The following is a 72,089-nucleotide window of genomic DNA, read 5'->3' as shown; positions in this document are numbered from 1 at the left end:
TTTAGTCGGTTAGAGGTTGATCTTGCGCCGCGACCGGGGCTGAAAGCGGTACAGAAATGTACAAATTCAAAGAAAGGAAACGAGTTGTTCTGTGAAAACTGTATTTAATGTTTATTTTTGAGATATTGCAAAGTGATAATATTTATTATTTTTTTGAAGAAATAAAGTTTAAAGTATAATGAACATATGAAAAAAAATCAATAACTGCATCACAGATATACTTTCAGAACCTTTCAGCCTGCTTTGTGTTCATCATGGTTTTATTCCCTTTCTTTCCCAAACACAGGGATGAGATTTCTACGGGGGAAAATCTCTCTTAAGCGACTGCTCACTTGCTGCTATCCAAATACTGTCTCCGCTACAGGAAATTAATCATTCAAGAGGAAGATAATAGAATAAATAATAGAAAGAGAGAGGTGTGGAGGAGAGGATGGGTTTTACACGCTATTATGGGCACAACCAACTGAGGGGAGAAAACGGGGGGAAAATGGAGGGAAAACACTTTTGACTTAATGGCTGTTTTCAAATATGTAACTGTGGCTGCACAGGCAACAAGGCCATCACTCAAAATGCCAGTAAAAGTTCATACGAGGAAGAATCGCACTTTATTCAGGCTCTATTTAATTTCCCCTGGAGTGCACTGCACTGATGGCCAACGCTGTTTTTTTTTTTCTTTTTCTTTTTGATGAAAGCAATTGATAAAATACAGAACTCAGCACCTTCGACAAAAGGTGCTCGCCCAGCCTCTGAAAGAATGTACTCATACGTCTTTTTTAGATTTGTAGCTCTGCAGCAATACAGCATTCATTTCCAGCAATTTACTGGACTGTCGATATGATGATAAGCAGTTATCTATGGCAGGAAAGGTGGTCGGTGGGAAATTCAAGTGAGGTGCGTGTGTGCGTGTGTGTGTTTGAGAGGTCAAATCTGCAACAAGCAGCTGAAGAATCTGACATTTACTTTCAGTTTACAGCAGTTTGTCAAAAAAAAAAGAAATGTTATAGTGTGTAATAATAATAATAGGAAGCCTGTTTCTGTGTGCTTAAAGTGGAATGTGTTTTTATTGCAGGAGCATGTCAAGGATATATTGGCAGATACTGTTGAGAAAACAATCCAAACAGCCTGCTGAAGCTGCCCACTTTAATGCCTGTTCACGAGAACTTGGCTAGCATCTGGCATTCCCGTGAAGCCCTTTTTTATTCTGTTTCTTTTTAAATCTCAGTCTGCATTCGCGTGTATGTGTCCGTGTAATTGTTTGTGTCTGTGTTTCCACAAAAAAGCCAAAAGGCCAAGGAACAGATTGCGCAGGGCGACCCGTATCAGCCCTCGCTCGCCTGCTGGAGCCAGACACCGAATAGCTGAAGTAGCTTTTGCGTCCGTCTTCCTCAATAGCCCATCAAGGTGCAGAGACTCGACGTCCTGCTCTACTCTATCTGCAGACTCAACTCTCACCTCCTGTTCAGCGAGGCAAATGTAAACCTAGGAGGATGAAAACAACAGACAGTGTAGGTTATTTTGCTTTAGCCATTTTTTTTTTCAGAGAAATTCAGTTCCCTAGACGACAATGAAAGTGATCCGAGCGCATGTTTCTCTAATGGGGCAATTGAACATTTATAAAACACTCTCACATTTATTATTAGTCTGATTACAGATTATTCATGTCTAGATTATTTCCAATGATCTAAGGAACCAGTCACTTTCCAGATAATCTGATAGAATTTGCATTTGTTTAAATATACTTGCTCTCTGAAACTAACATGAAGGGAGTCCATAAGATGGGAAGAGCTGTATTAGTGAGAGAGGCTTATACTTGTAGTTAGAAAGGCAGCTCCTGGGATCAGATGCCATTCTTACTGTGTTTCCTGACATTGTTGAATTCTCTGCTGATGCGTTTCCTCAGTCTGCTGGTGAAGCCACACACAGTGCTGGTGCTAATCACACAAAGAAAGACAGTCTTTTAGTTTGGTGAATGAGCATACAGTACGTGGATACTCGTGGGCAAAGAGCTATGCTGAAGCATTTGGAGTATAAAGGAGTTTGAAGGGTCTTTAAATATCCGCCGAGCTCTAGCAGGTATTATAAAAGGTCAGCCGTTGTGCCGCCCACCTCTCATGCCCAGCACCAACCTTTGGAAGGACTTTAAAGGATTCACCTGCAATGAGTGCCAGGCTAGACAAAAACAGCCTGATCCAGTGTCATACTTCCTGCCAGCTGTACTGCTGAAAGCCCTGCATGTTTATAAGGAAAGGACCCCGAACAAGGCAAACAAGGCACTCAGATGCACAAACACGCTCTTAAGAAGGCCAGCATTACCTCACTTCACAAAACGCTTTCAGACAGCAGGCCTTAAAACAGCAGCTACAGGCTAGGTGAGGTCACCAAAACTGTGCAATGTTTCTTTAACTGGATGTGTTTAGAAATAATGTTTCCTGCAGTATTTTAGTAGCAATACTGGGGTTCATCTAAATGTGGAAAAGGCAAAGCTTACATGTGCCAACCCCCTTTGTTTCTCTTGAAATCTATGCAAACAATACCGACACACGAATCGCTCAGCATCCATAACAATGCACACGGTTCATGCACCACGTCTTTAATTTGGGCATTTGTGCTACTCAACAATATGCAACAGAAACACTTTGAGCAGTTCCTAAATTTAAACTGTCGACAGGAAGTGGTCCTGTATCTGTTTCCCGTTCCAGTGTTGTTTCTCCCCGGGGACTTGTTGCTGAAGATTGTTCACCCTGACAATGGAGTCGCTGTGGGCATTGTTACATTGTTTTAAATGGACTCCCCTGTGTTTGCTGACCTTATGCCACTGCTGCCCCATAAAAGGGTGATGAGGAAAGTGGGCAAAGCGCCTGCTGTGTGTGTGGCTGGAGTCAATTAAGAGAGCCAATACCTCACAAACATCTTACAGAGAGCTGTGTATATGTGTACGCCGTGCTGTGCTACACATCAGTGTTTAAATCTGCACTGATCAATGTTTCATTTCCTCAAAAGACCAAGTGAACTTATGTGACATGGGTTGTTTGTAGTGATGAACATATATATATATATATATATATATATATATATATATATATATATATATATATATATATATATATATATATATATATATATATATATTGTTAAAACAATCTCCTTAGTATCAATCAAACCTGGGGCTATGTTTGTGGGTAGATGGCGGGTGTACAGTGTGGTGAACACCAAAACAGACAAGGGGCTGTCAAATAGTCATATTGATTAGTAACACTCCGGATGCTTCCTTTATTACCACTTTAAGCATACATACTTCCTTTATGAAAGGAAAGGGGGAAACTCCACCACATGATTTAGAGCGGTGCACCATCCATGATTAACCCTGAATCCATGATTTGATTGCTTTCATGAAAAGAATCAAAAAACCTGACAAAGTGACTCCGATGGTGTAAATGTTAATTATAAGTGTGTTTTCCATTCCCATTTCAATAATCAACAACGGTTTGTTTTGAAATTTACAACAGCATTACTTCTTATGAGCTATATTAACCGGTGTTAATGAGTTTAAAGTTCACTTGAATTAAGTTTGCTTTAGTAATGTCCATTACTGAATAACCAACCTTTAAGATCATTTTGAATTAATTTTGTGAATTAATTTTTACCTGGCGCCAGTCTCAGATAAGTGATGGATGCAGGGAATTTTCCTTTGAATATAAAAATATGAGTCACCTCCTCAACCCGGGGAGCTACACTGCCCTCAGCTGCAACATTATTAAGGAGTTCAGTGTAAGTGCGCTTGCTGTGTATCACGCTTCTCTTTCCTTAAACATTCTCCTTCACACTTTTCCTTGACCTCACGTTTTCCACTGAGGTTTTGTTTTCGTTTTTCTTTACCATACCCACAGTTTTAAAAAGTGAGCAGTTACTTATTTTCATTATTCTGAATGCAAACATTCAAAATGTGATTATCATGTCTGGGACAATAAACACTACTGATCATGACAGAAAAACTCCTTCTCTAATTGTGTCATATTAAAATCTGCACATTGTTCTGTTTAGCAAAGAGATTTCGCTCGCTGGGGGCAGAGCCTCCTTTAGGTTTGACAGCATTTCTAGTAGTTAATGGAAGAGAAACAGAAGGTAGTGCATGAAGTGTGGTTCTGCTCCTGAAATTCAGATAAATAATCTCCAATGCAAATACATACAAGGTGGACACTGCGCAGCAAAAGCCTTGGCACTGACTACTGTCTGTCAGATGCGTGAGCAAAAATAATTGGAGCACATTAATGTTTGTTTGTGTTCCCTAATGTGATTTTCATAACAGGTTTTTAAGGTGATAATAAATCAGTGTAATAAGTTTGTCCTGCTGTGCTCAAAATGTCAAAAAAAATACCATGAAGGGAAATGCGATTAATTTCCCTGAACACATTGCACTAAAATGAAAGCAGTGTGTTTAGGGGAGCCAAGATGCTCCACTGATTTCACAAATACGAGACCCTTGGTATGTTTGTGGTCAGCCTTTTGCGAGTGTATACACTGCATTAGGTACACAGCTACCTGTGCTGCTGGATTTGTATTCTCTGCACAAATGTGTGTGTGTGTCTAGGTGGTGGTTGTTTAATAGGGGGATGCAGTGCCCTTCCAGCAGACAGACAGCTCTATTGTTCCTGCAGCAGAGGGAGCATGTCTCCAGCCTGTCCACTCAGGATGTTGGTTTGGACCTCCTTAAAAAAAAATAAAAGCCCAGCCAGCATCACCCACACCCATTATCCCCATCTTCCAGCAAGAACAATGGAACACCTCCCCACAACCTCCTCCTTTCCCAGGAGCCTCAAGCACTTGGTTCCCACAGTACTATCGAGTTCTGAGGAGCCGGGCCATTGTTAGCAGGCCGACCTGTCCTCTGATTGTTCCCATGAGGATACACACACACACAATTCTCTGTTAACTCTGGTGCATTTAGTTGCAAGCCTCACCTCCACCTCTCTATCTTCATTAGCTTCAAATGGAAACTTCCACCAGCTTGAAGTAATTGCGACTCTAAACACGCACAACCGGTGTCACTGGAGTGGAGCGGGTCATTCCACTGATGGCAAACTTAAGAGGGGAGTACAGGGCTCAAAGATGGCTGCTGATACAGCAGTATTTACCACTCTGGTGCCAATGTAAATCTGGACTCCATAATCTTTCCCATTTAACTAGCTGGCAGGGCAACATAGCGGAACTTATCTTGGCGCACTGAAAAGGTTATCGTCCATTAGGAAAGCTCCTCTGTTTCATGGCTGAGGGACCCGAGTAAACAAGTCAACAAAGGGGAGGTCAAGCCCCTGGTCACATGTTTACAGTCATAATACATGTGAAATAAAAATGCTCTTTAAAGGCCATTTTTGCCTTATGTTTTTTTAGTGATGCATATCTCATGAGGAGTGTTTACACATAAATATCAGTAGCCATTACACAGATACATGTCAGAGATAACAGCATGCCACTAACCTGCCATCATGATCTAAACCCGCAAGTAAAACCTATGTGTACACCTCCTCAGTTACTGCTGCATTATCAGCTGGCACACTATTAATGGCAGCTTTATCACAGACGACTGTTATAAGGCTTTAAGGACCCTATTAATCCCATCTGGTGGAGCACAAATATAGGTCCGGCTGTTTATGTGGTTTTTGAAAAATGATGTGCTCTTATTTTGAAATAAAGAGCTTGACTGGAGTGAAACAATGATTAGCTCACATAGGACTGGCTGAAAACATTTAAATGAGCTGGGTGTGTTGGGTAGCATCTCAACAGGGAACCAGGGAACAATTTGCGGGTTCTTTTGGATTATTGTGATTTTTGGTGTGCTGCACACAAATTTCACACTTAGAGAAAATAAAAAGACTCAAAAATAAACATTTGTGAGCAAAAAGAAAAATTAAGCTAGAAAATACATAAAACTTCAGATGGCAAAGAAAATACTGGCGTTCAATTAAATGTGACAAAGTGGTGATTTTTCCAGGGTGTACCCAACCTCTCGGCGTGTGACAGTCAGGATAGGCTCCATGTCCTTCACAACCTTTATTCAGGTAAGTGGAAGAAAATTGATGAATGGGAAGTTGACATTTTTACATGCAATTATCTCTAGAAATTTGCTAAAAGCTGTTTATATATTTACAGTATTAGAAACATTATACTTGTTAAAGTTTACGTTTTTAAACCAGAGAATAAAAAGTCTTGTTTCAAGTGGATCGCTCTTTCCTTTAATCGATTTAAGATGGCCAAATAGCACAAGGGCTAAATTCCAAAGGTGAATCAGTTAATGGTTTCCCAGCATAATAATTTCCCCCTTGAAGCTGAACGAGTGGAGTCATTACTTCCTTCCTTTGACTTTTAAGTTACTTTCCGCCACTGGCAGAAGCATTGTTTCACAAAAAGAGGTTCGACACAGTTGCTCAGAACTGAACGTGAAACAGCGCTGACACAGACAGAGTTCAAGTGTTTTCTTTCTTCTTCTTTTTTAAAGTAAGAATTAACTAACTTCATGAAAGCTCCTTTTTGATAATTCCCAAATAGAAGCTGTAAAAATTTACTGAAACATCACTCAAGGAAACACCTGGAGCACACAAACTTCTTTATCACATTTTTTCAGCAGGACTATTATTATTACTGTTTTGTTTTGTTTTTTTAAAGTGTGCAAATCCAGACTTTCTAAAATGAAAGTATTGAGCACATGGTTCCAGACAATACAACTAAGCAGCTTAAACATCCTGGGAGACCGCCCACAATGCTGGCTTATGTTCTGTCACATATCATCAAAGGTTCCAGCAAAGTCCTGTCGTTCTTCTCTTCTTTTATGACAGCCGGACTTCCTGTCTCTATAAACAGAAATGATCAAAAGGAGTAAAAACCCCCAAAAACCCAGACAGGTCTGTAACATGAAAACTGGTCGTGGAATGACAAATGACATTTGAGTGACTTAATAACAAAGTCGCAATTATATACATTTACCATACTGGCACAACCAGATGTATGTAATCCATCCAAGTCTGTTTTCAAATCACATAAAACTTTGTCAGATTAAAGACTGAACACTCAAAGGTTCTACAATAAGGTGTTCTAATGACAGTGGATGGCTTAAGTTATTGATAAAAAGCATGCACATGCACCATCAAGTAGATGATTGGAGAATTTGGTACAGCCTTTGATTATGTAGAAGAAATAATTATATTCAAGCTACTAAAAGTTTCCCAGTGTTCACCCAGGCAAGTTTTTGCTGTGGATTTCCATGAGAGTGGAGCTGAGCTGAATAAGGAAGAATGTATGATTCAATGATCACCCTCTCTTCTGCTCTCAGTGCACAGTCCTCCAGCTGAAAAAAAAGGTCAAACGCAAGTCTATCACAGAAACAGGGGATTAGCTCTTTTCAGGTCGGTTCCTGTTCAGAGCCGCTTTAGGTGTGAACTCCAGTTTCTCTTTGAGGCTCAGCACCTTTGTGCTGTCCATGCCCACTTGCTCCTGCAGCTTTCTTTCTTCCCTCAGTTCCTGGATGCCTTTCTCTTCCTCTCTGGATTTGGGGGTGCCCCTGATGAACCATTCCAGGTGATAGCCCACTGCTCCGACCACAAAAGCCACAGGGAAGGTGACATACGGAGCATAGGTCCGCAACGCTGTCCACACTACAGGCCACATGACTGCATGCAGCTCTGGGATCCCAGGTGCTTCAAGAGAGGAGGAGAAAAAAGGTATGTTATTGGTTGTCTGTCGCTTAATTTGCTCACGTCCAACTCTGCATTTTCCTGCTGTGTACTAGAACAAGTTTGCATAATTCTGAGCTCAAAGTAACTTTTATTCACTATATGTGTTATTAGTGTAGCTCTTCACTTCATTCAGTGTCAGAAACAAACAAATACCTAGATTGATTTGAGCAGCAGTGGATGGAGCGTCTGTGCTCATAGCACAGAAACATAATAGGTCACTTTTAGTAACTTGCCGTGAACATTTATAGCTTATTAGGTCTGATTTTACTACTTCAAAATTGCTGCCCTTTTTGTTTAAGCTACTGACCCCTTGTGGCTTTAATTCAATTCTGATTAGTGGAGAAATCTTGTAACTTATAGGATTCATCTAACTCAGGGGTGCCCAATCCCGGTCCTCGAGAGCTACCGTCCTGCAGCTTTTAGATGCATCCTTGTTCCCACACACCCGAATCAAATGAATGGCTTGTTATCAGGCCTTTGCCAAACATGATGGCATGCTGGAGAGGTAATCAAACCATTTGATTCAGCTGTGTTGGAGTAGGGATGCATCTAAAAGCTGCAGGATAGTAGCTCTCGAGGACTGGGATTGGGCAGCCCTGATCTAACTAATTACCAACAAACCCAGATCAGCATAAAAACCCTGTTTTTTTGCTTAGATAAATCAATGACTCACTCGCAGACTGCTATGTGCTATTTAAAAACACAGCATAGAGCTTACTGAAGAGAAATTATTTTGGATAAAATTAACATGACTTAATGTGTCTACCCATTTCTGAAATACTTTCTTAATGTGCGAAATAACTGAGGCCAAAGTGCACATGAGGACGTCGTCAAACACCAGACAGTATAATGAGTACGTCTGTGTCCTTCCAATGCCCTCTTTCTCTTAAGCCCGACCAGCAACACAAGTAGCAGTAACAGCCTTCGACTTCTAGCATCAATTCATGCTAGCTACTGATCTTTCGTGCCTGATTAACCTTTAATACAAGTTGAAATATCCCGGTAATTTTTACTCGTTTGGGTGTTTCATGAGAGCCGAACTCAAGAGGTATTCTCAACAATTCACCAGTTTACATTCAAACATATTGCGTTTCCCAGCTTTGCATGACTCTTTAAAGTTATATGATAAAATTCGCTACGGAGTACGCCAGTATAAATTATAAGTCCAGTCATTACACGCTATATGATATGAATGACTGAACTTGATTCGACCAAATCTAGCACAACGTAGAAGTCTAAAACGATAACAATGAAAAGAATTAACGCTAACGTAGTGTTACCAAACCTACCGTGCGAAAGTCATGTAAGAAAACTGAGAGCTGCTACCGGCTAGTGTGCTTTCTGTTTACTTCAAAAAGACAGCTCGAGGAATGATAATTCAGAGCACAACATACATTCACCGAGCTTTTGTGCCTGCCTACAAACACTCAAATATTTAGGGGGGAAAAGACCCAAATGTCGTAAGTACTCACCTTTACCGCTAGCACGTTGGTACTGTAGTGACGCAATTTCCGTGTCAAAGTCTGTATCCTTCCTGGTTTATCGTCATTGGCTGGCGAACTTCGCGTAGACGTAACAATATCTCACGGTGTTTTAGCGCCTCTTAGCGGTAAAAATAATACGCTACACTACTTTGACATTTGTACCGAGTAGAGAAAGTGCATTGTGAATGATCAGTACCATTTACTGCTGACATCCCATAAATTACATAATAATATAAGAAATAAATAAAAATAGAAAAAAACAAGCAAATAATGAAAAACCACCATTAATTCATAATCTAATCAACATACCTAGCCTAAAATACACGAGACATTTGTCCAGTTCTTAGCACTAGTTAAAAAAACAAAAAACAAAAAGCAGCCACCTCTTTCTGTGTTTAAAAATTTGGTGGTATTTTTCCCCACAAATACTCTCAAGAAATCCTCACAAAAGGCTGACAGATCTGTCACCAGCATTGTGCTACACACTGACAAGGCGTGAGCTACCCCCTCTTGTATGACAAAACCATCAAGTGACAAGATAGTTTTCTTTTAGTTTAAAAGCACTTTCAAAAGCTTAGTGCGTTGCATAAAATCGCAATTTAAAGTTTAGGGTTTTTTTGGCTGCCTGTGAGGAATGCAGAGAAAATAATACATTTCAGTCACAGAGTAGGAAACCATACAGTTCAGACTTGGCTACACGAGGCAAAAATATTCCTCTATGCTACTGTTGTTTCTGGGTAGTAAAAGGGTATATGATTGATGATACTGATATTTCAGCTCCTGGGCCAGCTTTACCAATGCTGGGCACAAAGCTGATCCATAGCAGTTGGAATGCAGCCTGTCATAAAGGAATGACCATCTCTGACTCCATGGCTGTTTGTGCAGAGGCAAAGAGAGGGGATTATAAAGCTAAATCAAAATTTGTTATCATTACTTGCAATGCTGCTTAGAACTGTGTGGGTGATTACGCTTCATGCTTCAAAATTATTCTCTTAAGCAGTTCCTCCCTCTGTGCTGTCCATCTTGTAGTTGCCAGAATTGGAATTTGATCAGTCCTGTCAAATAAAGTGAAATGTGCTCATCGCCTGAAGGAAAACAACATCACTAGTGCCAGTTCTGCTTTAATAGCAAACTTGGCAGTGACAGGATTATTTCATCAGTTCCTGTTTATTAGCAAATGAGATTTAGAGTTGCACTAGCCAAAATTTCAATGTAAAAATACAACCACCTTATCAATCCAAATCACAAAGGGAGACTGACAGAGTGGCTGACTGAAGCCCTGTAGACCTGCTCTCCCCAAGTTAATTACAGATGTCAGGCATGGTCAGCGGTGGGAAATTTTTCTCATTACCTGAAAATTGACAGACAAGACTTTGGTTAAATCACTGCTGAATCAGGGAAGCCTGAAAAAGCGTGTGGCACAGCTCCTCAAGCACGGTGCATTTTTGGCCACGGCTCCAAATCTGCCGAACTCAGTGTTTTGAAAACAGTCCAGATGCTAAACATATGTCAACAAATGCAGGGGGTGGTGGCAGGGATGTGACACATATGACACAAAGTGCCCTAAGGGATCAGTGACAGCTACATTTAGCCCTGGATTAACATGCAGGGAGACTGCTAAGCAGGAGATGGGTGTAGAATATGACCAAAAAAGATGCACAAGAGAATTTGATAGATTGCCTCTGATTTGGGATGAAGCTGGGGGACTCGTGGCACAGGCTGTCAGAGGAACAGATGGTGAGTAAAACGAAGTGCCAAATGTGGAAAGGAAAGACAGAGACTTCTCTGAGTCGGGTTTGAATTTCAGCTAATCAGAAGTGCTTTTAAAGAAAATCCAACCTCGAAACATTCAGGGCTCACTAACAGAAATATTACAAACTCAACCTGTACTTGATTGACTGCATTTCACTGTAATATTAATGAATTCACTCTGTGCTTAATTATTCTATTAATATGCATGCAATATGCATTCAAAACTGGTGGCGAACTCATTCATACATATGAAAATTTATTTGCTTTTGGCATTACAAACCATCATGACATGTTTAATGAGCTAAGAATATATACCTCAGTGGAGTGTATTATTCATATATCAAAGATAAATGTACTGAAGTAAAAAAACAAGAAGAAACCAAAGGATACAGTGAGGCACAATTTTATCCATCTTATCTTACTGCGAGCTGTTAAAAATAGTGACAGATTTGAACTATTTTACTTTCAGTAGAAGTTCTTATACAGATTTCCTAACAGACTTTATATTGAAGTAATATGCAATATCATGTACATTTACTGAAAGTAAGTACCTTCTGGAAATACCCTTGATGTGCATAAATTTAAAAGGCATTTGAACAGTTTTATGGCACAAGAACACATTAATGCTGCTTGTGTGCAAATTCACAGGGAAAAGTACAAGTAAATACTTTTCACATGTCACCAAGGCAACCAAGGTAAACTGTTTTGGCATCCTGCTGACTTCCCAGTAAAATTTAAAGGGGCGATATTATCCTCATTGCAATACTACTTTTTAATTCTTGGATTCTGTTTTAAAGTGTGATTCATGCACAGTCACTCCAAAGTAACCCAATCTTTATTTATTTTATAATGAAACTTGCTTCATACGTTGGCTGAAACAAGCTGCTTCACCTCCCTTCACTCCTACCTTCCTTCTGATTGGCAAAGTGTGTGACCATTCTGTGTGCATGAGATGACCATATTAGTTAGGGGTGTTCACTTTGATTGACATCACACAGGTAAATGTTAAAGAAATGATTGAAATGAAGTTATTAGAGCATTTTGAAGCCAGAGGCTTTGGCTCAGAGTCTCCTTGCATATATGTTACCCTATTTTTTTTATTTTTTTTTTTTAAGCTTTGGCCATTTTTAATATGAACATCCAATATTTCAACATTTTAACAGTATAAATATGATGAAGCGCCATCCTATAAGCTAACCTGTGAAACCTTTAGCTCCATTTAAAAGAGCCAGTGGACTTTATTCAGGTATATGTTGCTGAGCTTTGTCTATTTACAGCAATAAGCCACGCAACAACATGGACTGGCATGATGTATACATAGCAGCATGTGGGGGCACTTATGGCGAAAAAGGGAGCGACTGTGACCTGAACATGGAGTGAGGCTGTGCAGAGGGGCAGTCGGTGGAACGGGGCTCACATGAGCCTGGTGACAGCACTGGACAGAAAGTCCTCATAGCTGAGGCGGATGTTGCCCGTCATGCTCGTGTCTCTCTCCCGAAACACTTGAGTCATGCTCTGAAGTTGCGTGCACACGTGGATGAAGCGGTCCAGCTGTATGCCGGGTCGGGCACCTCGCACGGTGAAGCGCTGGACCAGCGTCTCTGAAAACTGGGGGCTGAGGTTGTAACCCATCTGAGCGAGGGCTGAGAAGAGAAAGTGACATATGTGCATATTTGCATTTATATGATTGGATGAAATGATTTAAGTCATAGACTTTTCTCAACATGTTGTCAAATGTGCAAACACTGATACCTTGTTGTAGTTCCATGCCACTGATACATCCTGAGCGATCTCTGTCATACTGCTGAAACATCGCTCTCCACTGCTGCATAAAGTCCCACAGTGCTGAGAAGCCAAACAGGTCCATTCGACCAGACCGCGTCTTGTCAAACATGTCTAACAGAAAACACAAACACACGGGCTCAGCCAAGCAAGACAAAGAGGCTTTTTTTTTTTTTTGTAAAGCAGAACCACTAAGCTCATCCTTCATCATCATGGATCTTCTCCTTGTGCTACTTCAAAGCAGTCACACACTTCTCATTATGGTAATAGAAAACATTAGTCACCGCCTGTAAGCACAACTGGAATGTAGGGATAGTTGTGCAACAACAATGGGAACAGCGACAAACATGACTCAGTCATTATTTAGGCTGACTCCTGGCGGCATAAATTTCTCCCTGTTTTAGAAACTCAAGACATTTCTGTTTACAAGCTTGATAGATTTAGGGAGGTACTTCCATCCATCCATTTATTTTCTACCACTTATCTGGGTCTGGGTCCCAGAGGGCAACAATCTAAGTATAGTGAGTGGGGAGTAGAGTACTCCTATATAAATCCAGCCTACTTCCTTTTTCCCACTACTTCTCTATGCATTTGTTTGTCTAAATAAACTTTTGCCTCCTTCTGCTGTAGCCATTCAGGTCACTGAGAGTATTTTACATTGTTAAATAGTGTGTCATTCTGCCTTCAGCAACACTATAAGAGCATTCACAACCAATTCATCAAAACAGCACTACCTCACGGCCTGTTGAGCATTTTATTTAGCTGCTGCTGGATGACTTACTGATCATCATGAGGCAAGTCTCGTCATTAAAGGAAGACCAGTTAGAGTTGACAAGTGCCTGCTTGAGCTCCTTTAGGTTGATGAAGCCACTGCGATCAGTGTCAACACTCTGGAACCACTGGTACGCCTCTGGGTTAACACCAGGAGGGATGTTACCTACACAAAGACAAAAAAATAAGTGCGGTAATGAGACAGAGAAGGAAAGAAATGCGTTCTGACTGACTTTAAAGATTCCCATGGCTTCAAATTTGTTTTCCAAGCTGTTTCCACTGCCGTTCATCTCTTTTTCACCAATCCGTCTCAACCACCTAGTATGATTTATTCTCTTTATTATTTCCCCTCCTCATATTTTCTACCAGTTATTATTTCACTAAACCTCTCAGGATTTTCAGGAGTAGTGAACAAGTGTGGGGGGAAAAAAAAGGAAAAGAAGAAGAAATATTCTTGGAAATGAAGCGACTACCGCACTCCAATGCCAAATAATCATTTATTTATCAGGAGATGAAGAAACGCTCTTCGGCTGTCTGACAGTTGAAACTGTGCTGAGTCTGTCAAGAAGAAAATTGATCATAAAAAATAATACATCTATGCTTGGCTCAGTCTTTTGGTGTTTAGAAGCAGCAATTTAGAAAAGAGCAGTGTATAAAATGACTAGTTAGAAAAAATCGACTTCATATGCAAGTGACACACCAAACAACTCCTACAGCTAATTACATTCTATATGCACTTTGAGTTTTGAAATGTTATTTGCTGTGTGGGTAAGAGAGCATACCAACTATAACACCTCTTAGTGATGACTGTTATGCCTGATATTATTTATACTTATTAAACATGTAGTGTGCAACATTTGTTTCTCTAGCTTTTTATCGCTAATGTCTGAATGGATAGTAGTGTGACATTTTTAAAATATGAGGCCTTTTGTGACTCTCTGTTTGCTCTAATAGCCTGTGGACTGATTTCTATGTGAACTATTCAGTAAATTCTCTGTACACATCTTCAACTATGTGACACACATGCTCACTCCTGAGTGCCTTAAATAAATATCCATCTTCCACTGCCAGTATCAACAGCGAGCAACAAAAGCTTTTGGTAGCTTAGAAGGGGAGCCCACTGGAGTCCGCCCGGCCAAACAGAAATTTGGTTTGCTGGTCACCTGGTTTTTGGGATCAAGTCTGTACTGAAACCTGAACGGTTATCTGGTTAATATTAACTAACAGTAGTGTCCTTATTAACACTCAGGTAGTGGACGTACTTTCTGAAGTAGAAAAACTAATGTATTGAGCTGTCAGCTGTTAAATTGTATGAAACTGTAATTCATGTATTTTCACCAAAGAACAAGAGATTCACCAAATTGAATTTTCTTGGCTGATTCCAGTTGTTGTTGTTGTTGTTTTAAAGTGTAACCTGCCAATACCAATATTTGGCAATTTGATTTGGATTTTTTTGTTTTTTTTCACAGAAGTTTAATTAAAAGCATATGCAATCAATAAAACAACTTTTTCTTTCAACCTTTGCAAAATATTATTTTCATAATAAAATAAATAACTACACTGCAGTAAGTTACAAGATCTTCTCTGACTTAAACAGTTGAAAATGAAGTGCTCTGGTACTGGAAAGAGGTGCAAATAATTAACTAAAAATGAGGTACTGTACACCCACCTTTACCTAATACATTTTCTTTACTAAAAAAACCCCCCCAAAAAACAGTAACAACAACAAAAAAACTGGTGCTACAGATTTATTTAACAAAATAAAGTTCAGTTACTTGGATCATTTTCCAGTATGTTTATAAATTAACTAGATAACAGGACATCAATCCTTTTCTCTTTTTCACTCATCTCCATAATTTTCTTCATAACTGATTCGATCTTTTGCTCATACCGAGGCTGCTAGCTTGTGGTTGGCTCTAAGGTTTGGATAGCTTTAGCTTTTTTAAAGCGTCCATGTTCAGCTAGGTGAGGGTGATTTACATGGCTGATTAATAGGAAGGAACAGGAACAGAATAGGAAGGACAGAACCTTTCAGTCTGTGCCACTACGCCTGTGGAGCAGTTTACTACCACAACTGATTTTAGTTGACCTTGTTCATTCTTTTAAAAAGCAGCAAACAAAAACATTTCAGTTTAAACAGGCTTTGTGTTGAGAATTTATATTTATTTTAAAATAAATAAAAATTTAAAAATATTTTATATAAATGTAGTCATTACCAATAATAGGGGCCGATAGATGAGTAGGTATAAATTAGCTATGCAACATATATCTGGCATTGATAACCAGAGTCAACTATAATGAGTCAATTAAACTGATACTGAGTATGTACCCTGGTATTTCAGCTGTTGTACATCTGTGAATGCAGCATACGTATGATACTGCAACACAGTCTCGTACACAGCTCATGTAAGTCTCATTGCCATTTTGCCTGATGTTCTGCTTCCACAAGCTGCATGCAAATGTGAGCAACAGAACAGGAATTGCATTTCATCTGACAGTTAGACGGGGCCCCTTTAAATACATATTTGTTTTACAATATGGAAAAAACAAAGAAGGGATCCAAATAACCTTCCTGCAGTTAGTAAGGCAGTTTGTATTCTTCTAAAGGCTACATGTCCAACCTTAGTTATACAGGTTCAGGTTTCATAAATAGCGGCTGTGAAAATGAAGGTGCAGATAGGGTCAAAGGTTGACAAAAAGCCGTCTCGAGAAGAGGCCATTATCTGGAAAAAGGAGGTGTTAGAAAAATATGGTGTGAGTTGAAGGAAGCAGTAGAGGGGGGACTGATTGTCAGAAAAATGAATGGGGAGAGAGGGACAGGTGACACTTGAGGGCAGACCCTTGATGGATTTTGTCCCTGTGGGGACTGATCGTAACATAGGCTATCAGGTTCTGACTTAGGCTTAGCCACTACTGGAAACAGTGTAATCACACACACGCGCACACACACAAACACACTCTTTGCCCATCTGTCTCTTACTCTGTTTAGCCCTCACTCAGTATTACCAGAGTCATCACTCCAGCCGTGTAATCCTGCTGAGGGGCACAAACTGAACCCTGTCTCTACAAGACTGTCTGGGAACGCAAGTCATTTTCTATCCATCATCCCAGCGGAGAGTGAGGGGGGAAGCAATGTGGAAGCAGAATCAGAGTCTATCTGCAGTCTCCTTGTGTTCAGTGTATGCCTGCTTAAATCCTACAGGCAGAGCTACCACAGATGCTTACAAAGATATGCTCTCGTCTCATAATTACCTGCAGGACCATAGTTTGCATTAGGTCCCCCATATGGTTGTCCACCATAACCCCCATAAGGCCCACCAGGGGCACCACCTGGCCCTGGCCCATATTGCCCTCCATGACCTGGAACTCCATAACCACCATAGGGGCCTCCTGGTTGACCTCCAGGACCTCCGTAAGGAGCTGATGGTGGAGGCCCATAGGAACCTCTGCCTGCACCGTATGGCGCACCCTGTGGCGGGTTGACTCCAACTGGATAGCCCTGCAGAGGGACAAAAAAGCAAGGGTCACTAAACCCTATAATAAACAGGCTTACTGCTTCTGCAGTAAAAGAGTCTGAGGACAACAGAGACACAAGATACTTCAGGTATGGCTATTCGACTATCTTCTCAAATTCTGTACTTAAGTTTAGTTTTAAGGTCATGTATTTTCCGTTGCCTTGGATCCTGCTACTTTGTACTCCAATTGTTTAACATTTCAGGGGAAAATATGTAATCATTAGCCACAATACTAAAATCAGCTGCTCAATATTGTATAGCCCCCCTCTGTGCCTGCAAAACAGCTCTGACATAGTGAGGCATGGAAACAGGATCTCTAGTGGATTCTTGGAGTCCTGTAGATTGTCCGCTGCGGCCTCCACAGATTGTGATCGTTCCTGGGAGCATCCAGTGGATGATCAACTAGACTGATTTGGGGGACTCTTTCTTGTACCTCTCATTCAGCAGTTTTTGCAGTGTACATTGCACCTCTAGGGTTGAATGCAACTAACTGGTAATACCTTAACCTCCTAAGACCCGAACTCTTCCACGACATGCATTTTTAATTTCTCTTTGATATTTGGGCATATTGGGGCCCAATGAATGTAAAAACAAAGAATTACCAGATTTTTTTTTCAACCTTATTTTTGTTTTTAAGAAAAATAAGAGCCACATATGAGGATTTTGATAGAACAGTAGCAGTATAATGCCCTCGTAAGTGGATATCAAGCCCATGTAGAGCAAAATTGAGTATTTTAGTCTAAATAACCCAAAATGTGATGTCCACGTATGTGGACGCCAGGTCCTAGGAGGTTAAGGCATAAGCAGGATTGTGTTGTCTGTAGCAATGTTTAAGTGGGTTTAGTATAAAGGTTTGATCTGGACTCAGAACTCATAGAGCCTACAACCCTAGAGTTCCCATGGCCATGCCACAGACAGCAGTTTATTTGGCACCAATGAGAGCTGCACAATATGAGGAAAATATTTTTTGTTTAATTAAGTTAAATGTTGCATACTTATTTGAAAGCTACAATCAGCTTGTAAATTAAGATTTTGCCAGCAAAACATGTAATTGGTTTATAATTATGAGACTGCTCATGTGAAGTTACCTATAGGACACAGAGGTGGGTAATTTTTTGTGATAGGTTAAAACAAAACAACCAAAAATACAGCTGTATTTTGGTAGTGTATTAGTGGTTTAAAATACTTTTCAGGCAAAGATCATTAAACATGTGAAACAAAGTCTTATTCTAGCCTTTCGATGATGTAATCAATTAATACAAGAAAAAAAGATTCACGAATTAACTAAAAACTAGACGTACAGAAGCTTAACGATGCCATAATTCAAGCAAAATAAACTAGATTGGATCCCACTGTGCTGATCAATGATTCGTTTGTTGACATAAAACGGCTCAACTTCTTTTATATGGTAGGTAATTAAGGTTAAAACTTACTTACACCATAATTATGTGTTTGAGCAAAAACGATGAGTTACCTCTACTTTCAGATGAAACCCACCATGACTGTTATCAATTCAAACGAGGAAAACTAGAATAGTTACGTTTTGCTGAACCACAAGACCAAATTTAAAAGATAAACACTGAGTAACCCGCTATTTCCTACCGAAATGTTGCTAAAGAATAGCAACAGTTTACCGTGTAACACTTAGCTAACCACAGCAGACAAATGAATAACCGAAACTACTTGCGGTGCTGTTAGTTACGTCACATTGGTCAATAAAAGAGAAACTCAATAAACAACATTAGTATGTTATTATGAAGACAAAAACAAAATATAAAATACGGGAATTCAATACCTGTCCGTAGTGGAAACTCATATTTGACAGCCTTTACTTCCTACAACGAAGCATCCGTAAGGGCAGATACGGCGACGTCCAGTTTCCGCTTACCATTGGTGCATTGTCCTATCTATCAAAACCGCACCCGTGTCCTCTGCTTCTGATTGGACGGTAGTGTGGAAACTCGGATGACGCCAGAACAAGTAAGGCGGGGTCATATGTAAAGCTTTGTGTGAAGCCGATTGTGAAGTAATTTGTGAGTGACTCAGCGTGTAATCCTAAAGTGAATATAAGGTTCACTTACAGCATGTAGTCTTCCCAACTGACCTGGTAACCGCTTGATAATTGTGAAATGCATGAAAACAGACACATACACAAACATTTAACAGTGAAAAAACTTTATATATTGCAACAACCCCACCCCCTCATCATTTAAAACAAACTATAATAGCTGTAGTCTTACTTCATTATGGTTGACAATGGTTCTTGTGCAAGAATAAAAGAGATTTCCTTCAAATCTCTTCATCTCCACTTACGGTGTTCAAGAACGTGCTGTGCTTGGCCAGTCACAATTTACTATTGGCTAATGATGCACAGGCTACATAAAAGCATGAATACAGAGACACACTCATACAGACACAGAATACATGCACAAAAAATAGCTTCCTCTTTGACCCACAATTTTGCTGTCGATGCATGCTGAATTTCGTTTAACATGGTAATATTTACAAATCACGGCGTACTTCTTTTGTTTTCCATGAGCAACAGTTTTGCAAGCAGTAGGAGGGATTCATTTGCTTCCAGTGGCACCTGGAGTTATTCAATTAGCTTTTCAGAGTAGCCCGAGCAACATGGTTCTTATTGCGTGGTTGGTGTCTCCTCAGTCTTGATGTTATTCAGGTTCTGGTTAGACACTGTTGGATCCACTCTCAAAGATGATCTAGACTTGTGCCTTGAATGAGGTGTTGACGATGACTTCAACTCACGAGTCTCTTCATCTATTTTGTCAATGATTCGTTTCTTGACTTTCTTGCAGATGAAGTAAAACATCTCAAAGATACACATCAAGATGCAGACAGCAGAGGACACCACCATGAAGAGAGTGAAGATTTTCTTCTCTGTGGGGCGGGATACGTAACAGTCCACTATGTTCGGGCAAGGATCCATTGAACACTTTAACAAACGGGGTAAGTCGAACCCTTCGTGGATGTAATACAGGATGTAGAGGAAAGCACCGTCAAAACTTGCCTTTAAAATCAGGCTAACCTATGAAAAAACAAATGAGTGTTAAAGTAAAGTAAAGTCCAAGTGATTTCTCAGTTGATAATGGCTGTGTTTGGCAGGATAAATTTTAAAGGTTCAGTAATTACTGTAACTTATCTCAGCCACTTGTTCAAGCTCTTATTATGATGTTTAGCCAGTTACAAAAAAAAAAAAAAGATAAGTGACCCTATGTAAAATTTGTAACCTAAGTGAGGACTCTTCATCCTGATTATCTAGAAAAGGAAGATTCGTGATATTACCAAATACCAAAATAACCACAATCAGTTAAAACAAACTGAACATTTGGTATTATATGGCTGTTTAAAGGAAGAAAGAATCGAATGACTGCAAATAGAGATGGGCTCTCTCCAAATATCGATAATTAAGGCTAGTCTCAGTATCAGATTGATACTAGGATGATATGATCTGTACTTTTTTTCTGTCCTCTAATTTCAGTATATGTATATATGTAGAAATGTTTGGAAGCATTTTTGTGCTGACTGTTACATCTATTTTTCTATAGTCTAGTTTAGGTAGGTAATATTAGTATCTTGGTATCTGCATCTGCAATACTTGATATTGGATAGATACCAAAATACCACCACTCTTGCAAAGTCATCACACATACAACTTCACATCAGTTTGGAGGTGTGGTGAAGCTTGTTGCTCATGCAGTACAATTGCTAATCTCCTTCCATGTGTGGCATACACAACATAACTGGAATTAAACATTAGCACCCTTCATTCTTACCAGGTATGTCCACCACAGCCCTCCACGTTTCTTCCCAGGGCGGGCATACATGTGTTTACCCTCATGGGTGGTGGTGTACTTTAAGTCCTTCATCTGTCGATATTTGACATGGGCAACAACCATCAGTGACGGGCATGTGACGAAAATGAGCTGCAGGGCCCACAGACTGATGTGGGAGATGGGGAAGAAGTGGTCATAGCACACGTTGGTGCAGCCTGGCTGTCTAGTGTTGCATTCAAAGTCTTTCCTTTCATCAGCCCACACCCGCTGAGCTGCCACCACAAACACCATCACCCGGAAGATGAAGACCACTGAGAGCCAGACCCGACCGAACACTGTGGAGTAATTGCTGACCCCACTGATAAGGGCCTGCAGCCAGTTCCAGTTCATGACAGATGCCCTAGAAGGGGAAGTGAAATCTGAGGAGTATGATTGATCTCCTCAAGAGATCAGGTGGAATGAAGTTCTTGATCCAAACCTGACCAGTCAAACAAGAAAATATATTAGAAGAATCTTTGTGGTTAAAACATTGAAACAGTGTCAGTCAGGGATTTGTAACACACACACAAACACACACACTTGCTAGGAGTCATTTAAAGGCTACTTCAAATACTCAAATTTTTTCAAGCTCCAAATAGCCAGAATATATCATTCTATGATATTCAATTACATTCTGTTTTATTTATTTACTGCCAAATCACAACAATAATTGAACAGCAAGGTCAATTCTCTACAATAAGACAGAGAAAACCCCCAACAATCGTATGACCTGTTTGAGAGACTGGTTTGGCGATAGTGGGAAGGAAAAACTTGCTTTTGACAGGCAGAAACCTCCAGCAGAACCAGGCTTAGAAAGGGCAGCCATCTGCCATGACTGGTTGGGCGTGATAGGAGGAAGACATGATAAACACCAGCTGTGGAAGCCAGAGATTAATAATACCTAATGATTAAATGTAAAGAGGTGTATAAACATATGGAGAGTGAAAAAGGTGAGTGAAGAAAAAAACAGTAAGTGCATCATGGCAATTCCTCCAGCAGTGTCTGTCTCCTGAGTTTTGGTCCCGGTTCCATAGAAGAGGGGCCTGAAAGCTAAAGGCTCTAATTCCCATTCTACTTTCAAATACTCTGGGAACCACAAGTAACCCTTCAGTCTGAGAGCAAAGTGATCTATTGAGGTGATGTGGTACTATGGGATCTTTAAGATAAGATGTAGCCTGATTATTCAAGACCTTGTGTGTTAAGAGAAGGATTTTAAATTTATTTTTGAATTTATTAATGAGCAAATGAACAAAAGCCAATATGGGAGAAATATGCTAGTCTTTTTAGTCCCTGTCAGTATTCTTGTTGCATTTTGAATCAACTGAAGACTTTTCATGGAGTTTTTCAAACATCATAAACATAATAATGAATTACAGTAGTCCAGCCTAGAAGTAATAAATGCATGAACTTTCAGTTTCACTCTGAGACATTGGATGTTTCTAAATTTAGAGATATTGCTCAAAAGCAAGAAACCAGTCCTACATAATTAATTAACATGCGCACTGAAGATCTTATCAAAAACGTCTCCAAGATTTCTCACAGTGTTACTGGAAATCAAGGTAATGCCATCCAGGGTAAGTATCCAGTTGGATATGTATTTCAAAGGTTTTTAGGGCTGATACAATAGACATATTAAGGTTAGTAGTCTCTGAGTTCAAGCTGATTTAAATCCTCAGGTCAATTTTGCGATGCTTTCAGTGGGTGCGCCACTGTGTATGAATGCGTTTGTCTGAGTAATTCAACAACAGTAACTATGAAGCCACTGCAATTTTTCTCTGGTATTGTTTCCCAAAAGTAACGCATACAATCACAAACAAGAAAACTGTTCTGAACAACTGATAAGCCAAAAAATGAAGTTTGAGGAATCAAGCTGTTGTGACCACAAATACGATTTTGTTATTCCTTGTTATTCTTTTGCTTTTGCTTTTGGTTTATAATCCAACTGCCATCAGTGAGTGAGTCACCATCAAAGCTCCTCTTTGCGGAAAGAACCAAACCCACACCTGCAATATTATGAGTGAGCTGTTTGAAAGGACATCTTTGTTATCCCATAATTTTGGTTAAAATATTAACATGTGCATTTAACTGTCCAAACTTTAAAATTGTATGTATTCTGAGAAACATACACAGTTTAGGATTTTTGAAAGTTTTGAAACATTTTAATACAAGACATAAAGAAGTTCTGCTGTGCTACAAACAGGTTTCAAAAACAAGAAACCAAAGCTTCTCTTTCACATTTACATCTCATTCTGGTAAATGCACACAGCCTGACAGGGAACATGTTGGATAATAGCTTCACTGTCCACTTTTCTATTTCAGTTCTGTCACATCTAATCCCGACTATTTGAATTCAGAAACACTTTCTCTCATCTCAGCATCACTATAGAGATATTGAGCTGTCAAATCAGTTGCTATTTTCTCTATTATCCAGCATTCCTGACTATTAAATTACACAGCATAAAAAGACTTGACTCAATGAATGCCTTCAGAATCACAACATGGGCTACTGAAGGCAAGACACATTCAATTACTGCAAAAGTTGCCTACCTTTTACCTTGCCTTCTGATGGACAATACAACCAGCAACATTAATCTCACAGTGTGCCTCAGCCGGGGCCTCGAGACGCAGATGTTCGGCCGCCATCAGGATGATTCTTAAAGGAAATCTTCTGGCATCATCTTAAAAAAAGAGCTACAGATGCTTAAAGGATTTTTAAACACACAGCGTTGTCACTTCATCGCGACAATGCAGACAGCTTTCTCAATTTGCCCCTGTCGTAACTAAATGTCTTAAAGAGACTAGGGTAAATTAACATCCATAAACATAACAAAGATTACACTATGGCTGCAGTTTGACGCATGAACCAATATAATTCAGACTCTATTCTGGCACTGCCACAGAAGTTTGAATACAACTTGCTCTACAGGTTGAGCAAGTTGCCACCTTACCACTCTAACTCTGCTGCGCTCACTCTGTGGACTCCTTCAGAAAGCAGTTAAAAACATTTATTTAATCCATTTTTCTGTTAATATTCTTTTTTAATTTCTCTTTTTCAATTGATTTTATTATAACGTGGTGTTCTACTGATATTAATTGTGTTTTAATTGTCATACAGCCCTTTTATGTCTCTGATAAAGGAGCTATATAAATAAACATACTTATATTACGTTTCAGTACATCAATAATACATTGTCTGTATGAGTCAAAGCTCCTAGCTAACAAGGTGAGGTGGAGGTTACATTGTGTGGCTTTTGTCTTTTCTTTTCCACTTTTCATTCCACCATAGCTCTTTCTTAGTTTTCGTGAAATTCACAAATCTTGCCTTTAAAAAAACCCACTTTCAGCATGACTTTCTTCCATTTTTCAAGATAGCATGAATCATTTGGAGGAATAAAGCACAAGTAATCCTAGTGTAGTTTTTTTTGCACTGCTTCCAGTTATCTCTCTTTACAAATCGTATTCTTTTGCACGCATCAGGGCTGAGCTCTTCCCTTTGCACATGATACAACAGGAACAGACTGAGTGACATCCGTGCCCTTTTTTTTTATTGCCAGCCCCCTTACAGTTATCTTTTGTCCTCTTCCTTTCCTGTATTAGTCTGAACTTAAAACAGAACTCAGCAATTCGTCTAAATCACACCTTTTTCCTTGATTAATTAATTTGTGCAAATATAGACAAGTATAAAGCACCTTACCCTGGGTGCAGGGAGCATCATTACATGAGTGCTGAGTGAATGTGATGTATCAGCTGCTCTTGACTCGATGCTCACTGATTCTGTCCCACCTGATCTTTTAAGGGGGCTGGCTTTAAGGTGTGGCCTTGCTGGTAAACATGAAGAGCAAGAGAAAGATAGGTGGAGCATCGCTCACATGAATGATGTAGATAGTATGCGTGTTAGGCATGGAAAAAAAAAACTCTGCTCCAGGGAAATAACAGAGAGACAATTTCAGAGAAATGGAAGCGAAACCAGATAGCAGCACAAAGTCAGATAGGGCTGCCACAGACGATTATTCTGATATTCGCCTAGTCACCGATTATTTTCAGATCATGCCCCATTGAATGTATATAAAGATTGTCTTTATATTTCTGATCTTTTAGAACCTCATATTCCCTCTTGCAGCCTGGGGTCGTCTAATCAGAGGCTGTAGGTATTCCCCCAAACGCGTTTTAAAACCAGAGGTAATAGCTCTTTTAGAGCGTTGGCCCCCAGGTTGTGGAATTCTTTCCCTCCATCTTTGAATTGCCTGGATTCTATTTATTCTTTTAAATGAGTCTTTTTAAATAAGTCTTATTTGTTTAGACTAGCTTTTAACTAGATTTGTGCTGTATGTTGGATTGTGCTGTTTTATGTTTATCTGTTTTATATTATTGTGAAGCACTTTGTGGTTTTTATCCTGTGAAAAGTGCTATATAAATCAATAAAGTAAAGTAAAGTAAAGTAAAGGACGTAAAATGGACAGCTTATTGCACCAGCATACATCTGCTCTTATATAACTATCAATAGCTTACAGCTTGAAAGGTTTAAGGTATGTGCTAACTAAAAATAAAGGCAAGATAATAGTTTATTAAACTTTTAATGAAATTTGCAGATTGTCTCGGTGGAATGTAATAAACGCAACCGTCTATCAAAAATATAACAGGACATTGGAGTAAATTCTCGACCATTTCACACTTCTGTTTAATTAGTTTTCTGTTTGACGCATATTCTGCTGTGTGAAAACTATAACTTTAATGTCAGCTAAACTGAGGATTTATTCAGGAACAAATAAAACACTGAAAAAGCCAAACAATAACATTTTTAAGTTATCTAAGTGACTTATATATCATATTTAAACTGAGTAGCAAAAGACCACGGGGTGGTGGGAGTCTGGATTGTGGTTGAAGGTATTTTGGACCATTCCTCTTTACAAAACCTCTCTAGTTCATTCAGGTTTGATGGCTTCCGAGCATGGACAGCTCTCTTTAACTCACACCACAGATTTTCAATAATATTCAGGTCTGGGGACTGTAAAATTATGATATTATTTTATGCCATGTTAGACCCCGAAATAAAGATTGTGAATTATTATGTAGTTTAAGTTGGCATTATTCTCCTGAATTAGAAGAAGGTGATAATTATTGCAGTATTTAAACTGATTTGCATTGCATTAGACTGCTGATTTATTGTGAATGAATGATATTGTTTATGATGCATTATACTGTTGAGTTATAAGGAATACTGTTCGCAGAAAGTCATCGCCTTATTTGTCTGATTAGAAGAGAATAGAACATACTGGAGTTTTCTGCCCCATCTCAGCACGAGCAGATAAACAGGGAGCCAAGGTCGTAGCTTAGGCGCCGTGTGAGAGAAAGAATGTGAATGTTTAGGCTTTTATGATAAGATGGGAGAACCAGAGGCTATAAGAGTTTGAGCAATGCTCCACCACTTTGAGATTTGAGGCTGTCTGCATCAGTGTCCATCTCCCACGTGTGTGATCATTAAATCATCGTTTGACTCAACCCGACCGGACCAGTGTTGTTATTGTGGTTTTTCTCTTGTCTCCATCCCCAATATTTTGAACCTTAACATTTTGGGGGCTCGTCCTGTGGTATTGGGGTGGAATTTAAAAGTTTGGACGGTCCGAGGTTGTCGAACGGACAGGCACGAGCCAGTGGTCTGATTTGAGTGGACAAAAGCCGGCTTATCTAAAGGTAAGGCACTACCTGTTGAATTATTTCCAAAATGTGCCAAATTGGATATGACTAAATTAAAGTCTACTCACTGAAATTACTGGTAGAGTGTCTGTTTTGATTTTGATGAGAATCACCGTGTGTTATGCAGTTAAAGTTGCTTAAGAGTATTTAATGAAGTTGAAGAAATATGAAACTGTTCCAGAAGTAACAGAGAATGTTGGGTTTGAGTCCCTGGATAGTGAGCTGAAGGCTCAGGTAGTTTAGTAGGGAAATTAGGACAGAAACTGTTCCAGAAGTAACAGAGACTGTTTAATTGGTCGTAAAAAAGTTATCTTTCTTCGGTTGGACCCGTTATGGTAAAATTTCTCAAAATCGGTTAGGTGAAAATTATTATAGGACGGCACCAGAAGTTGCTAAGAAGCGCATAGCCCGGGGGTTACGCCCCCTCCTAGTCGTGGACGCGCGGCTTTGATCTGTCGGCGAACAGGGTTAGTTCAGTTTGGCTTATCTGTGGGGTACAGGGCATCCTGAAATAAGCTAGGAGTTACCGAGTCTCCTCACCGTTTTAAACGGTGTCATGTGCTTGTTTGGATACTGTTAAATTGAGTTAGGGATTTTAGAAATTAGGTCAGAAACTGTTCCAGAAGTAACAGATACTGTTTAATTGATTACAAAAAAGTTAACTTTCTTCGGTTGGACCCGTTATGGTTAAATTTGTCGAAATTGTTTAGGTTCTTTAGAAATCAGGCCATAGGCTGTTCTGGAGGAAACAGATACTGGTTAATTGATTACTCGTTATTTTAAATTTGTCGAAATTTCTTAGGTGCTCAATCTGTTAGGCCTGTCAGTGATTGTAAATACAAGACGTCTTTTGTAATATAAAATAATAGAGTTTTGCCTGAGCTTGGTGTGAGACTGTGTGTGACGTGCAGCTGCGGCGCTGAGGGCTATTTTTAGACTGTGTGTGAACATGCAAATGAGCTGTGAACTACACAGAGGACTTTTGCTTCCTGTTTAGTGTGTTTTGTGGGATTTGCAAATAATGATACAAGCTTGTAATAAAAACGCTGATTTTGTTGATTATAATATTATAAATAAGGATTTGAATGACTACGCTGAATGTTTGATGTTCGGCTGGATTTTAATATAGAAGAGATAAATTGTGTTTGAGTAAGACCGGCACTTCAGTCGGCAGAGTGTGATTGTGATGAAAATGATATCAAATAAATCTCTTAGGCTACGTTCACACTGCAGGTCTTAATGCTCAATTCCGATTTTTTGATCAAATCCGATTTTTTTGTCTGCTCGTTCACACTACAAATAAAATGCGACAGCAAACGCGCTCTAGTGTGAACGCTCAAAGCGGCCCGCATGCGCAAAAGAAGCTGTCACACACAACGAGCTCTGTTTAGACCCAGAGCAACAGTATTGTTTGACTGATGGCCCTTAATATAAAGACTTCGGACTTCGTTTCCCAATTTTTGCTTTAAGTTATTTTGTTATTTACATAATAATGTAAATAACCTAATAATGATCCTTATTGCTGTTTAAGAGAGGAGCGGTGCTTCAAATGATAGCTGCAGATTTCTGTCAGAATCTGCAGATTACAGTACAAATAAAATGTTCACATTGTCTTCCCAACAGTTTCACTAACATCTACACTGGATGGCCAGGAAGCGTTCGCGATGTCTTCTCGGGCGCTTCTCTGGCGCTGATAATTGGCTTCAGTCTTGTGTCGGTGACGTAAAAGGCGGATTTAATGCGACTTGACCGTTCAAACAGCAGTCGCTTTCTAAAACATCGGATATGTATCGGATTCAGTACCACATACGAAAGTGACCCAGATCGGATTTGAAAATATCGGATTTGCGCCGTTCACACTGTCATAGCATGATCGGATATGGGTCGCATAGGGTCAAAAAAATCGGATTTGATGCGCTTTCGCCTGCAGTGTGAACGTAGCCTTAGTGTGTTGATACAGGTGGCTACGGGCCTGGACCACCCGGCCCCATGAGCAAACAAAAAGTTAAGTTAACCCACTTACAAACGCACATACACGCAATGAAGAAACAGCTTACACCCATGAACATGTGAAGATTTTCCAGCAAGTTTAAAGCAGTGAAGCTTAACATACATCCGCCGTTACACAATAAAGTTTATCCACTACTAACGAATAAACTCTCTGGGTTGCAGGACAACATCTTAACTTAAAAAAAAAAAACAAAAAAAACACTGGTCTGACAAACCAGTGAAGATATGACAAATTTAGTGGTTAGAAAAGTCAAATTGTGACAAGTTTTCTGCCGATTGATAAATATAGGTGATTACTGAATGAAAGAAAATTCCATTTTGAACTTTAAATACAATCTTAAGAATTTTAAAATGTACCTGTGTCGTCCTGTCAGCTTGGTGGGTTATGAGAGGATTATATGGAGAGAAAAAAAAAAAAAAAAAAAAAAAAAGGGGGAGTGAAGGCTGACACAGGGCCTGGCCCCGGTGTTTCTCCCCTCTCTGACTGATATAGCCAATACAACATCATTAGTTTTGTTTTGTTTTGTTTTTGTTTTGTTTTTTTTGTTTTTTTTCTCTTTATGTTTGATTACAGGTAGGGAAGCCGAGGCTGACCTGGACGCCTGCTCTCCCCTCCACCATCGTTGCTCACTCCTCCACCATCTTTGAAGTGACCCTGACCAAATGCTACAGCAGCTGGACCTATAACAACAGCTTGAAAATGTCAACAGTGCTGCAGGAAAACGATATCAGGCTGCGGAGATGGAGAGTGTTAAATCCAAGGCCCGTTTCACTACACGGGGAGATTTCCGTCAGTCTCTCTTCTTAAATGAGAAGATTGAGAAAGGTCCGGCTCCCACCAATGACTTTGACCACCTGCTATAGAGGAACTATCGAGAGCATACTGAGCAGCTGTATCACTGTCTGGTTCGGGAACAGCAACATGCCGGACAGACGAGCTCTACAGAGGGTTATGCGAGCAGCTGAGCGCACCATCCGCTCCGAACACCTTGACCTGCACTCAATCCACAGCAGGCAGTGCCTGATCGGACACACCCCTCTCACACACTCTTCACATTCTTGCCATATGGAAAAAGACAGCTTCAGCGGACAGAGCTGTGACGACACGCCCATTAAGCCCGGAGGAAAAGTGAGGCCGAGCAAAACAATGCTGACCTTAACAACTCTGCATTAAAACTGTGCAGGACAGTGACGGACCAACACTGATGATCGGGCAGCAAAACAGGGCGTGCCACAGACAAAGGAAAACTGAGGACAGGAGGCACCTCAGAATGGAGAAAAACACCAGGAGAAAATAAGCTGAAGGCACAGGGGTCGGGGCTCAGACAGGAGCTGACCTCTGGGAAGAGCCGAACAGCAGAACCACAGAAGGTCCAAGGGAAACATCAATGGACTTTAATCTGATTTCTACGGAAAAGACTCTGAGGTTTCTGCCCTCAATAAGACCTCGAGGCATCAGAGCAGAAACTGAGCATGGCCCAGGAGGAGCTAGCTGAAAATCGAACCCATCAGGCTTGGAGTCCAAGACACCGGACTTGAAATCAGGCCGGAGCATCCTGGAGCTAGATGAGCAGTGTGATTTGTCCGGTCTGCTATGGAGCAAACGTTAGGGGGATGGCTTCCTGTCGCCTCTGCCGTCCTCCGATCGCTCAGCGTCCTGGGCTGCCCAGCTCCGGACTGAACGCTCGGGCCGAGACACCCAAACAACCATGGACTCCATTCCCCTGGAATGGGACCACGACTACGACCTGAGCCGTGGGCTTGAAAGTGCAAGCAGGGATCCCAGAGAGCCTTGAGGCCTGTGTTAAACTAACAGAACAAAGATTGAGGTCTTCCACTGGGGAGGTGGAAGCTGCAGACTCTCCTATACACCTTCTGGATGTCAGCCGTTCCACCTGCAAACAAACGGACAGCAGTCGCACTTCTGCAAGCAACAAACGGACATCCAGACAATTGAGCTGCGTATCAAAACCCTGAAGGAAGACCGAAGCAAAAGGGTCAAGTTAAGGAGGAGCGAAATAAGGAGAAGATGCTGGACACTGGAGAAAAGGACTGCCTCAATTGGGGCCAGAACCAGTATGGACAGAACTCTGAGCAGCAGCACCAATGGATGCAAACAGACTGAAAAGGAGGAGGGCAGGACCCAGGGCACGCTTCAGGCCGTGGTTTACCCAGAACACTACAACAGGAAAGTGATGAACACAAACACCCACACAAACACACACATCTACATGCACCGACTCAGAGTGAAAAGAAACATACATATGAACATATGCACTCGTTGATTGAGGGAGAAATGACACACACACACACACAAATTAAAATGTTGATTCAATGAACTGAGAAGTGATCCACACACACACACGCTGATGCAATGAAGAATGCTTTACTAACAAATGCTGCACACAAACATCCAAATACGGAGTTGGTTACAACAGCAAGAACTGATTGATTATTTATTGCTTAAATGTATTTCATGCCACGCAGAGGGCATTTGTGTAGATTTAGAGGACATGGTCTGAAGCACTTTGATAATGAAAACAATGTCTGTGCGTGATGTCTGTTTATGGCTCAAAGCCTCCACTGAATTGTTTACTGTGCTTCACACAGTCTAACAAGGAGCAGTGGTACAGAGCGAAAATGATGAATGAATGGTGTGAGTTTTATTTCGAAGAGATTATGAAAAGGTTGTGTTGATTCAACTTAGTTGTTTACGTTTTTGCCAAAGTAAAGAGTTGGTGTGTAACTAGTGTCCACTATTGAGTCAAGTAAATCCAACATGTTTTGTTGGTGCAAAAAGGAGTTTTGGTTGATCTTTGGGTTTTGTTTGATACTAGGTTGATTCTATCAGTGAGGTTTGGATTGTTTTCTTTCTCTGAGAGAGAAAAGGATGGTTTTATGCTTGGGCATGTTTGTAATGGGCCCCAGTATCTGTTATTATATGAGTGTTTAATTGGTTACGTCTGTGTTTGCTTTCGTTACAGTGCACTGAGATAAGAACATCTGAGAGGTGTGATCCACCGGTGGTGATATTTTGGTATTTTGTGAGCTCCTGATTTAACAAATCGGCTCCTTAATCCAGGCCTGAGAGAGTGAATTTTAAAGTGCTATAAAATATTCTTACTGAAAACAGTCGCGAAGTATTTTTCTCCATGATTATAATGGGCTGAGGAGAAATTCACTTGTATGGGACACTGGTCGAATGAAAAGTCCTGATCCTAAAAGGATTGCAGCGAGTCAATCCAGTCCAAGAAAAAGCAATAAATAAGGAATTGTTTCCTTTAAAATGATGACGTCATCTTGCTGGTGAAGGAGCCTCGAATAGGTTGCGCGTGAGACTCCATTATCAGCAATATCTGGTATGAATGTGTGTGGATGTATGCATGTGACTGGACTGTTATGGACTGACGACTAAAAGCTTTAACTGACTTGGTACTGAGACAAAGACGGTACCGACTTTAGGATTAGTAAATGTCCACAGACAGTTCACCCAGCCTGTAAAAGAAGGGTGGATGTTTTGTCTTGCTTTGTTTTGTTTTTGCAAGAGCAGAAGGTTGACAGAGACTGAGGGGGGAGGCTGTAGCTTCACAGGAGTGTGAACTGCGGATTTAACCCTTGGGTTGCCAAGTTGGAGTTACTGATGCTTACATAAAAAATTGTGTTTTAGTAGCTGTGTTTCGATTAGGGTACCATTATAAAATGGTTGGGAATGTTAAATGCTAAAATGAAGAAAAGGTTTGAATTCACTTATGACTGAACATGTTATTAGTATTAATCATAGTGGGTCACTGTAAAGAGTCAAGTAACTTTTATAGAGGAAAGAAAGAAAAAAAAAGAAAAAACCCTCTACCGAGGCCTATAAATAACAGGGAATGATAGACTTGCCACACGCAAAATAGAGATAATGTAATGATAAATACTGGTCCCCGCCTTTTGGGTGACATCTTGAAATAGTCAGCAATTTAAAAGTAAGATAGAACCGACAGGGGTGGTGCTGCACAAGAACGAGAGTAAGATAAAGTAAAATATTGTGTTTAGCTTTGAAAAGTTTAAATTAAAATGTACCATTACACTCAGAGGATCAATATGAAGTTTGATATATGCTAATTTTGAGTGAAGTACATGACTGGTGACTGTTCTGTCCTGAGCTTTTGTTTTTACAGCACCCGCTTGACCACACCAACAGTTTTTCGCCACCGAAAAGGAGTACTTGTAGAGAATAGAGAATGGGGAGGAAAATCACCAAAACTGGGAAAGGTAAGCCCCAAAGGGGGTGATAACACCATAACTTTCACTTATGGTCAAATTCTTAAAATTTGACCCCGAACTTGAAAAATTCTTCAAATATTTAGAGACAAAGTAGGTTGAAATAAAATATAAGGTTATAAACCACAAAAGGATGAAGCAAATGAATTGATAAGATGGTGAATCGATACGCAGTAAGCTGTCGATCACGTTGATTATGTTTATTCTAGTGAGCAGAGCAGGATTATTATTACTAAAGAATACAAATGAAATAGCAAAAACTAGAAGTGGAAAAACATTTGTGCTAACGGAAATAAAATCAAAATAAGAAAAGTGTTTACAAAACTAATTAAAATCAATTGGATTTATAGCAAAATGTGTGTAGCACCATTGTTGTGTGTATGCCCTACGATAGTCAAGTCATTTAAACTTTACATAGTGCACAAGGGGAGTTCATTGATCACTACTGTGAAACTAATAAGATTTAGGAGCTATGTAAGAAACTTACAGGTTCCACTGAAATTTTTATAAGCAGGATATTAAAACTTATTTATATAACAATATCAAAAATGTAGATCAGGGACCAACTTAGAAGTCACTGACACTTGACTAGCTGTAAACCATTGGTTTAGGAATAAGTGATTGCACTGGGCTTTCTATTACACAAAAGTCAACTCATTTATGATATCTGAGGAAGTATTGTGATTTAATTTGGAGACACAAAGGAACATTTGGCACTTCCCACATCTCACATATGTTTACTGTTGCACCCAACCATTCCACAACTGAAATGCCTGTGACTCCTAATTATTTCAGGCAAACGGAGCGAACCATATTCTGTTATAATCCCATCTGATTGGGGCTTTTATTCTTGACGTTTGGAGAGAGCTCTTCATTACTAGTACTAGTCAGGTTTTGTTCACATGTTTGTTCCAGGTCTCTCAGTCAAGAGGAGTCTTTTCGCACATTGAGATCACTAATAACTCTTAGCAAAAATGTGATCTTGTAGAAACAATCAGGTGACATGGAGTCAGTTATAAGTGCGACTCTCAGTTTTACTTTATTGGAAAATATTTTTGCATTTTATCCATATTTGTTTTTAACAAAAATCAAAATTCCACATTCTCCTGCATATCAGTTTTGAACCAGATAGGACGACAGATTGTGGCCCTGTGTTTTCCTCCATTACACCTGCCACTGCATCTCGATAATCTTTGTGTTGTTCCTCCTGGGGTGTCACTCTCCCCTATCTGGCTCACATGACTCTTACCTTTTGAAAAATTATGTTTGAATCTCGCTATTCGGTCAAGAATTCTCTATGCCCTTGTTAAAGAGTTGTCTACTAGGAAAAAGTGAAATGAATATAAGTATAAAGTCCCGACGTGCACTACAGTATAAATTAATAGGTTAGGCATGTTCTCCGTGAAATTAAATAAGCTTAAAATAAATAAATAAAAATAATAAAATAAAACTCTGAGTTTAACAAAATGTTTCAAATGAAAATATCAGGTCTATCTCTCTGGCTTTCATAAAATGTAAAAAGGGTGGGAAAAAACAATTGGTAAGACCACCACCCCACACATGTGATATTATTTAAAGGTACGGTTGTCCTCTTTAAGAAACATCAGGACTTAGAAGAGTGGTAAGTAGAGTATGAGAGCTACAAGTGAACACTAAATGTACACTATGGTGTGTTAAAATAAATTAGAGGGCCGTCAGGGGGTTATGAGGGACATTTATAAAGCAAAAATCCCACAAATCTTGAAATGCACTTGAAAAGCTCACACACGAAGGTTAGCTTAGCTGACCTTGAAGAGCTCATCAGGGGGAGCATACTCCCCCTCCTTGAAGAGCTCCCCCATTCAACCCACATCACCGGAAAACAGCTAACACCAGATAAGGCAGCGTGGTGCAGCCCGAGACAACAGGATTGGAACATCTAAATAATTGTGCGAGCACCTTCAAAAGGTTTGTCGATTGACCAAAATTATGAACACGCAGTGCAGCAGGAGTTAATAGTCTTAATACCCAGGGATAAGCAGGGGAGCATGGCTGATGTGTTGAAACTGGAATTTTGTGACACTTAGTTTTGGCAAAATACAACTAAAATTATAACTGGCACTAATCAACATTAACCTGAAACTGAGGATTTTCGGACAATATAAATTAGACTAAACTAGCAAAGACTTGGTAAACATTGATTACACCTGGTACAAACATCAGGACTGATGACTATTGTAAATCTGGAGTCGAAACTAAAATAAAAAATAAGAACTAATGAAAATAGTAAAACGATTTGAACCCTGGTGTGGAGTTTTGCAACTCTGACCAGGAAGCAATATAAAATGGATTGTTGGAACAGTTGGCGTTAAAGTCTCTTTCGGCACTCCAGTCTACGATGGCATTGAACATCTTTAGCCGTTGAACATCTTTAGGGCGGAAAAGGGTTGGTGTGACCAACGGGTGGTTTGGCTTGTTGTAAGTATATTTTGAGATCAGGTGGCTCTGGATAGACCAGTTACCAGGTCTTGGAAAGAGGACAGACTCATTAAATGAGAAGAAGGAAGTTCCTGGGATTGAAGATCCTCTGGGTGAGTGGTTGATTGAAAACATTCATAAAATAAAAGCTATCTGTTGTTATTGATTGGTAATAGATTGATAATTGGCCACATTTACGGCTGTGTTGACTTGTTGTGGACGTAGTCTGCCTCATGTTTGAGCACTCTGACTAAACAGGTTGAAAATAGACACATTAGATGAGAAGAGTATGCAGCGCCACCCTGTCAGACCCCAGTGACGATGGAGCTCAGTGATGAATCAGGTGAGCTGCATTTATGGCTGTATCATGGCAGAGTTTCCCCTGCTGTGGTCAGTGAAGAAAAATCAGGAGAATGTCAAATTTAAGAGAGCCATCTATAAACGTTTATGTGTCAGGTTGAATGGGACAAAAGGGGGTGTTTTACTGTTGTTTTAATATCAGCATTTTATTGTTGTATGAGACTTATGCAACGAGCATTTATAGAAGCTTTTGACCGTATTCTAACATTTGTGTCCCTGTGATTGTTATAACCTCTGATTAGTCTTTTATTTACAGGTGTTAGGATATTGATTTAATTTTTCTTTGCAGGGGTAATCATGATAATTTATATACATATTATTTTATGCCATGTTAGACCCCGAAATAAAGATTGTGAATTATTATGTAGTTTAAGTTGGCATTATTCTCCTGAATTAGAAGAAGGTGATAATTATTGCAGTATTTAAACTGATTTGCATTGCATTAGACTGCTGATTTATTGTGAATGAATGATATTGTTTATGATGCATTATACTGTTGAGTTATAAGGAATACTGTTCGCAGAAAGTCATCGCCTTATTTGTCTGATTAGAAGAGAATAGAACATGCTGGAGTTTTCTGCCCCATCTCAGCACGAGCAGATAAACAGGGAGCCAAGGTCGTAGCTTAGGCGCCGTGTGAGAGAAAGAATGTGAATGTTTAGGCTTTTATGATAAGATGGGAGAACCAGAGGCTATAAGAGTTTGAGCAATGCTCCACCACTTTGAGATTTGAGGCTGTCTGCATCAGTGTCCATCTCCCACGTGTGTGATCATTAAATCATCGTTTGACTCAACCCGACCGGACCAGTGTTGTTATTGTGGTTTTTCTCTTGTCTCCATCCCCAATATTTTGAACCTTAACAGGACTGAGATGGCCGTTCCAGAACGTTGTACTTGTTCCTCTGCATGAATGCCTTAGTGGAATTTGAGCAGTGTCGAGATGAAATATTATTTTACATTCATAATCTATGTTACTATTCATGATCCTTATTATTACTGTTGCATCATTTATGATTTATCATTGTTGTCATTTCATTGACACATTTATTGAAACTGGTGATGTTATATTAAAGTCTGTATTTCAGGTGTTAGCATAAGCACATAATCTTTCATTGCAGGTGCAACTGTAATCATGTTATACACATATTACATAATTAAAGGGTTGAAGCTCGGTCAAGTTAATTAATGGTTTGAAGCTACGGGCAGCGCGATGTCTGGCCGATCAATGGAGCAAAGTTCAGCTATTGAAAGGTTGCCTACATGTTTACAGTATAATTTACTACATATTGCCTGTGTGCATTCAGCAGGCTGCACTGGAGTTTGCCTGGTAACAGATGACGTAGAGGGGGGTCATGCACTTAGATTAATGACACAGACACATAGCCTGTCTGGGTAAACTAATTGCAAGTGTTGTTTAAGTCTAGACAAGTAGAATAACAGGAAGCATCTGGAGGAACAGAGGAAGTAGCGGTTCCTTTTTAGAATATGTACTCGCTGGAGTTACTGGTCATCATAAGTATAAATATCACACCCACCTATTGTCAGGCGGGAGATGGAGCCTGATGTTTTGCAGAGCCTATCTTCACCACATATATGTGTTTTAATAAAATCATTTGTGTTGACCCACTACGGACTTTCAGTCGTATGTCTCTTCCTCAAAATTCGAACCGCGACAGCAGTGTTTGGGGTCATTGTCTTGTTGAAAGATCCAGCCCTGGTGCAGCTTCAGCTTTGTCACTGATTCCTGGACATTGGTCTCCAGAATCTGCTGATACTGAGTGGAATCCATGTGTCCCTCAACTTTGACGAGATTCCCAGTCCCTGCACTGGCCACACAGCCCCACAGCATGATGGAACCAGCACCATATTTTACTGTAGGTAGCAGGTGTTTTTCTTGGAATGCTGTGTTCTTTTTCCTCCATGCATAACGCCCCTTGTTATGCCCAAATAACTCAATTTTAGTTTTATCAGTCCACAGCACCTTATTCCAGAATGAAGCTGGCTTGTCCAAATGTGCTTTATCGTATCTCAAGCGACTCTGTTTGTGCTGTGGGCGGAGAAAAGGCTTCCTCTGCATCATTCTCGCATGCAGCATCTCCTTGTGTAAAGTGCACCGAATGGTTGAACGATGCACAGTGACACCATCTGCTGCAAGATGATGTTGTAGGTCTTTGGTGCTAGTCTGTGGGTTAACTCTGCCTGTTCTCACAATTCGTTGCTTCTGTCTATCCGAGATTTTTCTTGGTCTGCCACTTCGAGCCTTAACTTGAACTGAACCAGTGGTCTTCCATTTTCTTTGAGACAGCTTTCTGTATCCTTCCCCTAAACCATGATGGTGAACAATCTTTGTCTTCAGGTCATTTGAGAGTTGTTTTGAGACCCCCATGTTGCTGACCCCCTTAAATACTCTTTCTCATTATTGGATTCACCTGTGTATGTAGGGGCAGGGGTCACTGAGCTTACCAAGCCAATTTGAGTTCCAATAATTAGTTCTAAAGGTTTTGAAATCAATAAAATGACAACAATGCCCAACTTTATGCACCTTCTTGATTTTGTTTAAACAATTATTGCACACTTTCGGCAAATCCAATAAACTTCATTTCCTTTCTCAAATATCACTGTGTGTGTCTCCTATATGATATATTTAACTGACATTTTTTTTATTGTAACAACCAACGATTTAAACAGGAAAATAATGACTATTGACACGGTTGCCCAAACTTTTGCATCCCACTGTAAATCCTACTACTTATTCCTGCGTCTTTCAGGACCTTACAAAGCTTCAAACAAGGCATCGACGATTAAATTAGTCGTCGAAGTAATTGTTACTAGTTGACTAATCGTGGCAGCCCTAAAATAAGAAATAATGCGAAAAGTTATAATGATGGTGGATAACCAGACCGATCCACATGATGTTGCATGTGATGTAGAATGGATGCAAATCAGCACATTATAATACAGAGCGTCTGATCTGCGACAGCGCAAGGACCCAGTCTCTGTTTTTAGGCGTTTAACCTTTAAATCCCACTTAATTGCATTTACTGCCCTACTGCTGTGCACAGTGATGATTGCACAGTGTAAATAGAAAACAAATGTCCAGGCTGCACTTTCTTCATCCACTCAAAGAGAAACTCTGTTACAGTATTTTGAAGTTAAAAAGCACCAGGGAAACCAAAGCTGTTGGACAAACCTATGGACATACCAGTGTGTGGACATAAAGTAAACCTAGAGAATGCTGATGCTCCACCATTTTATTAAACTTTTTCCTTTCTTTTTTTAGTTAAACAAGAGGAAGGGGTGGGGGTGTGGGGGATGAGAGAGAGGCAAGAAATGTTAAGTAGACAGAGAACAGAGACTCTTATCTCTCTTATTAAAACCTAGCAACCACATCATCTACAGCCGTGCCGGCTGTAGATGATGTGGTTGCTAGGTTTTGCTAGGTTAAGAGGCCACAGAAGTGGTTGTCAGTAGTGATATTACCGCATAAAAACAAGCTATTATGGGATGTAATTGTACTGACTTATAGATTTTAACATTTAAAATACAAGTGCACATTTTGGTCAAACTGCAATTAAAGCTCTGTGGTCACTTGCAGTTCTTCCCTGCTGGGTTTTCTGCTGAGCCGCCCAGTTCAACGTTGCGGGTGCTCAGCCAATCAGAGTTTGCCTGTTTAACTCTGCACTGTGAATACACGCAATTCTGAAAATCCAGAAAGAAATGCTTCCCGCAAAACGTTGAACTTGGACACTTGGGACTCTTGGTGGGTGCTCGGTGGGTTGTCGTTTACAAAACCCTTTAGGAAAACTGGTCCTGGATTTGGATTAAATAAACTACCCATGCAGTATGAGGAAATACACCATTTCTTTACATAAGACATTTGACTAATACATTCTTGGCCTAAATGAATTTTGTTTTACAAAATAAGCATTAACTGTAAATACTTAAATTTAGATAGTTTCAGGCATCCAATTTCAGTGCGGGTCTGGTGTGCTTATTTATAGTTCTATATTCTGTATTTGTGGACTCCAATAAAGTAGCTTTCCTTGATCCTTTCTCTCTTACACTGGTCAATTGTGCATCCCTCACTTCCTCCACTGTCTGAAACGTGCCATTTTAGCTAATTCCCTTACATTTGAAGACAGTTTTCTCCTTTAATGGCACACGAGCATGTTAATGCTGCCCATGCACAACTACTCATAATACCAAGTACTCATTCTAATATACAAGGTTACCATGTTACTTGTCACCAAGGAAACTATGACGAGCTATTACTGTATAAAAAGAAGAAGAAGGAAAGCATAAAGAGTCATTTTCTATCTTGCTGACGTCCTGGTAAAAAGTAAAGAGGACATTTTATGCTCATTTAAACACTATGAAAAAACCTCTAAAAACAGTTTTGTCTGATTAGAGATGCATAAAGAACTGTTTTCTAAACTCTCAATGTTTAGGAGAGGGAGATTAAATTTTAGCAGGGTGAACATCAATTTCAGAGAGGTTTTGCTAAAAATGCAGGTGTTTTAGAATAGAATAGAATAATCCTGTAATTGTCCCACAAGGGGAAATTTGGTTGTAACAGTAGCCAGAAAGACACATATACAAACAAACAGTACACAGGACACAGAACAGAAACATACACAATTTTTCTTACATATTTACATATGGACAATGTTTACTATAAACAGAGTACTGTACAGTTATTAAATTAAATAAAAATAACTACAGATAAGAGGCAAACCAGGTTGTAGTGCAAATCGGTTGATTAAATTATTGCAGTTACAGCGCAGATGTAAACATCTATGTTTGTTGGGAGCGGTTTTGATTGTATAGTCTGACAGCTGCAGGGAGGAAGGACCTGCGGAAACGCTCCTTCATGCATCGAGGATGCAGCAGTCTGTCACTGAAGGAGCTCTGCAGTTAAGCAACATTTACATGCATGGGGTGGGAGACTCTGTCCATCAGAGATGTTATTTTGGCCAGAGTCCTTCTGTCCCCAACCACCTGTACTGGGTCCAGGGTGCATCCCAGAACAGAGCTGACCTTCCTGATGAGTTTATCCAACCGCTTCCTCTTAGCTGCCGATAAACTGCTGCTCCAACATACCACACTGTAAAAAATGACGGATGCCACCACAGAGTCATAGGTCTTTAAAAGCGCCCCCCGGACTCCAAATGACCTCAGCCGCCTCAGCAGGTCGAGTCTGCTCTGACCCTTCCTGTAAAGAGCATCAGTGTTGTGGCTCCAGTCTAGTTTATTATTCAGGTGAACACCCAGAAGAGTATCAAGAATGAAAATGTATCTCACTGAGACAGTAGATGAATATATCACTTCATGTTTTTCTTCCTGAACACCTGGCAGAACACATTTTAGGCTAAAGAGAAACCTGTTTCCTAACTCCTCACAAGAAAGTGCAAAAAGTCTTGTAGAAATGGGACAGTTGAACCAAATGAGCAAATCACTGGATAAACACTGCTGGAAAGCACCATTTATATGTATATCCTGAAATGTTAGTTTACATCCTCACAGCTTGGATAGTCTGCATACCATCTAGCAATAGATGCATGGAAAAGTCTTAATGTCCCTGCACTGAAAGATTATGCGTAATTGGCTGAGAATGTGAAAGCATATTTTCAAAATGACAAAGCTACTAATTGAGTGCCAAAGCCCCATTAGGGAATGCATGAAATAAAACATTGGAATAGGAACAACATTCCTTCCCCAAAAGTCCCTCAACTGGGCTCTTAATAATAGTAATAATAATAACAACTTTATTTATAAAGCACTTTCAAACAAAGTGCTGAACAGTTTTTTGAAGATAAAAAGACAAATACATAAATAAAAGTAGTGCAGAAAAAACAATACAACTTAAAAACTGATAACATTTAAAAACTGATAGGCATAGAATTAAGACACATAAGATAGAGTAAACAAGTGAGTCTTTAATTTGACTTTAAAAACCTTCACAGAGCATACTGCCTACCTAATATCTTGAGCGAGGTTCTTCCACAAAATGGGGCACGAAAAGAAAAAGCATGCTCCCAAATAGTCTATTTTCTGGCTTTAGGAACTTTTAGAAGGCCAGTATCCTGAGATCAGAGAGCTTGGGATGGAACAGAGGTGCCAAAGGTCAGAGAGATACAAAGGTGCCAAACCATTTAAAGCCTTGTAGATGAGCAACAAGACCTTATAACCTGCTCAAACTTCACAAGGCAACCAGTGAAGAGATTTCAGTAATGGGGTAATGTGCCCAAATTTCCCAGTTTTGCTGGAGATTTAGGAATTAAAATATCAAATACAATTCCTAAATGGTCTAAAATAGATAAAACACAAGTTTCAGTCATTGATACATTCAGTCCATAACCCAAGACAAAGTCTAGAGTGTGGTCTTTAGGTGTTGGCCCAGACACAAATTGTGTGAAATTTGTTAATTAATCTTAATTAATCTTAATTCAAGTATGCAAATTAAGATTTTGCCAGCTCTTGTGGAAGTTTTCATTTAATAAATCCTAAATGGCGAGCGGTAGCCACCATCCTTTAATAAAGAACAGAACAAAACCAAGCTTGGTGAGAACAGCCATCACAGGGCAAATGACCAGCAGAGCCTCTCCCAAGCCTGGCACAGCCCTGGGTTTAAATACCTTCCACAGAACAAAAGACAATACACAGCTGAGAGTTCACAAACATGTGGGATCCCCCCCCCAACTCTCTGCCTCACCCGGCTGTTTAATGGCTTATTCCAGCCTTTTGATGATGTAATCAATTAATACAAGAAAAAAGATTCATGAATTAAGTAAAAACTGGACGTACAGCAGCTTCACAATGCCACAATTCAAGCAAAATAAGTCAGATTGTATTCCAATGTGTTGATCAACACAATGTGTTGCCTCGTTTGTTGACATAAAACAGCTCAACTTCTTTTATATGGTAGGTAATTAAGGTTAAAATTTACTTACGCTGTAATTATGTGTTTTAGCAACAGTGATGAGTTGCCTCTACTTTCAGATGAAACTCACTATGACTGCTATCACTTCAAACGAGGTGAACTATACTATTTACGTATTCCTGACAGAGGTGTGGACTCGAGTCACATGACTTGGACTCGAGTCATTAATTTAATGACTTTAGACTTGATTTGAAAAAATGTTCTAAGATTGTGACTTGACTTGGACTTTTACACCAATGACCTGAGACTTGAATTGGACTTGAACCGGTTTACTTGAAAAGAATTGATATTTCACCCCAAATATAAAATTTAACATACATATTATATAGAAAGTGTGCACCATTAATTCAATTCATTGATTCATTTATTCAAACCACACTCCGTACTATGTGTGCGTGAGCTGTAGCACTGCCAATCAAATTAACCAGATTAAAAAAAAAAAAAAAAACGCTCAAAAATGCTGCAAGGAGTTATTTTTTTCAGGTACATAAACTATGAAGTAGTCAACAAAAAACTGAAATGCAATATGCAAAACATGCAAGAAGAGAATCACAGAAAGAGATGGAACAACTTCAACTTTCTCCGACAGTTGAAGTTGCATAAAGAACGGTAGGTGGTGCTTCTCTTTTGCTATGATGAGATAGCTGACTTCATCTAACTAGCAAATCTTGTCCATGCTCCGTTGGTGATACAGGTTTTTTTAAATGTGTATGATATTTTTGTCATGCGATTTTAAAGCCGGCCCTACAAGCGCATCCAATAATAACATTCAGCTTATCTCAGAACTGTCGGTGAAAATTATTCTTGGAACTAAGTTTAATTGAGCTGCATTTTATAGAGGTGCAATTTCACAATTTGTGTATATTTTCTAAGTTCACTATTTCGTCATGTGTTGAGAAAAACACAGATTTTAAAATTACATGGTCTAATATTTACAGTTTAGCATAACTGCAACATTATTTTTTCGTTTTTTTTTTAAGACTCGAAAGGACTTGAAATTCAAAATTTCAGACTTGTGACTTTACTCGGACTTTTACACCAGTGACTTGAGACTCGACTCTGACTTGCCTGACATTACTTGAGACTTGACTTGTGACTTGAGGATAAAGACTTGAGACTTACTTGAGACTTGCAAAACAGCGACTTGGTCCCACCTCTGATTCCTGAGCCGCAAGACCACATTAAAATAATAAACACTGACTAACTCGCTATTTCCAACCGAAATGTTGCTAAAGAATAGCAACAGTTTACAGTGTAACACTTAGCTAACCACAGCAGACAAATGAATAACCGAAACTAGTTGTGGTGCTGTTAGTTACGTCACATTGGTCAATAAAAGAGAAACTCAATAAACAACATTACTATGTTATTATGAAGACAAAAACAAAATATAAAATGTGGGAATTCAATACTTGTCCGTAGTTGAAAGCCGTTACTTTTTGACAGCGTCCGTAAGGGCAAAAATGACGACGTCCGGTTTCCGCTCACCATTGGTGCATTGTCCTATCTATCAAAACCGCACCCGTGTCCTCTGCTTCTGATTGGACGGTAGCGTGAAAAAACGGATGACGCCAGAACAAATATGGCGGGATCATATGGGTATCTCTACTGTAAAGTACTTGTGAGTGACTCAGTGTGTAATGCTTTGGTGAATAAAGGGTTTACTTACAGCATGTGCTTTTCCTAACTGACAGGCAGTAACCATAAAAGGTTACATAAAAACATGAATACAGACACACACATCATACACATATAAAGCATCATTACTCAAAAATAGCTTCCTTTTCATCTGCAATTTTGCTGTCGATTTCCATGCAGAATATCATATAACAAAGTTTTATTTACAAATCACTGGGTATTTCTTTGCCGTTGAGTAACAGTTCTGCAAGCCGTCGGAAGGATGCATTTGCTTCCAGTAGCACCTAGAGTTATTCATTTAGTTTTTCAGAGTAGCCCGAGCAAGATGATTCTTATTTCATAGTTGGTGTCTCCTCTGTCTTGATGTTATTCAGGTTCTGGTTAGACACTGTTGGATCCACTCTCAAAGATGATCTAGACTTGTGCCTTGGAAAAGCTGCTGACAGTGGCTTCAGCTCGTGTGTCTCTGCGGACGCCTGCCTGTCTGCATCTATTTTCCTCTTGATTTGTTTCTTGACTTTCTTGCAGATGAAGTAAAACATCTCACAGATGCACATCAAGATACAGACAGCAGAGGACACCACCATGAAGAGAGTGAAGATCTTCTTCTCTGTGGGGCGGGATACGTAACAGTCCACTATGTTCGGGCAAGGATCCATTGAACACTTTAACAAACGTGGTAAGTCGAACCCTTCGTAGATGTGGTAAAGGATGTACAGGAAACCAGCATCAAAGCTTGCCTTTAAGATCAGGCTCACCTATAAGAAGACAAATGAGTGTTAAAGTAGGAAAAATCTCATGGATTGCTAATGTCTGTGTTTGACAGAATTAATTTTAAATGTTCACTAATTGCTGTAACTTATCCCAACCATTTGTCTAAGCTCTTGTTATGACGATTAATTAGTTTAAAAAAAAAAATAAATAAATGACCCTATGAAAAAATTGGAACATAAATGAGGATTCTTCAACCTTCTATAAACTATATAATGAAAATTCCTGATATTTACCAAAATCAGTCAAAACAAAAGTGAACACTTGGTAGAGACGTTTCTAAACAGCAAATGAAAGTGAAATTAAAGACAAGAAAAAAGACACCATGTTACAGACATAATAGTCCCACATTCCACTGTAGGGATATATTATATGGCTGTTTAAAGGAAGCCTTGAAAGCATAGAACCACTTAAAATAGAGTTTCTTTCAGTATCAGATCGATACTAGGGTGATATGATCTGTACTTTGTTTCTATCCTCTAAGTTCAGTATATATATATTTAGAAATAAAAAAATACATCAGACATACACTGTGAAAAATATCTGAATGTCTTTGCAATACTTGATATTGATAGATACCAAAATTTGCATTATCGTAGACCACTCTTGCAAAGTCACACAACTTCACATCAGTTTGGTGGAGCTTGTTGCTCATACATTATAATTGCAAATCTCCTTCCATGTGTGGCATACACAATAACAGTGGAATTAAACTTTAGCACCCTTCATTCTTACCAGGTATGTCCACCACAGCCCTCCACGTTTCTTCCCAGGGCGGGCATACATGTGTTTACCCTCATGGGTGGTGGTGTACTTTAAGTCCTTCATCTCTCGATATTTGACATGGGCAACAACCATCAGCGACGGGCATGTGACGAAGATGAGCTGCAGGGCCCACAGGCGGATGTGGGAGATGGGGAAGAAGTGGTCGTAGCACACGTTGGTGCAGCCTGGCTGTTTAGTGTTGCATTCAAAATCTTTGCTCTCTTCACCCCACACTCGCTGAGCCGCCACCACAAACACCATCACCCGGAAGATGAAGACCACTGAGAGCCAGACCCGACCAAACACTGTGGAGTAATTGTTGACCCCACTGATGAGGTCCTCCAGCCAATTCCAATTCATGACTGCTGTCTTGGAGGGGGACAAGGGGACAGAAATTTGAGGAGTATGTTTGACCTCCTGAAGAGATCAGGTGGAATGAAGTTCCTGATCCAAACCTGAGCAATGAAACAAGAAAATATGTTAGAAGAATCTTTGTAGTTAAAATACTTGAAGCAGTATGATGCCAGTCAGTGGTTTGTAAAGTCCTGGTCCAAAAAGTTAAATATAATAAAAGCCTCTAATTTAAGTTAATGTCCTAAATAAAGATAGAAAGAAAATATTAACTTCAAGTACTGACTGAGACTGTAGTGTTTAGCTATATACAATGAGATCATATGCATGACACACACACACACACACACACACACACACACACACACACACACACACACACACACACACACACACACACACACACACACAATTCTGTTTTATTCATTTAGTGCTAAATAACAACAACAGGTGCACAGTAAGGTAAAGACCCTACAATAATACAGAGGAAACCCCTACAATCATATGACCTATTTGAACAACTGCTTAGGCGACAGTGGGGAGGACGAACCCTCCAGAAATAAAATGCTCAATGTGGAAGGGAGCCAGTGATTAATAATAACTAATGATTAAATGCAGAGAGGTGTATAAACACATGGTGAGTGAAGTAGATGAGTGAAGAAGTAAAATTCAGAGCATCATGGGAAGTTCTTCAGCAGTGTCTGTGAGATTTGGAGCTGGTTCCACAGAAGAGGGGAAGAAGAGCCCTGATAGCTAAAGGCTCTACTTCCCATTTTACTTTTAAATACCCAAGGAACCAGAAGTAAGCCTGCAGTCTGAGAGTGAACTTCTCTATTCTATTGAGGTGATATGGTAGTATGAGATCTTTCAGATAAGACGTGGCCTGATTTTTCAAGACCTAGTATGTGAAGAGAAGGATCTTAAATTTAATTCTGGATTTAACAGGGAGCCAATGAATAGAAGCCGAAGTTAGAGAAATATGCTATCATTTAGTCCCTGTCAGTGTTCTTGTTGTAGCATTTTGAATCAACTGATGACTCTTCATGGAATTCTTTGAACATCCTGATAATAACGATTTGCAGTAGTCCAGCATGAACTTTCAGTTTCACTCTGAGACAGGGTCTCTGGAGGCCAATGCAATGCCATCCAGTGTATCTGGTTATATCTAGTTAGATACATATTTCAAAGATTTTTTGGGATGAATATAATAGATGTATTAAGCTTAGTAGTGAGTTCAAGCTGACATAATGGCTCAGAAGTCATAGCAAACAAAAAACTTGACATGGAGTGTGCCTTTAAAGATTTCAGTATTTTAATTTTTTTATCTTGTCAACTCACAGCACTATGATCATCCTGTACATTTAGTGGCTGATGTTTGTCATGTGTGTGCCAAACTGTGTATGAGTGCGTTTCTTGGAGTATTTCTACAACAGCAACTACGAAGCCACTGCAGTTTTTTTCTAGTAATGTTCCCCAAAACTAACAATTACAAACATGTAAGCTATTCTTAATTACTGATGAGTTAAATATGAAGTCTCACGAATTAAGCCATTGCGACTGCAAATATGTCAGCTGTTATGTCAAATATGTCATGGTTATTGCTCATTATTCTTTTGCTTTTCTTTTTTAATCTCTGTCTCTGTCTATGATTCTTAAAGGAAATCTTCTGGCATCATCTTAAAAAAACAGCTACAGATGCTTAAAGGATTTATAAACACACAGCCTACTACCATCGTGCAGTTGCTATTCATTGCTATTCACAAATGTAAAAGGCATGTGATTTTTGTTCATACAAAATACAAACACAGACTGCAGTGATTCTCAGTGAATAAACAAAACCTCAGAGAGAAGAGCATATCTTGCCTAAAGGGAGGTGACCACAACTTGTTTTTCCGTTTGCTTTAGATGCAATGTTGCCCTCTCTCTTATCTATCTATCTTTTTGCATATGTTTCTCTTTCACTTCATCGTGACAATGCAGACAGCTTTCTCAGGTTGTCCCTATCTTAATTAAATGTCTTAAAGAGACTAGGATAAATTAACATCCATAAACATAACAAAGATTACACTATGGCTGCAGTGTGACACATGAACCAATATAATTCAGACTCTATTCTGGCACTGCCACAGATGTTTGAATACAACTTGCTCTACAGGTTGAGCAAGTTGCCACTTTACCACTCTAACTCTGTTTCGCTCACTCTGTGGACTCCTTTAGAAAGCGGTTGAAAACATTTATTTAATCCATTTTTCTGTTAATATTCTTTTTTAATTTCTCTTTTCCAATTGATTTTATTATAACGTGGTTCTCTTGGCACATGATACAACAAGAACCGAATGAGTGAGACTTGTGCCCTTTTTATTTCGCAAGGCCACTGCTTTCCTACTACTATATTTTTGTCCTCATCCTTTCTTGTATTAGTCTGAATTTAAAACAGAACTCAGCAAATGGGCTACGAAACACCTGTTTCCTTGATCCATTAATTTGCGCAAATATAGACATATAAAGCACCTTACCCTGGACACAGGGAGCACCATAAATGTATGAATGTGATGTGTCAGCTGCTGTTGCCTCAATGCTCACTGACTTGGTTACATCTAGACCTTTAGAGGGGGCTGGCTTTGAGGTGTGGCCTTGCTGGTAAACACAAGGAACCAGAGGGAGATAGGCGGAGCGTCGCTTAGAAAAAGTTACATTCTCTCACCTGACGGTTTTAGTTTGCATGTTGGGCATGAAGAAAACTGCCCCAGGGTATTTTGAGGAAAAACGAGAAGTGACAGAGAGACAATGTCAGAGAAATGGAAGGGAAATGGAAGGGAAACCGTGATGCAGAAAGATAGCAGCACAGCAAAGAGAGAAATGATGCAAAAAGTTGGTTGATGATACATAATGATAGCAAATATATTCAGCAGAAAATGTAGGTGGATAACCAGACCGATCTGCATAGGTCTGATGCCGACATGTGATGCAAAAATGGATGCAAATAAGCACATTACAATACAGAGTGTCTGATTTATGAGAAAGAGCGAGGACCTGGTCTCTGATTTCAGGCATTTACCTTTAAAATACTTTTTAGTTACTTGCATTGACTGCCCAACCACTGTGCACAGTGATGATTATATAGCCTAAATAGAAAAAAAAATGTGGATTCCAGGCTGCACTTTCTTCGCCCACTCAAAAGGAAACTCTGTTACAGTAGTTTGAAGTTAAAAAGTATCAGGGAAACCAAAGCTGCTGGACAAACTTATGGACATACCAATGTATGGAAATAAAGTAACATGGACAAAGGCACTCAGGCTGCCTTGACATCCACACAAGACTGTATCCACTGCGTGGCTTTCTCACGCAAACTACTCTGACAGGCTAACCTGTTGGGTGGCGACCCTTCTGTTTTTTGAGGCTGCTGCGGCGCAAGGAGAAATTGAGATGCCTGATGATTTGGCTGCAACCCCAGGCCCAGGCTGGGCAGGAGCAGACCCTCAGCCCATCGGAGAATGTGAGCTTTTCCCCCATGCTGGAGTCACCTGGGGAGGAGAAGATAACGAGGATGGAGATGAGGAGTCGGCTGACTCAGAGCTCCTGGTGTATGACTACGAGGAGGAAGTCTCTCTTGGATCTCGACATGCAGGTCATGTGCAAGCGCACAGCTTCTAGGCTCAACATCCCATGGCCCGCTGTACAAATCGAGGTTGTAAAATCTCGTAAGATTTTGCCTGTTTTCCCGGAGCTACTCAATGAGATAGCAGTGACGTGGAAAGCAAAACCTTACAGCGAGAAACACCGCATCGCAGGGAGCTCCCTGCTGTCGGATTGAGGGGATGGAGTTTATCGGCCTCCACCAGATGCCACAAGTGGAGCTGTAGCGAGCCATCTTCACCCAAAGACGTCTCTCCCCTCCAAGGCAGACCGCTTCCATTCTAGCCTTACGGATAAGTGTTACAAGGCAGCGGCTCTGACTGTAAGAGCCCACAACTATGTTTAGGGATTAAAATAAGTTGCCATGGTTCACTCTCTTCTCTTATTTGTTATGTGATCAGGACAATTCTGGAGAAGGTGGCCCTGCAGGAGAAAGTAACCCCCTTGTAGGCCGGAAAGAAATGAGATAGCTTAAAAAAATATACAAAGTATGTATGTGTGTTATCACGAAGATTATTCTTAAGAACACAAGTTAATAAATGTGCAATTACTAAGAGTTTTTGTGTTGTTTTTATTTGCCTACTGTATTTTTTTTAATTTCCTCTGCCTTTAGGATTGCAAGTATCCAGGGTCAGGAGAGGGAGTGATTGGGATTGCAACTTGGCCCTGGTTTGCCCCCATGGATGAGGTGATAGGACAGAGGCTATCTATTAGGCCTCCTGTCCTAATTCCCTCTCTCCTATATGCTATATTACTACTACTATATTACTTGTAACTCTGTAGCAGACAAAAGTTTGATAAAGTGCCATGTAAAAAAAAGAAAACAAAAGATTAATTCCATAAGTTTCAAAGAGATTTACTTTATATATTTTTTATAATACAATATATGTGCACGAATGACTGGTAATAATTGAAACTAGCTAAGTAATTCCTAAATGTGTGTAGATGAAGGGAAATAATTTTACCTGGGTATGATCGTGTCTGATGAGCCTAAGGTACAAGACGTGCCAGCGACAATGATAAAGTTTTTCTAGCTTCTCGAAAATTAAAAACGTACAAAAAAACAGGGGAACATTTCTGTGTCCATTTTAAAGTTTTCGTGCTGTGGCGCCAGCGACCAGAAAAACGCAGAAGGGCGGACTTGAACGACGGCTAGAAGGCTGTTCAATTTCACAGCCACTCCTACCCGGCCGTGATGGACTGAGTAGTCTTCCTCATCCAGAGAACTCCCCTAAAGAGCTGGCAGCAGGGTGGTGATGACATCTGAGCAGCTACAAAGGTGGACAACCAAAGATCCCATACTCTCCCGAGTGCATGAGAATGTTCTGAGAGAATGGCCCATAACACAGCATCCTAATTTTAAGCCCTACAGACAGAGACAACAGTAGCTGAGTGTGTAGGATGGGTGTGTGGTGTGGGGGGCTAGGGTGGTGATACCACAATGAGGTCGATGCCCCCTGTTGGAACAGCTACATCATCCACACCTGGGAATGAGCCACATGAATGGCTTGGTCAGAAGCTACATATGGTCGCCACAGATGGAGACTGACTTGAAGACAAGGTGAAATCCTGCGGTACGTCAAGAACATAGACACAGCCCTCAAGAGGCACCGCTACACCCCTGGGAGTGGCCGGAGAAGCCATGGAGGAGAATAAATATAAATTATGCTGGCTCTTTTTTTGGGTAAGATGTTCTTAATAATAGTGGATGCCCATTCCAAATGGTTAGATGTGTATTCAGTGGCATCAGCTGTATTAGCTGCAACCATTGACTGCTTGAAAAACTGTTTCAGTACACACGACATGGCCTTCCTGAAATAATGGTCTCAGACAATGCCCAGTGTTTCGTAAGTGCACAAACTAAAGAGTTCATGGCAAAGAACGGCATCACACATGTCACCTCTGCTCCATATCACCCAGCATTCAATGGGTTAGCAGAAAGGGCGGCACAAACTTTCAAAGAACTTATGAAAAAGAGTACTGGAGACACAGTGGCAATCAAGTTAAACAGGGCTCTGTATAGTTACTGAATCACACCAACGTCCAAAACAGGGAAGTCTCCCGCTGAGTTGATGATGGGCAGGAAGTTGAGGTGTACACTTGATCTCAAACACCTCGACTTGAAACAGAAAGTGACAACAAAACAGGATAGCCAAAGACTGTGTCATCATAGACATGCCAAGGAGTGCATGTTTGTTATTGGAGACACAGTATATACCAGAAACTATGGCGGGGGACCCAAATGGATACCAGGACAGGAAATGATGGAGCCTGTTTCCTACGTGGTAATGTTAAACTGTTATAGACTATTAGACTATAGGAATAACCTAAGACTGTTGGATTGGTTAATTATTTAGCGAGTGAAATTTAAGTAAAGGCTGGGAAGGAGGTTGTGTTACATTTTAATAAAGGTTAAGTTTTTCTTAATGGGTATTTTGTGTAGTAATTAAAGCTACAGGGTAGTTTCAGTTTAAGGTGGGAGGAATGTTATGATGTAGCAGGGATTTGTCCTCCACGGGGCAACAGTTGTTGGAGAGCAGTGCCAGTTTATTTGTTGCGCATGCCCCAGTTTGATAAATAAAGAAGTGACTGTGAGGTCAACATGGTCTCTGTGGTTCCTTAGTTTCAGGATATCACAGAATCCTTGGACTAGGAAGCAGTCTCCCCAGGCCAGACCTCAAGTGGCCCCTCCTCCTCCTCATGCTGTTGCGACCAGTAGGAAGAAGAAGTGGCCTGCCTGATGGCCTCTCCTCTAGGGGAGAGCTAGCCCAGCTTTCCCCCCTTCACAGGCTGCTTTGCCTCCACACAGCTCTGTTTCAGAGCAAGTTCAAGACATGTTCGACACAGAGTGCATAACTCAGGCCAGCGTTCCTGTCACTGGACCCGCAAGAGGGAAACAGAGCCAAAGTTTGCAGTGTTGTTTCACAAGCGTTTCTCTCATGCATTCTGTATTAAAAAGTTCCCGACACGCATATCCAGGCAGTTTGCCAAGGGCGCTGTCAAGTGATGTAAACACATGAAAAAAATCAAACATGCTGAAAAACAGAGCAATGCTGTCTGCAATAACACAGCATATGGAAACTCGGGTTTCCACGGTTATGATAATGCAGACGAGCCCATCACCTCTGTCACAGGTAAGGGAGGTGATGGGAAACTGGGATGGCGTATATTTCGCGCGGCAACCACAAGGGGATGCCAACACGCTATCATCGGTGAAGTGGCCAGTGAGCCTTCTGTCTCTCCGAATAAAGAGCTGGGCTACCTGTACTTAGTCAGCATGGGTGTTGAGGACATTGGATTCCGTGTCCTGAACCAGCATTTAAGGAAATACATGTCACACGCTCTCCACAAGTAGAAGAAACCAGGTTTCCTGTCTCAGGGGCAGTTTCAGCCAAGAAGGTGATCTCCACAGATGCCTCTCTTTTGTGCTGGGGGGCCGCCCACAAAAGCAAAGCAGTAAACAGGGGATGGGGCCCTCACATGTGCTCTACCCACATAAACTGTCTGAAACTCATGGCAGTTCACCGGTCGCTAAAACAGTTTCTCCCTTGGCTGAGGGGGCCATCATGTTTTAGTGAGGACAATTCCATGGTTGTGGCCTACATCATCAGACAGGGGGTTCTGGGGTCCCCCAAGTTACATACACTGGCACACAGACTGATAGTGTGGAGCAGTGTTCACCAGCTGTCAGTGAGAGCAACTCACATGCTGGGAATCTTCTCTCCAGGGGCAACCCACTGTACAGAGACTGGAAGCTTTACCCAGAGGTGGTGAAGAAGATCTGGCTGCGATTCAGTCAGGCGACCGTGGACATTTATGCATCTGGGGAGACTGCTCACTGTCCCCTGTTTTACTCCCTGCACAATCCGGAAGCTCCACTGGGGGTGGATGCTCTAGCTCACGAGTGGCCAATAACCCTACTCTATACTTTCCCCCCCAGTGGCCCTCATTTCTCCAACTCTGGCCAGAGTGAGAGAAAGAGGTCACTCTATGATCCTGATAGCCCCACACTGGCCAGGGAAGCACTGGCTGGCAGAGATTTTTTAGCCACTTTGGCCGTTACCACTACGCAGAGACCTCCTGTCTCAGGCACGGGGGGAAATATTCCACCCCCACCCAGAGAGACTAGCTCTATAGGCTTGGCCCATGAGTGGTTTAACCTGAACACAGTGGGGCTCCCTCATAGTGTTTTTTTTTTTTTTGCCTGTCCCATTTGGTTCTTTAGCCATCAGAATTGTTGTCCGAAGACCAACAAGGATACCCAATGGCTTTATTTTGCCAAATGGATCATCGTGGCATTGCCGTATTGGTCCATTTGATCGACCTTTGTTTTTAAATCAAATTCAAATTCAAATTCAAATTTTATTTGTCACGTACACAGTCATACACAGTACGATATGTAGTGAAATGCTTGGACAACTGCTCGTGACCTAAAGAAAACAAAAAAGGAAAAGGCTATGAATAAGAAAGGAAATAAATATGAAAAATTAAAAAGGGTAAATTTAACTAGGAAGGAATAAAATATAAATTAAGGTTAAAAATGAAATAACTGTACAACACAAATTAGAATGAAGGGTAAATTTAACTGGGAAGAATAAGATAAAGATAAATATATAAATTAAAGTTGAAAATAAAATAACTGTACAACAAAATACACAATATAGAACTATATAAGAATGTATGAAGAAATCTAAATATAAATAAATATATACACAATAACAGCAGCTGTACAAGTATTAACCGGAAATGAAGAATATAGTGACCAGTGTTGTGCAAAACCAAAGTCCAGAAAGTCCAGTGTGTGTGTAAGAACCATATGTGTGGGTCAGTACTGTGTGGTGGTGTGATTGAGAGACCGTATCGCCTGCGGGAAGAAGCTCCTCCTCAGTCTCTCTGTGTTGGTCTTCAGGGAGCGGAATCGCTTTCCTGACCTCAACAGAGAGAACAGTCTGTTGTTGGGATGGCTGAGGTCCTTCACGATCTTCCTGGCCTTGGTCCAGCACCGCCTGCTGTAGATTGAGTGCAGGTCAGGGAGCTCGGAGCGGATGGTACGCTCAGCTGACCGCACAACCCTCTGTAGAGCTCGTCTGTCCTGCATGGTGCTGTTCCCGAACCAGGTTAAGATGTTTCCCGCCAGGATGCTCTCTATGGTGCACGAGTAAAAGTTCCTGAGCACCTTGGAGGGCAGTTGGAAGTCTCTCAAGCGTCTGAGGTGGTAGAGACGCTGTCGGGCCTTTTTCACCACGGTGTTGATGTGACAGGACCATGACAGGTCCTGCGTGATGTGAACTCCGAGGTATTTGAAGCTGTCCACTCTCTCCACTGGGCACTCGTTGATGACGGGGGTCTGGTAGTTCCTCTCCTGCTTAGTGCTGAAGTCCACTATCAGCTCCTTTGTCTTACTGACGTTTAGAAGGAGGTTGTTCCTCTGGCACCAGTTCTCCAGATTCCTAATCTTCCTAATTTATTATTTATTTTATTTTATTTTCAGTTGTTACAGACGGGACAGACATGAGTGAGGGATAGGAAAGGGAGAAAGAAAAAGGAAGGAAAAGAAAAACAGAACGGGAGAGGGACAGTGAGAAAGGGGGGGGGGGGGGAATCTTCTGGATCACCTGTTGAGAGAAAAAGAATAGAAAACAAGCAAAAAAACCAAAGCAACATACTAAACACAACACCATCGCATTAATCTAGCTAAGTGTAAACAGCAGTAAATACTAAATATTCAATGTTGTTGTGCAGCACGCAGGACAGACAGCGCACAATGTGCTTTGAAGTAGCAGCCAAGAAAGGTATAATTTAAGTTTATGAACAGTGAACACCCGTGTGCACACCTGTGTGGATCAGCGCGCTTGTATTCAAATGGTTTCCACATGTAATGGTCTGCAAGAGGATGTAGAGAGCCATAGCCCCGTCCCCCAGGGCATGAAGCAGGCATGGAGGAGATCCAGGCCCCAGACATCCAGAGGCCCCAGAGTGAGAGCCCAAGGAGGACCACCGGAGGGGCATCCGTGCCACCCTCATGGGAAGGGCTGAGGATCCCCAGACGAGGCGTCACCCAGTAGCCACCGAGCAGAAGCTAGAGGGGGCTGCACCGGCGTGCCCGCCGGCTCTGCCGGCAGCCAGCTGTGCCAGAGTGAACCGAGCCGCAGGCCCAGAGGCTGGAGGCCCGAGGGCCCCCCGCACCCCAGAGGAGGCCTGACCGAGCAACAGGCGCCAGGCCCCGCCAGGTAGCCACCAGGAGTGAGCTGGTACATACCTGAGCGCCCAGCCCCGGACACCAAGAACCACCAATGCACCGACCCCTGAGGGCATCAGTCACCAGCAGGGAGTGTGGTGAGGGGAGATAGGCCTTGGAGGGCCTGGGAGTTCCCAGAGAGGTGGAGTCTAAGACCCGACCTGACATATAGACACAGACAAACAGGCACACACAGACACAAACATGCATTCCCACCCTCATGCACACATACAGTGGGGCAAAAAAGTATTTAGTCAGCCACCGATTGTGCAAGTTCCCCCACCTAAAATGATGACAGAGGTCAGTAATTTGCACCAGAGGTACACTTCAACTGTGAGAGACAGAATGTGAAAAAAAAATCCATGAATTCACATGGTAGGATTTGTAAAGAATTTATTCGTAAATCAGGGTGGAAAATAAGTATTTGGTCAATAACAAAAATACAACTCAATACTTTGTAACATAACCTTTGTTGGCAATAACAGAGGTCAAACGTTTACTATAGGTCTTTACCAGGTTTGCACACACAGTAGCTGGTATTTTGGCCCATTCCTCCATGCAGATCTTCTCGAGAGCAGTGATGTTTTGGGGCTGTCGCCGAGCAACACGGACTTTCAACTCCCGCCACAGATTTTCTATGGGGTTGAGGTCTGGAGACTGGCTAGGCCACTCCAGGACTTTCAAATGCTTCTTACGGAGCCACTCCTTTGTTGCCTGGGCGGTGTGTTTTGGATCATTGTCATGTTGGAAGACCCAGCCTCGTTTCATCTTCAAAGTTCTCACTGATGGAAGGAGGTTTTGGCTCAAAATCTCACGATACATGGCCCCATTCATTCTGTCCTTAACACGGATCAGTCGTCCTGTCCCCTTGGCAGAAAAACAGCCCCATAGCATGATGTTTCCACCCCCATGCTTCACAGTAGGTATGGTGTTCTTGGGATGCAACTCAGTATTCTTCTTCCTCCAAACACGACGAGTTGAGTTTATACCAAAAAGTTCTACTTTGGTTTCATCTGACCACATGACATTCTCCCAATCCTCTGCTGTATCATCCATGTGCTCTCTGGCAAACTTCAGACGGGCCTGGACATGCACTGGCTTCAGCAGCGGAACATGTCTGGCACTGCGGGATTTGATTCCCTGCCGTTGTAGTGTGTTACTGATGGTGACCTTTGTTACTTTGGTCCCAGCTCTCTGCAGGTCATTCACCAGGTCCCCCCATGTGGTTCTGGGATCTTTGCTCACCGTTCTCATGATCATTTTGACCCCACGGGATGAGATCTTGCGTGGAGCCCCAGATCGAGGGAGATTATCAGTGGTCTTGTATGTCTTCCATTTTCTGATGATTGCTCCCACAGTTGATTTTTTCACACCAAGCTGCTTGCCTATTGTAGATTCACTCTTCCCAGTCTGGTGCAGGTCTACAATACTTTTCCTGGTGTCCTTCGAAAGCTCTTTGGTCTTGGCCATGGCGGAGTTTGGAGTCTGACTGTTTGAGGCTGTGGACAGGTGTCTTTTATACAGATGATGAGTTCAAACAGGTGCCATTCATACAGGTAACGAGTGGGGGACAGAAAAGCTTCTTACAGAAGACGTTACAGGTCTGTGAGAGCCAGAGATTTTCCTTGTTTGAGGTGACCAAATACTTATTTTCCACCCTAATTTACGAATAAATTCTTTACAAATCCTACCATGTGAATTCATGGATTTTTTTTTCACATTCTGTCTCTCACAGTTGAAGTGTACCTCTGGTGCAAATTACTGACCTCTGTCATCATTTTAAGTGGGGGAACTTGCACAATCGGTGGTTGACTAAATACTTTTTGCCCCACTGTATACAAACACTCAGCACTCACCCAACGTAAGGACTGACATAAATGGACATGTACACACAATCAGACTCCCCAAACATACTCTATACCCCGGGTCCAGGTCTCCCCTGCACCCTGGTGACGCACCCGCACCCCAAGGCCCTACCTGTGTGGGTGAGTGTGGTGGAGCGAGAAGAGGGAGGTAGCCGGGGATGGGGAGGAAAAAGAGGGAGGGGAGGATGCCCCTCCCTCGGGCCAGCTCCCCCGCTGACCCCAGTAGGCACCCCCGTCCTCTGGTACCCACCAAGGCAAGGGAGCCCAGGTCCATCCAGACCGGGGCCTACGGTAGCACTGCCAAGCCCCACAGGACCCGGGGCAGCCCACCCTACCCCACCGCAGAGGAAACTGTACCCACCCCAACATTCAATCATCTCCCAGACTACACAAGACAACAGACACCCAGGTTAAGTTTATTCTCCACCTCTCCTATGTCTCTCCCCCACCTGCAGAGTGGACTCCTGCAAGGATGTAACAACCTCCCCGCCAGTTGAAGAGCCCCCCAGTTAGGCCGATGCACAAGAGGCCCCCTGCGCCAGGGCTGAGCCCCCGTGCACCCACCCGCTCACAGCCTCGGTGACACTCCTCATAGTGTTAAAGTAAAGCGCTATACAAATACAGGCCATTTACCGTTTTACCATTTATCGTAACTATTCAGTGTTCTACAGCATCGTCTACTAGGACGCTATATGAACAATAGTGGCGTGTGTTTGAAAGCTGGTGCTTAGAATAACAGTCCATCCCTTTTCAGTGCTCTGTGGCAGTGATTCTGTCATTTCTTCAGGCCCTGATTGATAAGGGCAAGGTGTATTTGGCAGCAATTTCAGCCTGCCATAGTGGTTTTGAGGGAGTTGTCTCCTTAACAGTTGTCTCTGGCAATCCAAGAGTCAGTATTTCTCCCATAGACTCAAGGTTATGTGTTCTCTGAGTAGCATGAGTGAGTATCTCACCAGACCACCCTCCTTGCTATGGAAGCGATGAAAAGATGTGCTTGTTTTGAATTATATCTGACGCTCAAATGCAATTATGCCAGCACTTACAGGCTGGCTAAGTGACGCCCATGTCAGGAGGGGCTAGTGCAGGGGTCAGCAACCTTTAAGACCCAAAGAGCCATAGACCCGGTTTCCACGCAAAAGAAAACACTGGGAGCCGCAAATACTTCTTGACTAAAATGAAGATAACACCGTATATACAGTGGGGCAAAAAAGTATTTAGTCAACCACCGATTGTGCAAGTTCCCCCACTTAAAATGATGACAGAGGTCAGTAATTTGCACCAGAGGTACACTTCAACTGTGAGAGACAGAATGTGAAAAAAAAATCCATGAATCCACATGGTAGGATTTGTAAAGAATTTATTTGTAAATTAGGGTGGAAAATAAGTATTTGGTCACCTCAAACAAGGAAAATCTCTGGCTCTCACAGACCTGTAACGTCTTCTGTAAGAAGCTTTTCTGTCCCCCACTCGTTACCTGTATGAATGGCACCTGTTTGAACTCATCATCTGTATAAAAGACACCTGTCCACAGCCTCAAACATTCAGACTCCAAACTCCGCCATGGCCAAGACCAAAGAGCTTTCGAAGGACACCAGGAAAAGTATTGTAGACCTGCACCAGACTGGGAAGAGTGAATCTACAATAGGCAAGCAGCTTGGTGTGAAAAAATCAACTGTGGGAGCAATCATCAGAAAATGGAAGACATACAAGACCACTGATAATCTCCCTCGATCTGGGGCTCCACGCAAGATCTCATCCCGTGGGGTCAAAATGATCATGAGAACGGTGAGCAAAGATCCCAGAACCACATGGGGGGACCTGGTGAATGACCTGCAGAGAGCTGGGACCAAAGTAACAAAGGTCACCATCAGTAACACACTACAACGGCAGGGAATCAAATCCCGCAGTGCCAGACGTGTTCCGCTGCTGAAGCCAGTGCATGTCCAGGCCCGTCTGAAGTTTGCCAGAGAGCACATGGATGATACAGCAGAGGATTGGGAGAATGTCATGTGGTCAGATGAAACCAAAGTAGAACTTTTTGGTATAAACTCAACTCGTCGTGTTTGGAGGAAGAAGAATACTGAGTTGCATCCCAAGAACACCATACCTACTGTGAAGCATGGGGGTGGAAACATCATGCTATGGGGCTGTTTTTCTGCCAAGGGGACAGGACGACTGATCCGTGTTAAGGACAGAATGAATGGGGCCATGTATCGTGAGATTTTGAGCCAAAACCTCCTTCCATCAGTGAGAACTTTGAAGATGAAACGAGGCTGGGTCTTCCAACATGACAATGATCCAAAACACACCGCCCGGGCAACAAAGGAGTGGCTCCGTAAGAAGCATTTGAAAGTCCTGGAGTGGCCTAGCCAGTCTCCAGACCTCAACCCCATAGAAAATCTGTGGCGGGAGTTGAAAGTCCGTGTTGCTCGGCGACAGCCCCAAAACATCACTGCTCTCGAGAAGATCTGCATGGAGGAATGGGCCAAAATACCAGCTATTGTGTGTGCAAACCTGGTAAAGACCTATAGTAAACGTTTGACCTCTGTTATTGCCAACAAAGGTTATGTTACAAAGTATTGAGTTGTATTTTTGTTATTGACCAAATACTTATTTTCCACCCTGATTTACGAATAAATTCTTTACAAATCCTACCATGTGGATTCATGGATTTTTTTTTTCACATTCTGTCTCTCACAGTTGAAGTGTACCTCTGGTGCAAATTACTGACCTCTGTCATCATTTTAGGTGGGGGAACTTGCACAATCGGTGGCTGACTAAATACTTTTTTGCCCCACTGTATTGGTTTTTTTTTTTACCTTTATGCTTTGTGTGAACAACTAAGGTGTGTTGCTTATGAAATCCATGAAGTGCTAAAGAGAAAATTACATTTTATTTATGTAATTAACACATTTTGAACCATATAACAAAAGGAAAGACACCCAGCTGAACTAAAATGATCCATGTAGCAAACAAAAACTGTTGTGAGACGCCACCCTTATATTGCCTTTGGGCTTTTGGAGCCTTGACCTGACTTTTAAAAAATAACTTGTAAAAAAAAGCACTATCCTGCTAAAAAATGAAAAATACTGCCTAAATATGTATTTTACCAGGTTAATGTGTGTGGCCGGGTGCGGTCTGCAGCACGGCTGCAGGGGAGGTGGACGCACCTGAGCGGCACACGCAATCACGCCTCGCCGCCTTAACGTCTGTGCTATCTATGCTGTTGTTGGTATATGTCGGGCTGTGAGCTGAAAAGAGATGCTGAAAAGCACATTCATAGAAACACCATCGGGTCTGCCTTGATATGTTTACAATGGGACTTCTGCTCCTGAACCTCTGCGCACAGCGTCTGCAAATCGGGGCTGTACTTTACTGTCACAATAATCTTCCAATTTAGAACTAAATAACTAACATAAATAAAATACACTTCAGCTAAATACTTCGAATTCATTTTCCCAAACCACGCAGAGCCGCACTATAAGGACTACAGAGTCGCATGCGGCTCCGGAGCCGCATGTTGCCGACCCCTCGGCTAGTGCCTACAAGACTGGCCAACATGATTGACGACAGGCAGGGCTGTGAGTACTCAGACTGTGTTTGTTGAATGCAATATGGATAAAGTCTTGCAGAAGCTCACAGCTCTGATAGATGTGGTGACCAGTGACGGACATTAGACCAACTGCGAAATTGGAAAGCAGTTGTTCGCATTAACCCAAACAACCATCTCCTTTACTAATGCGGCTCTGGAACAACAAATTCTTCTCCCTGATAATGAGACTGTGTTTTGACTCTCTGCCCCCATCCTTCAAGGCCACCTGCATCAGCTGGAGGACTTACTTTCGATAGTGAAAGGACACTATCTCAGCTGAATACAGGATACACATACACATGCACATGCACACACGTACACAGACACGCACAGACACCGGAGAGCATGCTGCAGGACTGGATGATGCCTTCTACACTAGCTTACTCTCACCCCATCCACCCCTGTTGCTTGTCATGTGTTTCAATGGTGTTAAGCTGTGAAGATTCATCTGATGTGTGTGCTGAGGAGTTTTTGTTTTCTGTCCTCATAGTGATCCCCTACTAGGAGCTCAGTCTGAGTAGAGTTCTCTTTTTTTTCCTCCACACCCCTGTTGTGTTGCACATTTCACTGTTGTTGTTTTTTTTCAAAGCTACCTGTTCTGACCTGTCTCCTCAATGTGGCACAAATAAAAGGGAGGTTAACATCTAACAGTGTTTGTTTATTGTTAAATAATGCAGAATTTTTATATTTGCCAGTTTACAAGAAACTGTTCGTGGGTGAATAGCAGTTGCACAATGTGTTTCGTAAAATTTAAAACAATATTTCATGAATGAGAATGTATAGGATCAGCAGTTTAAAAAATGTTTTTTCAACAGTCTTAAAACAGAAATCAGATATAATAGAAATTCAGTTATAGAATAACTAGAAATGCCAAAAAGTTGAGATTCTTCAGTGCATGTCTTTCTACTGATTTATTTTTAAAACATTTTGCGTATTCAAGCATTTACTTCAATGTTTTAATTTCAATCAATAAAGAGGTGTCAAATGTGTTCTTTAGATGGGAACCAAACACCTGTTTTTTGCATAAATATCACAGTCAAAATATTAAAAAAGAAAAACAATATTACTTTTATAAAGCTATTTATACTGGAATATACAACTACAGCCCCACTTAGATTCCAACAACAAAACTAAAAGGACGACTCAGGAGACCAAAACAGTTAAAAGGCTTATTGTAGAAGGAAATATGATAGAGGGAGCTACATCCCAAGGAAAGAGCCTATACGTTTTTCTCATACCCCCATAAAGTACACTCAGGTTGGATTATTTTTTTTATGTTTAACACTGATAGACATAGAATTCTTAGATGTAACCTAGGAGTAAAAGATGTATCAGACCATGCAGGTGTTTACTTGTCTATACATTTGGAGACTGAAATAAAGCAGACTAGCTGGAAGCTGAATACGAGTTTGTTAAATGATACCAATTGTATACAATTTGTAAAAAATGAGTATAAAAACTACTGTGAACAAAATGATAATCAAGAGGTGTCCCCAAGTGTTACATGGGATGCATCCAAAGCGGTAATGAGAGGAAAATTGATCATGTGGTCCTCGTACAAAAAGAAAGAGAAACAAAGGCAAATTAATGAGTTACTACTTACATTAAAGAATTTAGAGACTAAACACGCCACTGTTGAAGACTCTCAAACATTGGAAGAGATAAATTTAACAAAACGTAAATTAAATGATATATATGACAGACAAGAAGAACTAAAAGCCAGATTTGTTAAGCAAAAGTATTATGATTACGGCCCTAGGGCAAAGAAACTATTAGCCTGGAGAATTAAAAAACAACAAGAAGAAAGAGGAATTTACAGTATAAAAGATGATGAGACACAAAAAATGTGTTACACTGCTAAAGAAATACAAAACTCATTTGAAAACTATTATAAAAACTTATATTCAGAGACACAAAAGGCTGACCCTCTAAACATTCAGAAATTTTTTCACTCTCTGGATTTACCTAATATTGGACGGGAACAAAACAAAAGACTAATGCAACAAATTACTAAACAAGAACTGGATAAAGCCATTGCGAAAACAAAAACAAATAAGATGCCGGGTATGGACGGATTTACATCAGAATATTATAAAACCTTTAGAGAGTTATTATCACCACTATTATTAAGATGTTTTAACTATGTGTTGGAGGGAGGGGAGTCACCAGCATCCTGGAGACAGGCAATCATTTCAGTAATTCCAAAGGTGGGCAAGGACAAAAGGGAATGCAGTTCATATCGACCAATTTCAATTCTGAATATGGATTATAGATTATTCACCTCAATAATAGCAGAAAGGCTTAAAAATACTATACCAGAAATTATTGACGAAGATCAGACAGGATTTCTCAAAAACAGACAGATACAAGACAGTATAAGACGTGCCTTACATTTAATGGATTATATGAATAAATCCCAAACGGAATCAATTGCATTAAGCCTTGATGCAGAAAAGGCGTTTGACTCCGTCCAGTGGGATTATTTATTTTTGGTTATGGAGCGGTTTGGTTTCGGAGACCCTTTTATTCAACTGATTAAAAATTTATATTTACCTTCAGCAAGAATAAAAATAAATGGGAGCTTAACTGGAGTAGTGGACTTGCAGAGGAGATGTCGGCAGGGATGTCCGCTTAGCCCAGCCCTGTTTGCTTTATTTATTGAACCACTGGCGCAAGCTATTAGAGAGGATGAACTAATTAAAGGGATATGGATACGGAATACGGAATACAAAATGGGATTATATGCAGATGATGTTTTGCTGACCCTCACAGACCCAGAAAGAAGCTTACCTAAGTTATGGTTAAAGATGGAAATGTTTGGAGAACTTTCTGGATATAAAATAAACATACAAAAAACACAGGTGATCACATACAATTACGTACCCACAACAAAGATCAAAAGTATGTCTAAATTTAATTGGAATAATAAAATAATTAAATATCTAGGTATTAAGATTCCTAAAACACTGACAGAAATCTATGAAATAAACTATTCACCAATTACAAGGGAATTGAAAGAAAACATTCAAAGGTGGAACCTACTACCACTTGATCTGTATAATAGGATTGACCTGATCAAAATGAATATACTTCCACCACTGCTTTTCCTTTTTCAATCTATACCGGTACACGTACCACCCAAACAATTTGCGTTATGGAACAGAATGATTTCGGGATTTATATGGAAAGGCCGCAAACCAAGAGTTAGATATATAACATTGCAACTACCTAAGGAAAGAGGTGGACTTTCCCTCCCAAACGTAGAAAGTTATTTTAAAGCAGCACAATTAAGATATTTAATTCATTGGTGTGATCCAACGTATGAAGCAAAATGGAAATATTTAGATGTGACACAATTAAAATTACCACTACAGACAATATTAGGAGATAAAAAATTATATTTGGAACAGAAAAATAATCTAAATGAATGGACTAAAACTCCTTTAAATTCAAATTCAAATTCAAATTCAAATTTTATTTGTCACGTACACAGTCATACACAGTACGATATGTAGTGAAATGCTTGGACAACTGCTCGTGACCTAAAGAAAACAAAAAAGGAAAAGGCTATGAATAAGATAGGAAATAAATATGAAAAATTAAAAAGGGTAAATTTAACTAGGAAGGAATAAAATATAAATTAAGGTTAAAAATGAAATAACTGTACAACACAAATTAGAATGAAGGGTAAATTTAACTGGGAAAGAATAAGATAAAATATATAAATTAAAGTTGAAAATAAAATAACTGTACAACAAAATACACAATATAGAACTATATAAGAATGTATGAAGAAATATAAATAAATATATACACAATAACAGCAGCTGTACAGATATGGTTTGATGAATGTGAAAGTCTTAAATTAGGAGCTGGTCTGAAACAACTCAGATGGGTCACACATGATAAGGAATTTATCCCTGCACAAATAGATAGATGTTATACAACTTGGGGGATCGGACCATTTTGCTCATTGTTAGGAAAAGAAGGATTACAAAGTTTTGAAAAATTAGGAGACACCTATAGTTTGGAAAACCAAGATTTTTTCAGATATCTCCAAGTTAGGCCCTATTTCAATAGTAATATAAAAACTATAGAAGAACAACGTAATGAAGGCCTAGTCCCCGTTATAAAAGAAGCTTATAAAGGTCAGATTAAAAACAAATTGATTGCTTAACTTTATCAGAACTTACAATCACTTAAGGATCAATCAACCAATTATATCAAAATTAAATGGGAAATGGAGGCTAAAATCAACATATCAGAGGACAGTTGGTTAAATATATGCAGGACACAGATGGAAACTACTAGTTCTGGTTATTGGAGGGAATTCACGTGGAAAAATTTTATTAGGTTTTTTATAACACCCAAAATAAAATACAAACAAAAAGGTCAACTGACAGATGGACACTGCTGGAGAAACTGTGGGGAAAACATGGCAGATCATTTCCATATGTTTTGGAAATGCCCAATAATCCTGTCATACTGGAGTGAATTGGTCGAATCAATTTACCTGGTGACCGGTCTCAAACTAAATTTGGATTTTTGTACTGTGTACTCCATCAGCAGCCTCCTTAAAGGACAAATACTTGATAAACATCCTGTTGGGAGCTGGCAAAAAAGCGCTTACCAGGAGGTGGCTGGAGAAAGAGCCCCCAACAAAGAAAGATTGGATAGAATAATGGAGGAAATATATAGAAACTTACTTTTTTTTTTAACCTTAAAATGGACCAATTTCATAAAAACTGGAGGAAATGAGAGAGATTTGTTGAAGGTGGTAATGTGGGATGAGGGGGGGGGGGGGGGGGGGGGGGGGGGGGGGGTTTGGGGGGTTTTTGTTTGTTTGTTTGTGAAAAAAAAACCTCTTTATTTTTCAGTAATGATGGGAACAAACGTTAGTATACAAACCTACCTTTTTGTGTTTGCATCTTCATGTGACATTATCACGGTGTGGTTTATAAATACGTTTTCTGTGATTTTCATTTAAAAATGAAATAAAGGGTTCTGGTATAAAAAAATAAAAAATAAATAAAGCTATTTATACTAAAAGGATATAATTGAAAAGGCGACATCCTGAAATCAACCAGATTGGGTTCAATTTTATTATAAAACCCATAACTAATCCCATCCATCCATCCATCTTCATCTGCTTTATCCGAGGCTGGGTTGCGGGGGCAGCAGCCTAAGCAAAGAGGCCCAGACCTCCCTCTCCCCAGCCGCCTCCTCCAGCTTATCCGGGGGAAAACCAAGGCGTTCCCAGGCCAGCCGAGAGATATAATCTCTCCAGCGTGTCCTGGGTCTGCCCCGGGGCCTCCTCCCGGTGGGACATGCCTGGAACACCTCACCCAGGAGGCGCCCAGGGGGCATCCTTGTCAGATGCCCGAACCACCTCAGCTGGCTCCTTTTGATGTGGAGCAGCAGCTGCTCTACTCTAAGCCCCTCCCGGATGGCCGAACTTCTCACCCTATCTCTAAGGGAGAGGCCAGCCACCCTTCGGAGGAAGCTCATTTCTGCCGCTTGTATCCGCGATCTCGTTCTTTCGGTCACTACCCACAGCTCGTGGCCATAGGTGAGGGTAGGGACGTAGATCGACCGGTAAATTGAGAGCTTCACTTTTACACTCAGCTCCCTCTTCACCACGACGGACCGGTGCAGCGTCTGCATTACTGCAGCTGCAGCCCCAATCCGTCTGTCGATCTCCGGCTCCCTTCTCCCATCACTTGCGAACAAGACCCCGAGATACTTGAACTCCTCCACTTGGGGCAGGAACTCATCCCCGACCCAGAGTGGGCACTCCACTCTTTTCCGGCTGAGAACCATGGCCTCAGATTTGGAGGTGCTGATCCTCATTCCCGCTGCTTCACACTTGGCTGCGAACTGTTCCAGTGCGAGCTGGAGGCCCTCACCCGATGAAGCCAACAGAACCACATCATCCGCAAAAATCAGAGATGAGATTCTAAGGCCACCAAAGCGAAAGCCCTCCGCCAATTGGCTGCACCTAGAAATCCTGAAATTATGAACAGAACCGGAGACAAAGGGCAGCCCTGGCGGAGCACATCACCCACCGGGAACGAGTCCGACTTATTGCCGGCAATGCGAACCAAGCTCTTGCAACGGTTGTATAGGGATCGAATGGCCCCGGTCTGCCAGTCCACAGGTACTGCCCCTGATCTCCACGCAACATTGCAGAGGCGTGTCAACCAGGACAGCCCTACAACGTCCAGAGCCTTCAGGAACTCGGGGCGGACCTCATCAACACCAGGGGCTCTGCCACCAAGGAGTTGTTTAACTGCCTCAGTGACCTCGCCCCCGGAAATTGGCGGGTCATTCCCCTCATCCCCAGACTCTGCTTCCTCCTCGGAAGACGTGTCAATGGGATTAAGGAGGTCCTCAAAGTATTCCTTCCACCGCCTGACAATTTTCTCAGTCGACGTCAGTAGTGCTCCACCAGCACTATACACAGTAGAATAGAATAGAATTCAACTTTATTGTCATTGCACATGCACAGGTACAGGGCAACGAAATGCAGTTTGCATCCATCCAGAAGTGCTTTAGTGATATAGATATATTACAATATATATTAGCAATAATATAGATATGTGAGTATATTACAGAAATGGGTCTATTATGGAATGTTATAATGTACACGGTATGAAGTATGTTGTGAATATTCTATAACTATAAGTATGTACAGGCTGTAGTGAGTACAAGCTATGTACAGGCTATGAATGTCAGGCGTCGTGTGGAGGCGAGGAAGAAGGAACCCAAACGCAGGACTCGCAGGTAGGTGCAGATTTATTATGAGGAGTGGATGAACAGAACAAAGGGAGAAAATGGCTGGCTGGCTGGACAACTGACTGGAAGGCTGAATGGCTGGCTGGCTGAACGCAGGCGGAAACGACAACAGAACATCACATGAACATCAACATCAATGACACGACAGAGAACTGGTGAAACCGAGGAACTTAAATACACAGGTTGAATGATGACAATGATTGGAAACAGGTGAGTACAGGGCTGAACATAATCTGACTAATGACACGGGAGACAAGCTGACACGGGAAAAGACAGGAAGTGAGAACATTAATGTGGCGAACCAAACTGAACATGAACAAACTGAAATCACTGGGTCAACGACCCAGGAACCCTGACAGTACCCCCCCCTTCAAAGGCCGGCACCCGACGGCCAAAAGAGAAAGAAAAAAAAACCAGAACAGGGTGGGCGGAGGGGGCCCAGGACGGAGGGACGGAGTCCACACCAAGACAGTTCAGGTGGGCGCCCCCGCGGCCCGTGGCCGAGACGAGACAGTTCAGGTGGGCGCCCACGCGGCCCGTGGCCGAGACGAGACAGTTCAGGTGGGCGCCCACGCGGCCCGTGGCCGAGACGAGACAGTTCAGGTGGGCGTCCACGCGGCCCGTGGCCGAGACGAGACAGTTCAGGGGGCCGACCGTGCGGACGGCAACGGCGACAGCACTGGTCCGGGGGCCGACCGCGTGGAAAGCGACGGCGGCGACGTGGGCACAGTTCGGGGGGCCGGCCGTGCGGAAGGCGACGGCGGCCACTCAGGCGAAGGCGGTCCGGGGGCCGGCCGTGCGGAAGGCGACGGCGGCCACTCAGGCGAAGGCGGTCGGGGGGCCGGCCGTGCGGAAGGCGACGGCGGCCACTCAGGCGAAGGCGGTCCGGGGGCCGGCCGTGCGGAAGGCGACGGCGGCCACTCAGGCGAAGAGGGTCCGGGGGCCGGCCGTGCGGAAGGCGACGGCGGCCACTCAGGCGAAGAGGGTCCGGGGGCCGGCCGTGCGGAAGGCGACGGCGGCCACTCAGGCGAAGAGGGTCTGTGGGCCGCCCACGACGGCGATGGCGCCCGGCCAGTGGCCCAGCCAGCGGTCTAGAAAATGGCCGTTCAGCTCCAGACCCAAACGAGGCTGGGCCAGGCGAGGCTGAAGGCACGGAGGCTGGGCCAGGCGAGGCTGAAGGCACGGAGGCTGGGCCAGGCGAGGCTGAAGGCACGGAGGCTGGGCCAGGCGAGGCTGAAGGCACGGAGGCTGAAGGCACTGAGGCTGAAGGCACTGAGGCTGAAGGCACTGAGGCTGAAGGCACTGAGGCTGCAGCGGACGAAGGCTCTGAGGCCGCAGCGGACGAAGGCTCTGAGGCCGCAGCGGACGAAGGCTCTGAGGCCGGGCCGGGCGTGGGTGCAGCTGAGGCAGAGGCCGGGCCGGGCGTGGGTGCAGCTGAGGCAGAGGCCGGGCCGGGCGTGGGTGCAGCTGAGGCAGAGGCCGGGCCGGGCGTGGGTGCAGCTGAGGCAGAGGCCGGGCCGGGCGTGGGTGCAGCTGAGGCAGAGGCCTGACCAGGCGATGCAGGCGCGGAGGCCTCTGGCCGGAGACAGGCAGGGCCAGTAGGCGCGGAGGCCCCTGGCTGAGGAGCGGCCGGGCCAGCGGGTGCGGAAACCCCTGGCTGAGGAGCGGCCGGGCCAGCGGGTGCGGAAACCCCTGGCTGAGGAGCGGCCGGGCCAGCGGGTGCGGAAACCCCTGGCTGAGGAGCGGCCGGGACAGCGGGTGCGGAAACCCCTGGCTGAGGAGCGGCCGGGACAGCGGGTGCGGAAACCCCTGGCTGAGAAGCAGGAAGGCTCACAGCTGGCTCTGGGTGCTGTGGCTGCAGGTCCGGGGACTGGACGGGATGGTGGACAGGTGACTGGGGAACAGGAGGCGACTGGACTACAGGGCACTGGGCGGCAGACTGGACTACAGAAGAGTGGAGGACAGGTGGAGGCTGGACTACAGGTGACTGGGGGACAGGTGGAGACTGGGCTACAGGTGACTGGGGGACAGGTGGAGACTGGGCTACAGGTGACTGGGGGACAGGTGGAGACTGGGCTACAGGTGGCTGGAGGACAGGTGGAGACTGAGCTACAGGTGGCTGAACTGACTGGAGGGCAGCAGGAGACTGGACAGCAGGTGAGGGAACTGATTGGACTAAGGAGACTGACGGATAAACAGAGGCCGGTGAGGCTAATGGCTGAGCTAAAGAGTGAGCTAGTGACGGAGATAAAATTACGGCTTGGGCTCGTAAGGCTGGTGCCTGGGCAGGGGACAGTTCAGCTAGTCTAACCAGTGATACTGCGAGGGCGTGAAAAGCTGGATCAGGAGGTGGATGAAAGGGTGAAGTAGTAGGTGGACCGGTTAGCTCTTCCAAGCCTCCAGGGAGGTCAGGCTGGGTTCTGGCTGCCCTCAGCCTGGGCGCTGGGACAGGCACAGAAGGTGGCTGGACACCAGTCACCCCCACCCGAGAAACAGGAGCGGGTGTGGAGGTAGACTGGGTCGCAGCTGCCCTCCTCCTGGGAGCTGGCACTGGTGTGGGCATAGACTGGGCCCCCATGCTGGTGGGCAATGGCTCAATAATGGGTGTGGAAATAGTGACGGTGTGTGTGTTACTGGCAGGTGTATGGGAGAATGTTCGGGTTTTCCTGCCACCACTATCTACAGTCTTTGGAGGAGCAGAGCAGAAAAACTCTTCCCAGTCCACTTCCTCCTCTAGGAGGGAAACGTCCCATGAATCAAAGACGGGTTTATTATTGGGTTGAAGTGGAGAGTCAAACGAGGGTGGAAAACAGTCGCTGGAACTCACCACCGGGAATTGCTGAAAATAGTCCATTTTATGGCGGCGTGTGCGCCGCTTTCTCCGGGAAGAGGAAGCGGCCGGGATAAACAGCTGAGCCTCTGGCGCGGTAGCCTCCGTCGAGCTGAGGTGGGAGGCGTAGCCGTTGTGCCGCGGCGATGGTGGAGGTCCGGCGGATGAGGCGGCGGGTGTGGGAGCGAGGAGCGGAGTGGCGAGAGAGGGAGTGGCCGAAGCGCGGCGTGGAACGTCCACTCTCCACGGCAAATGCTCCGGTACAGGTGAGGCAGCAGGTGGGGGAACGCGGCGTCTCCGAGGCCCGCCCAGAGCCAAGCGAGTGCCCTCGAAGACGTGCTCTCGCTCCGCGAAGAGCCGCTGTTTTCCCCTGAGCTCCTTTGCCCAACGGGAAAGCGCTGCCTCCTGCCGCTCGTAGAGGTCCGAGTCTGCTGGGTTCCAATCGTGTCTTCGTGGCACGGGTCGTGTCATTCTGTCAGGCGTCGTGTGGAGGCGAGGAAGAAGGAACCCAAACGCAGGACTCGCAGGTAGGTGCAGATTTATTATGAGGAGTGGATGAACAGAACAAAGGGAGAAAATGGCTGGCTGGCTGGACAACTGACTGGAAGGCTGAATGGCTGGCTGGCTGAACGCAGGCGGAAACGACAACAGAACATCACATGAACATCAACATCAATGACACGACAGAGAACTGGTGAAACCGAGGAACTTAAATACACAGGTTGAATGATGACAATGATTGGAAACAGGTGAGTACAGGGCTGAACATAATCTGACTAATGACACGGGAGACAAGCTGACACGGGAAAAGACAGGAAGTGAGAACATTAATGTGGCGAACCAAACTGAACATGAACAAACTGAAATCACTGGGTCAACGACCCAGGAACCCTGACAATGAACAGGATATAAATATGAAAAACTATACAGAATATGAAATAAATAACTTTACAGAATCTGAGATATACAGCTATACAGAAATGGGAACTATGCAAGTTGTAAACAGTTGTAGGATTAAAG

The 72,089-nt window shown here is 42.0% G+C and overlaps 5 protein-coding genes across 7 annotated transcripts in view; 1 reads left to right on the top strand and 4 right to left on the bottom strand.

Moving 5' to 3' along the window:
• gja4 (gap junction protein alpha 4) overlaps positions 1-123 on the top strand; it is a 3,781-nt gene extending 3,658 nt beyond the window's left edge. For both annotated transcript variants that reach the window (XM_085346864.1, XM_085346863.1), the window contains exon 2: positions 1-123. This exon is cut by the window's left edge. The gene's annotated coding sequence lies outside the window, so the exon portion shown is untranslated.
• A 6,102-nt stretch (positions 124-6,225) lies between these two features.
• On the bottom strand, positions 6,226-9,235 carry smim12 (small integral membrane protein 12). 2 transcript variants are annotated; one of them, XM_085346408.1, is made up of 2 exons: positions 9,200-9,235; positions 6,226-7,688 (listed from the first exon to the last, which is right to left on the bottom strand). In XM_085346408.1, exon 2 carries the CDS (start codon positions 7,657-7,659, stop codon positions 7,384-7,386), a length of 276 nt encoding a protein of 91 aa, XP_085202534.1. In that variant the 5' UTR covers positions 7,660-7,688; positions 9,200-9,235; the 3' UTR covers positions 6,226-7,383. The 2 variants fall into 2 exon arrangements, with proteins under 2 accessions (XP_085202534.1, XP_085202535.1); XM_085346409.1 differs by lacking the exon at positions 9,200-9,235 and adding an exon at positions 9,017-9,070.
• Positions 9,236-11,522: 2,287 nt separating this feature from the next.
• On the bottom strand, positions 11,523-18,870 carry pef1 (penta-EF-hand domain containing 1). Its single transcript, XM_085346541.1, has 5 exons — positions 18,827-18,870; positions 16,769-17,015; positions 13,527-13,682; positions 12,716-12,859; positions 11,523-12,606 (listed from the first exon to the last, which is right to left on the bottom strand). The coding sequence occupies exons 1-5, from the start codon at positions 18,845-18,847 to the stop codon at positions 12,377-12,379; spliced, it is 798 nt and encodes a 265-aa protein (XP_085202667.1). The 5' UTR covers positions 18,848-18,870; the 3' UTR covers positions 11,523-12,376.
• A 796-nt stretch (positions 18,871-19,666) lies between these two features.
• Positions 19,667-21,212, bottom strand: LOC146609979 (gap junction beta-5 protein-like). The gene is made up of 2 exons (XM_085347024.1): positions 20,823-21,212; positions 19,667-20,074 (listed from the first exon to the last, which is right to left on the bottom strand). The coding sequence occupies exons 1-2, from the start codon at positions 21,210-21,212 to the stop codon at positions 19,667-19,669; spliced, it is 798 nt and encodes a 265-aa protein (XP_085203150.1).
• Positions 21,213-44,558: 23,346 nt separating this feature from the next.
• Positions 44,559-46,122, bottom strand: LOC146609978 (gap junction beta-7 protein-like). The gene is made up of 2 exons (XM_085347017.1): positions 45,733-46,122; positions 44,559-44,984 (listed from the first exon to the last, which is right to left on the bottom strand). Exons 1-2 carry the CDS (start codon positions 46,120-46,122, stop codon positions 44,559-44,561), a joined length of 816 nt encoding a protein of 271 aa, XP_085203143.1.
• Positions 46,123-72,089: the final 25,967 nt, after the last annotated feature.

Source organism: Diplotaxodon limnothrissa, linkage group LG22, assembly GCF_057381915.1.
Source record: "Diplotaxodon limnothrissa isolate DT_005_m linkage group LG22, D_limnothrissa_male_GT1.1, whole genome shotgun sequence".
In the NCBI taxonomy this organism is placed as follows: Eukaryota; Metazoa; Chordata; class Actinopteri; order Cichliformes; family Cichlidae; genus Diplotaxodon; species Diplotaxodon limnothrissa.
This window is presented reverse-complemented; position numbering and strand designations above follow the sequence as displayed.

Excerpts from the sequence above, each read along its gene's own strand:
- smim12 (XM_085346408.1), bottom strand. The coding sequence starts at position 7,659 with ATGTGGCCTGTAGTGTGGACAGCGTTGCGGACCTATGCTCCGTATGTC.
- pef1 (XM_085346541.1), bottom strand. The coding sequence starts at position 18,847 with ATGAGTTTCCACTACGGACAG. Across the intron at positions 17,016-18,826 it reads TGAGTTTCCACTACGGACAG|GGCTATCCAGTTGGAGTCAA; the intron begins GTATTGAATTCC and ends GTCCCTCTGCAG. Across the intron at positions 12,607-12,715 it reads TGGCATGGAACTACAACAAG|CCCTCGCTCAGATGGGTTAC; the intron begins GTATCAGTGTTT and ends TTCTCTTCTCAG.
- LOC146609979 (XM_085347024.1), bottom strand. The coding sequence starts at position 21,212 with ATGAACTGGAACTGGCTGCAGGCCCTTATCAGTGGGGTCAGCAATTAC. Across the intron at positions 20,075-20,822 it reads GGCTGTGGTGGACATACCTG|GTTAGCCTGATTTTAAAGGC; the intron begins GTAAGAATGAAG and ends GTTTTTTCATAG.
- LOC146609978 (XM_085347017.1), bottom strand. The coding sequence starts at position 46,122 with ATGAATTGGAATTGGCTGGAGGACCTCATCAGTGGGGTCAACAATTAC. Across the intron at positions 44,985-45,732 it reads GGCTGTGGTGGACATACCTG|GTGAGCCTGATCTTAAAGGC; the intron begins GTAAGAATGAAG and ends GTCTTCTTATAG.